Source organism: Sesamum indicum, linkage group LG11, assembly GCF_026168435.1.
Source record: "Sesamum indicum cultivar Baizhima isolate 11 linkage group LG11, ASM2616843v1, whole genome shotgun sequence".
Taxonomy (NCBI): Eukaryota; Viridiplantae; Streptophyta; class Magnoliopsida; order Lamiales; family Pedaliaceae; genus Sesamum; species Sesamum indicum.
The window spans coordinates 2,980,330-3,052,418 of NC_142667.1; the positions used below are offsets into that span (position 1 = coordinate 2,980,330).

Consider the following 72,089-nt stretch of genomic DNA (forward strand, 5'->3'; position numbering starts at 1 on the left):
AAAAAAAGAACTAATAAAGATAAAAGTTTTTAGAGTTTCAAAAGTATAAAAAAATTCGAATAATTTACCTAAAAGAATAAAATAAAAAATATATGACATGTATTATTAAAAAAAAGTTATTGGCCCTGGCTAGACCAGCCCACTAGCTTGACCTAGGATTAGGAGATCTTGGGTCACTAGGCTGGGCCTACCCATATATCGATATCTACAATCCGCTTCGGACTAGTCCTGAATGGACCTACCCACTTATTTTTATTGTGTCAATCCGATCCTAGGTTGGGTCCCTCTTCATCTCGACCCATCATGCATCGAGATCAACGAGCGGCAACCATATGTGTAGTCCACGATCATTGAATTAACATTAGTTTGACGAAGGTTTCTCAATTACAAGATATGATGCGAGATCCTTGTGACCAATAAAACTAAAATAATACTAATTCTAAATTTATGGGATGCAAAAATATGAATTTTGTATGCACATATGAAGAAAAATAGTTGAACACATTTCATATATCAATATCTAATATTATTGACTGTTGAATGATGATAATTTATTTAAGAAACCAAAAACGATTGTTGTATCTCTTTGCCTTGAAACTTGAAGATTTGATTAGTAAAATAATTCATATTTAAGACGTCGTAGGGAGAACATCCAAATTCGGATATCTACTTGGCCAACTCTCTATTTTGAAAAACATTCGGATATCTACTTGGCCAACTCTCTATTTTGAAAAATATAAATGATGAGGGTATTGTGTAGAAAATAGAATATCACAAAGGATTTAGGAGAAGCATCAAGAGGAAAAAGGTGAAAATTTTTTGTGGTAACGATAAGAGTACAAAAGGAGGAGAAAAAAGTAAATAAATAAATAAAATTAAAATTGAGAAAAAATAAATAGTCATAAGAAAATATTTTTGTGACCCCAACTTATAGTACTAACTATCATGGCTCATAGTTAAAAAATCATATTCTCCCAACGGTTTAATATTCTAAATTACATTAATGAAGTTGAGAAGACATGAACTAGGATATCTTCCATAATTATATACTATTTTTTGTATTTACTCTGATATGTTGATAAAAAAAATGCTTTGCCTTCCATGTTTGGAAGCCACAAAAGTAATTGATTGTTGCAACTATTATACATTCTCTCTTATCACCGCACACATGTTTTTTATTTTTTATTTTTTTTCATAAGTCTTTCAGTGCACAACTATTAGTTTGCCACGTAATGAGTTGGAAGGCATTCATTCCCTTATATTATCCTATCTTGGGACCAAATTAGATCTCTTGGTATGTTATTTTCCATACTTAAAGCAATAAATATTTTTTCTAGTAGTTTTGGTTTCGGTTCTAGATCCATCTGTCTATTCTCTATATCTTTCTCAATATGCAACTATTTTTCATATCCAAAGTACATTTTCTTTAAAAACACATATTCACTATAATCTTAGTTAAACTTACATGATTAAACCTTTCAACCTGTCCAACAACAGAAATTTGGTTAATATAGAAATAGGTAATAAGTAGCATCTCAATATCCATGATTTTTAATCTCTCAATAACAAGTTGAAGAGAAATTCAAACTCTTACAAACGTTTAGTTAGCATTGAAGACTCTCAACAACATCATCACCCATGACCAAGATTGGAAGTGGTACAAGTTGAAAGTGCCATTTACTCTACTAGAGAGAGAACCTTTGTCACGAAGTATTTCATGTGGATTTGGAATGAAAGATATCAAGTAACAAAGGCAGCAACGCATCGATCACGACATGGACATACAAATGGTGGTGCAGCATGTCATTATGGGTCATGACTAATGCTAAATCTATGCAGCATGGTGATGATACAATTTGTGATGAAGGTGTTAGTAACCAAAATCTAATGCGGCCAAATTGGAGAGTCGCAATGTTGAAACAACTAAATTGGCATGCACGTAGGGTGGTAAGTATACTAGCAATTTGGTTGTGGGGAACCGAAGATTATTAAATGACTATAAAATCTATCCATATTGATGGTGGTGGGTTCCAAGATATAAAAAATAGAGGCAAATTTTGCACAGAGCTATGCAGTTATGTGGTTCTTGATTCAGGACGTTGTCATCCATATTGAATGTAATAGTTATAACCATTGGTGAGATGATGGTACAAATAAAAAAAGGCATACTGGCAACCTATGTGAACTCTTTTAGGCTGAAAAAGACATTTTATGCATTGATAATTAATGTTAGAGGTCTGCAAAGAAGTGGTTGGAAAATTCTTACCCGTACCAGGTTTGGCCAAACCAAATCAATCAAAAAACAAGTGTATCATACTTTCTATATGATTGTTCACTTTCCCTAAACTGTCCATCAATCACACAACAAGTGTATTGCACTTACCATATAATTAGTTTAGGTTTGGCCAAACCAGGTCCAGGCTAGAATTTCTCCATGTGTTTCAGCGAACCTCATATGATGAGGATCATTTAATTAAAACGACTTGGCATTTGGTTTGTGAAGCAATAGATCTTCAACAATTTTTAAGGTTTCTAGCAGCCTGCAATTAAACCTTCAATATCAATACTTTTGTGGCAATTGATGAAGTTGATTGTAGGTCAACAAATGATTGCAATGGCATCTAATGCTAGTGTTGTTTACATATGACGATTATAGCAAAGTGTTCTTTCGGAGTCAAGGTGCAAAAGTGCGGGAATTCTTTGCTAGTTTTTTCCAGCTGTAGCTTCTAGTTGCAGATTTGGCAATAATGATGGTTCGCCATTAATGGAAGTCGACAACAACCTCCTTGATTGAGGGAAATATACATAACTTTGTATCATTGTTTGTTCTATGGTTTGCTTTGATGACGTGAAACAAACCAAGCAGCATGATCATCTGTTCCAGACTGAAACAATCATCTTGAAGGTGCATCACCAGTTATAATTGTTGCCAATGCAAGTGTATCTAAAAAGGATAGGTGATCTAAATGTTGATGACACATTGGTGTGCTTCCTATGCCAACTTCCTGCCGCGGTGCATCTTACGAGAACCTTGTGGGCGGGAGCATGCACGGGTCTACACAGTAATCAAGGAGATCTAGTGCTTGCAATTTTTAGTATTTACATTATCACATAATCATTTTATCAAGATTTGGAATTCATTGAAGCACATTCCTTCAAGAGGATCTACATAGAATCGATGTTGAAAATATTTTCGTATTGACGAAGTCCCAACACAGAGACAACTAATGGTTGCTGCATATTCTGTCAAAAAATAATGCAATCAAAAGAAGATGGAAATATAATTGTTTTGAACAGTTTTAGGGAAGGGGATAATGTGGTGGATCTCCTGACAAATGAAGCATGTGACAGGAAGCAAATTACGTATTTCAGGGAATGAGATATCTATACCACTTAAAATATCTATCTACTTAGACATGTTATTGCCCCAACTTTTTCTTTAAATGATTTACAAGGGAGTAGTACTCCTAGTTTTGAGCCCAGGATAATGGCATTTTTTTCCCGATCATCAATAAATGGGTAAGGGTCTTGCCTAAATGTTGAGTGTTCAATCATTTCTCAACAAATAAAGCTTGTTAGTATTACCTTAAGTTTGTTCAACCTCATTACAATAAAATAGTAGAGCCTTTAGAATCTTTCACTCATAAAAATCTTCATAGATCTTCCAACCGTATCACCAATTTGCAAGCACATTCTACTAGATATTAAGAAACATAAGATTTTTTTACTCCATATCGATTCTTCTCCTGGTGATTTAAACTCCAATTAGCTTTGAGATTAAGAAAATGACTCTTAGAACGAAAATAAGTTTTATACAATATATTTGGCTTGCTTTAGAAATATAAACATCATGAAGCTAAAATAGTGTTTGCATCATTCACAACAAACTCAGTTGGTTTTCCAAAGAAATACCTTTTTCTTTTATACAACCTCTTACACTCAAATGATTAATGAAAAGTGGCAACATCTCATGTTCATAGTATTTTTTGTATTATGAACTCTGCAAAATATCTTCTCTATTTTTTAAACATCATTTTTAATTTTTTAAACACAATGATTACAGATTTTTATGGAACATGTCACGCCTCGAGCAAGCGAGCCCGTTGGACATAAGAACTGCCTCCAAACTCACTCTGTGCATCCTAAAGTACGGTAATCATGACTTACCAAAAAGGAATATAAAATGGATGTGCTTGAGTTCTTTGGTGAATGCTGATTTGTTTCTTATCTTATTAGATTCTAATATATGTGGAATGGGACATCACAACCACCGCTCATTTAGGATGTGATGTTCTCATCATGCAGTGACTTACGGAATGATCGATCGTTAGGTATCAGGATTCTGGAGGCGACTCTCGTGAATGTAGCATTTTATCCTGTAGGTTTAAGAGGTGGCTCCCCAAGCACATCGCACTTTGTCCCCAATAACACTTAGCTTACGACTCTGCTTGGGGATCGCTTTGATATCATTAGGTCACAACTTGGACACACATAGATCATTGGACACGAGAATTGCCTCAAACCCACTGAATTCATCCTGAAAATTCATTATGACAACTAACCGAAAAGTTTATCCAGTGGATGCACTTGAGTTATTTCGCCAATGCTTATGTTGCTTCTCATTTTAATCCGTAATCCTTGTGGGACAAGGTACCATAGAGCACGTATACTGTTTTCACCTTTATCTATTGTTGTCGTGTAAATTCTCACTATTAAGACTTCATATTTTTTTATTTATTTTCATGCCTTTTATTTTTCATATTATGCTGATCTTATTTATTTTTCACATGCACATAATCCTACATACTTATTTTATTCTGTGTAAGAGCGTCGTCCATAGTTGGATATGTAACTATCATTGAACTAAATGATGGCTTCTTCTTTTGCATATTGTAGCCTTAAATATTTTGAACGGTATACAAGTACATTAAAATATACAACATTGAAGTTGTTTCGGTTATAGGATTGTTATGATCACTATATGAAGAAATTGTACATAACCAGCAAATGTTGCTTTGTTGGGTTGGGATGGACTTTATCCATAGCAATTAGTTGAAGTGGTACAGTTATTGAAATTATTCCTTGAGAATCGGGTGGTCATCAAAAGATTGAGTACTAAGTACTTATTCTATTTACTAAATCTACCACTTTAAAGTCTAAAAGTGCTAAAAAAAAGGATATAATCTAACTCTTACAATGACAATTACGAGCATAAAAAATTATTTGCTACATTAAATATTAGAACAATTTTTTGGTGGTTACTTGATCTCATTAATTCTACTTGAGAAAAGAGATTTGTTAAGTAATATTTGTATTTTAGTATAAAAAAGTGCTCATCTAATAGAAAAACTTAACAATGCAACAAGAATTACTTTGCATTTGATGACTAAATTATATTGATGGAGAAAAATGTGAGAAGTGATATTATTGAATAAGGAAATTATTTATTGATCGAAATTTGGTATGAAAGGATTAAGGCAATGTGTCTCACTATTTCATTAAAAGTTAGATGGTCACTTTAATTTTTTGTTAAGAATTTCAATTGATGTTTATAGTACTTTCTTTCGTACAGGGCCACTTCTGACTAATTGGCTATTGAGTCTATTTATCTCTTTTATCTAATATACCTACACTTTTAATTTTATCTTTGGCTTAGTTGAGGCTCTTTTTATTATAATGTGCTTCTTTTTCTTTCGTACAGGATCTACCTGAATCAAGCAGTAGACATTCAATTAAAGAGAGAAGTCGAGGCAGGTGTGTAGTACAAGGCACTTGGAAGGTCTCTTTTGGACTTTTCCGACATCATCAACAAGGCTGCAATTATATTCTTGAAATGCACCAGGTATGTGCACTTTTCGATTCGGATTTATTTCTATATATATTTGAAATTTAAATCACTTGAGTGATCTCATTAATGATTAACGTGTGGTAGCTTCGGCTAATATTATGAATTTAGATAGATAATATCAAATGGTGCATGCTAACGGCTACCTATAATATTTGTGATAATATCTAAGTTAATATAGTGAACTTTTTGCAATCAAGAACTCATATATTCTTTATTAGTTCATGCATAAACTATTTTTTTAATATATTTAATAACTATAACCAATAGATATATATCTTTTATGTAAAGAAATTTTAAGATATTCTTCTTAGAATTAGTTAATTAAGCTTGCAAGGCAATACATGAGAAAGCTCTTTAATAAAATTGATCAGTTTCTATTATAGACATAGTTTATTTCAATTGTAAACTAAAGTATTACTTTAATACCAATAGATTGTGAACTGATAGATTGAATCGTTTGTTCCATTTTTGTTATATAATAACAAGTTATTGAATTGTGATGGAAAACAACAATGCTGAAATAAAATGGAAGTTGGAAATGTTGAAACATCTTTTCCTATACTTAAAGCATTATAAATAATTCTCACAGGTAGTGTATCTATTAATCGCAATAGATGAAAATGAATTTAAACAAAAAATGTAAAATATGTCGCTCCAACAAGCACATTAAGTAATGTGACTCTTGTTAAGCTAATGAATATTTATGTGATAAATTAGGTTAATCATGGTATATAGTTTTACCAAATCAATATGGTAAGAAAATTGTAAACTGAATGTAGGTTAGATTTCATTACTATTTTCATGTTTTATTGCTTGAGATGTATGTTGATATTGTCTCAAGACTTAAGTTACGATACAGAGTTATGATAAGAAAGTAAGAAAAAGACTAAAGAATTGAAACCAAAGCTATTGTATAATCCATTATATATTTTATAAAGACTACATAATGTTGTAACATATGCAATCTTCAAAGGATGTGACAATTTTCATTGGATGTGCAGTGTGATTGGTTTATATAATCAAATGCTCATGAAAATTAGAAATTCTTTTGATATTTTAATTTACAACTTCTAGGTACTGAAGTCATCTTTATCTCATTTTATGGCTTTCAAATAAAAAATTTTAATATTTTATTGATAATTTTTTGTTTGTAAAAAACATATTCAATTATTTTAATTATCTCTAACCCTCATGCACTAAAACGAAACAAAAGTAGATATTAGTGTGCAATCACGTGCATTTTTGCTATTACACTCATTTACGTTTCTTTATCTCAAAAAATTGATATTATACTTTATAAAATAAACTCGTCTATTCCACTAACATACATATCTCAGGTTGAAGCAGGGGAAAGGGACATGTATAAGATAATTCTACAAACTAATGAAGAAAAATTGGACATAAGAGTGAAGAAACTCCCCCTCCAACAAGACGTGGTCCCTTCAACAGAAGTTATTGAATCTATAAAAATCCAACCAAGATACAAGTTATCTCTGCAAGAACGACTAGAGGGTTGGATACTACATATAAGAAAGCGAAATGCCTCAAATACAAGTGACAAGGTAATAATTGTTTAAAATTTTACATAAATAACTTGTAATCCTTTAGTTATGCAAAATTAGTATAACTAATATTTTTCAATCAAAATTCTCATGCGATAGTACTATATTCATGACAAAGTCACTCACAACTTCCGCTCTTTAAAAGAGGTTGCAACATTTATACTATTCAGCTGCCAGAGGAATGATCTAGTTCTTGCACAGGTAAATTCAAAATCCATAATTCAATTTTATTTATGACCAAAACTTATGTGGATATATTTTCTTTTCTGGCTTTTCAATTGTAGAAGATTACAATAAATTAACGCACTGTTATGTCATTTCTTCATGACCCGTATTGAAACTTCCACAACATTCAGATTGGAGATGGAACTAGAATTAATATAAAAAATGTCCCAATTGTCAGTGAGATCGAAAAGAAAATAGAAGGTATGTAGCATATCATTTCTTAAAAAAATGATTGGTTTTAGTTTGGTTGAATTTTAACTTATCTTTGTTATATGCTCTTATTTTAATAGGCATTCCATCAGAGACGGGCAATGGTAATCAAAATCAAATGGATGATGAAGAGTTGGAGATCTTTGCCTGTGCTTTAAACAACCCAATAATTGATTTATAGCCAGTCGAATCTCTCTTTATTCTTTTTCTACTATTTTGTCAATATTTACTATAAAAGAGGAAATTTTGAATTCGAACATCTTTTGTTCTTTCTAGAATCGTTTGATATAGTTGCCCAACTACAAATTAGATTAGGCTTGTATAAATCAATTTTATTATGCTATTGATAATTTTTTGTTTGTTCTTTACTCTTCATATAACACTTTGTTTGTAGAAAACTTATTCAATTATTTTAATTATCTATAGCCCTCATGCACTAAAAAGAAATAACATTGTAAATTACTGCGCAAGCATGTGCAATTTTGCTATTACACACATTAACATTTCTTTATCTCAAAAAGTTGATATTATAATTTATAAAATAAACTCGTCTATTCTATAACATACATATCTCAATTTAAAGCAGGAAAAGGGACATGTAGCACAAAAGTGTACAAAATAATAAAGAAAATTTGGACATTAAAGTGAAGAAACTCCCTCTCCAGCAAGACTTGGTCCCTCTAACGGAAATTATTGAATCCATAAAAATCCAACCAAGATACAAGTTATCTCTGCAAGAACGACTAGAGAGTTGGATATTACATATAAGAAAGCAAAATTTCTCAAATACAAGTGACAATGTAGTAATTGTTTAATATTTTACATAAATAACTTGTAATTCTTTAGTTTCAAAATTACTATAATAAAACTAATATTTTTCAATCAAACTTTTCATGAAATAGTACTATATTCATGAAAAAGTCACTCAAAACTTCTGCTCTTCAAAGGAGATTGCAACGTTTATACTATTTAGCTGCAGGAGGAATCATCTAGTTCTTACACAGTTAAGTTAAAATCCATAATGATTTTATTTATGACCATAATTTATGTTGATATGTTTTCTTTTCTGACTTTTCAATTGAAGATTTTAAAAAATTAACGTACTGTTATGTCATTTCTTCATGACCCGTATTGGAACTTCCACAACATTCAGATTGGGAATGGAACTAAAAGTAATATAAGAAATTTCCATGTTGTAAGTGAGACCGAAATGAAAATAGAAGGTATGTAGCATATAATTTCTTACAAAAATGATTGGTTTTAGTTTGGTTGAATGTTGACTATTATCTTTGTTATGTGATCTTATTTTAATAGGCATTCCATCAGAGTCGGGCAACGATAAACAAAATCAAATGAATGATGAAGAGATCGAGATCTTTGCACGTGTTTTAAACAACCCAATATTTGATTTGTAGCCAGTCAAATCATCTTTATTTTTTTTCTACTATTTTGTCAATATTTACCATAAAAGAGGAAATTTTGAATTCGAACAGCTTTTTTCTTTTCAGAATCGTTTGATATAGTTGCCCAACAAAAAATTTGATTAGGTTTGTACAAAATCAATTTTATTATGCTATTGATAATTTTTTGTTTGTTCTTTACTCCTCATATAACACTTTATTTGTAGAAAACTTATTCAATTATTTTAATTATCTGTAGCTCTCATGCACTAAAACAAAACAATATGTAAATTACTGTGCAAGCACGTGCATTTTTGCTATCACGCCCATTTACATTTCTTTATCTCAAAAATTTGATATTATAATTTATAAAATAAACTCGTCTATTCTACTAACATACATATCTCCGGTTGAAGGAGGGGAAACGGACAAGTATCACATAATTGTACAAAATAATGAAGAAAAAATTGGACATAAGTGTGAAGAAATTATAGAATTCATAAAAATCCAACCAAGATACAGGTTATCCCTACAAGAATGACTAGAGGGTAGGATATTACAAAAAGAAGGCGAAATGCCTCAAATACAAGTGACAAGGTAATAATTGTTTAATGTTTTACATAAATGATTTGTAATTCTGTAGTTATGCAAAACTAATGTAATATAACTAAAATTTTAATGCAATAGTACGATATTCATGAAAAAATCACTGAAAAGTTCCGCTTTTTAAAGGAGGTTGCAATGTTTATGCTATTTAGCTGCCGAAGGATTGATCTAGTTCTTGCACAGGTAAATTCAAAAATAATAATTCGATTTTATTTATGATCAAAATTTATATAGATACGTTTTCTTTTCTGCCTTTACAAATATAGAAGATTTTAAAAAATGAACGCACTATTATGTCATTTCTTCATGACCCGTATTAAAACTTCCACAACTTTCAGATTGGGGATGGAACTAAAAGTAATATAAGAAATGTCCATGTTCTCAGTGAGATATTAATAAAAATAGAAGGTATGTAGCATATAATTTCTTACAAAAATATAATATAAGAAATGTCTATTCTACTAACATACATATCTCCGGTTGATGGAGGAAAAAGGGATAAATATCATATAATTGTACAAAATAATGAAGAAGAATTGGACATAAGAGTGAAGAAACTCCCTCTCCAACAAGACGTGTTCCCTCTAACGGCAATTATACAATCCAAGATACAAGTTATCCTTGCAAGAATGACTAGAGGATTGGATATTGCAAAAAAGAAATCGAAATACCTCAAGTACAAGTTACAAGGTAGTAATTGTTTAATATTTTACATAAATAACTTTTATTTCTTTAGATATGCAAAACTAATGTAATATAACGAACATTTTTCAATCAAAATTTTCATACAATATTACTATATTCATGACAAAGTCACTAAAAACTACTGCTCTTTAAAGGAGGTTGCAATGTATATACTATTTAGCTGCTAGAGGATTGATCTAGTTCTTGCATAGGTAAATCCAAAATCTATAATTCGATTTTATTTATGACCAAAATTTATATGGATATGTTTTGTTTTCTGACTTTTCAATTGTAGAAGATTCTAAAAAATTAACACTCTGTTATGTCATTTCTTCATGACCCGTACAGAAACTTCCAAAACATTTAGAGTGGGGACGGAACTAAAAGTAATATAAAAAAATATCCATGTTATCGGTGAGATCAAAATGAAAATACAAGGTATGTAGAATATAATTTCTTACAAAAATGGTTGGTTTTACTTTGGTTGAATTTTAACTCTTATCTTTGTTATGTGCTCTTGTTTTAATAGACATTCCATCAGAGTCGGGCAACGATAAACAAAATCAATGGATGATAAAGAGTTAGAGATCTCTGCATGTGATTTAAAAAACCTAATATTTGATTTGTAGCCAGTCGAATCTCTCTTTATTCTTTTTCTACTATTTTGTCAATATTTACCATAAAAGAGAAAATTTTGAATTCGAACATCTTTTTTCTTTTCAGAATCGTTTGATATAGTTGCCAAATGAAAAATTTGATTAAAGTTGTACAAATCAATTTTATTATGCTATTGATAATTTTTTATTTGTTCTTTAGTCTTCATATAATACTTTGTTTGTACACACTTATTCAATAATTTTAATTATCTGTAGCCGTCATGCACTAAAAAGAAACAACATTGTAAATTATCGTGCAAGCACGTGCATATTTGCTATTACACACATTTAAGTTTCTTTATCTCAAAAATATGATATTATAATTTATAAAATAAACTCGTCTATTCTACTGACATACATATTCTCCGATTGAAGGAGGGGAAAGGGACAAGTAACATTATAATTGTACAAAATAATGAATAAAAATTTGGACATAAGAGTGAAGAAATTCCCTCTCCAACAAGATGTGGTCCCTGTAACGGAAATTATAGAATCCATAATAATCCAACCAAGATACAAGTTATCCCTGCAAGAACGACTAGAGGGTTGGATATTACCAAAAAAGAAGGCGAAATGCCACACATAAAGTTACAAGGTAATAATTGTTTAATATTTTACATAAATGATTTGTAATTCTTTATATGCAAAACTACTGTAATATAACTAAAATTTTTCAATCAAAATTATCATGCAATAGTACTATATTCATGACAAAGTCACTCAGAAGTTCCGCTCTTTAAAGGACGTTGCAATGTTTATAGTATTTAGCTGCCGGGGGAATGATCTAGTTCTTGCACAGGTAAATTCAAAATCCATAATTCAATTTTATTTATGACCAAAATTTATGTGGAAATGTTTTCTTTTCTGACTTTTCAATTATAGAATATTTTAAAAAATTAACGCACTTCTATGTTATTTCTTCATGACCCGTATTGAAACTTCCCAAACATTCAGATGGGGGATGGAACTAAAAGTAATATAAGAAATGTCCATGTTGTCAGTGAGATTGAACTGAAGAAAGAAGGTATGTAGCATATAATTTCTACAAAAATGATTGGTTTTAGTTTTGTTGAATTTTAACTCTTATCTTTGTTATAAGCTCTTATTTTAATAGGCATTCCATCAGAGTCGGGCAATGATAAACAAAATCAAATGAATGATGACGAGTTGGAGATCTTTGCATGAACTTTAAACACCCCAATAATTGGTTTGTAGCCAGTCAAATCTCTCTCTATTTTTTTTCTACTATTTTGTCAATATTTCCTTAAAAGAGAAAATTTTAAATTCGAACATCTTTTTTCTTTTCAAAATCGTTTGATATAGTTGCCCAATAAAAAATTCGATTAGGCTTGTACAAATCAATTTTATTATTTTATTGATAATTTTAATGAATTCAAAAGTGTCAATTGATTTTTCTATTCCAAAATATTTGAGAGTGATAAATTTTGTGGTGGCAATGAACCAATTAGTTTGTTTGTATAACTTTATTATAATTGCAATTAATTTCAAACTTAAAATACTAGAGTGCAGGTAACTGATATTAATTCATACCTATCCTTATATTCCACACCATTAATTACATTAATTCATACCTATCACATATATCACAATAGATCCTTTGTTTAAAATGTTGTCGAATTTCAACAAAAATCCCAAAATGATTGAACTGCCAAGAGAGGTATATATGACTAAATTTTTTTTATTTTTGAGTATCAATTTAACTCTATCACTTCTTTCAGTTTTCCAATTTTATTCAAAAACAGTAGTTGTACATAAAGAAATTGCAAAACATAAATGATTTATTACAATACTACAAATGTATAATTAATCTTCATAAATATTATGATGTTTCTCTTCTTCTTCTTTTTTTTGCCTTTTCTAGAGGAATCTGATTTAGAAAATAATTTATTAAATTGTATTTATAGATGGCTTGAATATTTATATTTCTTTCTAAAAATGCTTATTGACTAATTATTACATTAATATTAATTAAAAGAATCTAAAAACGAAGAAATTAAGAGGAAAATATCATGAGAAAAAGACAAAATGTAACTTCCATGCCTTCTGCTACCTCGTGTCGAGCTTTGCGGTTCAAAAAACAAACACATACATACACAACATTACTCACACACTCTCACTCAACACACAATCACACTTCACGTTTACTCACACCTTTTCTCCCTCAACATAGTTATTGCAGAACACTATTCAAGTCCATAGAGTACTGAGAGCGGAGAGCACTAGGAACCTTACCTCTGACTCTTTAAACGGTCGAGAAATGGCAGAAAACTCCAAAAATGTAAGATGAATTCTACGCATGTAGCTCCATTCTCCATTTTCTCAAGCATTTGATTCTTTTGTTTTTTCTTCTTTAATCCTTATTTCTGAATCGAGTTGTTAATTCATCGTAGTCGTATGATTTACCAACAGAATTCTTCAAGAACGTATATCGAAGATTTTGGCTGTGTAATTTCGTCTGCATCGAATTCAAATTCACCCTATGAAGATTCCGGTGATGTGCTATCACCAGATCCCATCTCTTGTACTCTGTCGGCAAGTTTAATTGAGCCTCAGGTATATAATTAATTGTTGTTCTTTTTTCTCTCCATTTTGTTTTTAATTACTTTCCTTTCCTATCAATGTTTTGAAAAATAAATATTAGATTTTGAATATTTTAAGAGATTTTTTTCTATAATTAGGGTTCAACAAGAGATTCAACTTTAATTTAAGTTTGTAAATTCTTTCATTAGCTTCAACGTGCTCTACTTGCTACAAACGTCTCTTGCTCTCACTCTTAGATGCTCTGTTTTGTGTCAAGAAGTACCCTTGCTACCTTTTGTTTTATCTCCAAATTGTTCTTCTTAATTCCCTTTAAAACAATGCTTGCCCACAGATCCTTTCACCTTAAAACTCAACGACCCAAGGTTCATAATTTTTCCCAAGACTAGCATGTCTAGCCCCATAAAGACATGTTCAGGATCAACCCAATATTATTCATGGCCGATTTTGAGGTGGTTTTGGGCCTTTAAATGAGCCCCGAATGCATCCATCTTTAAACTCTGGTCAAGACCATGAATTAGCCCCATTGAGACATGGGCCAGGCTCAGACGAGGCCTGATTGTGCCATTTTTTTTATTGAAATTGAGATACTTTTTGGAATGAACTTAAATAATTTATGATTTTATTTTGAAATAAATAAATAAATAATCAAATAAAATAAAAAATTATAACAAAAAAGAGACTAATTAAGACCACATAATGAAGTTAAAAAACAATTTAACTAACAAGCTAACAATAATGAACCTAAAGAATAACAAGCCCAAAAAAGATTTAAAATAAACTTTTAAAAACTAACGTTCAGTATTAGTGAATTGATGTAGTAATTTAAAAAAAGAACAGTAAAGATAAAACTTTTTAGAGTTTCAAAAGTATAAAAATTTTTGAATAATTTACGTAAAAGAATAAAATAAAAAATATATGACATGTATTATTAAAAAAAAAATATTGGCCCGGTTAGACTGGCCCACTAGCTTGACCTAGGATTAGGAGATCTTGGGTCACTAGGCCGGGCCTACCCATATATCGATACCTACAATCATCTTCGAACTAGTCCTGAATGGACCAACCCACTTATTTTTATTGTGTCAATCCGATCCTAGGTTGGGTCCCTCTTCATCTCGACCCATCATGCATCGTGATCAGCGACCGGCAACTATATGTGTAGTACACGACCATTAAATTAACATTAGTTTGATGGAGGTTTGTCAGTTACAAGATATGATGTGAGATCCTTGTGACCAATAAAACTAAAATAATACTAATTCTAAATTTATGGGATGCAAAAATATGAATTTTGTATGCACATATGAAGAAAAATAGTTGAACACATTTCATATATCAATATCTAATATTATTGACTGTTGAATGATGATAATTTAATTAAGACCAAAAACGATTGTTGTATCTCTTTGACTTGAAACTTGAAGATTTGATTAGTAAAATACTTCATATTTAAGACGTCGTAGGGAGAACATTCCAAATTCGGATATCTACTTGGCCAACTCTCTATTTTGAAAAACATAAATGATGAGGGTATTGTGGAGAAAATAGAATATCACAAAGGATTTAGGAGAAACATGAAGAGGAAAAAGGTGGAAATTTTTTGTGGTAATGATAAGAGTACAAAAGGAGGGAAAAAAAGTAAATAAATAAATAATATTAAAATTGAAAAAAAATATATAGTCATAAGAAAATATTTTTGTGACCCCAACTTATAGTACTAACTATCATGGCTCATAGACATGAACTAGGATATCTTCCATAATTATATACTAGTTTTCGTATTTACTCTGATATGTTGATAAAAAAAATTCTTTGCCTTCCATGTTTGGAAGCCACAAAAGTAATTGATTGTTCAACTATTATACATTCTCTCTTATCACCGCACACATGTTTTTATTTTTATTTTTTTTCATAAGTCTCTCAGTGCGCAACTATTAGTTTGCCACGTAATGAGTTGAAAGGCATTTATTCCCTTATATTATCCTATCCTGGGACCAAATTAGATCTCTTGGTATGTTATTTTCCATACTTAGAGCAATAAATATTTTTTCTAGTAGTTTTGGTTTCGGTTCTAGATCCATCTGTCTATTCTCTATATCTTTAACAATATGCAACTATTTTTCATATCCAAAGTCCATTTTCTTTAAAAACTCATATTCACTATTATCTTAGTTAAACTTACATGATTAAACCTTTCAACTTGTCCAACAACAGAAATTTGGTTAATATAAAAACAGGTAATAAGTAGCATCTCAATATCCATGATTTTTAATCTCTCAATAACAAGTTGAAGAGAAATTCAAACTCTTACAAAGGTTTAGTTAGCATTGAAGACTGTGAACAACATCATCACCCATGACTAAGATTGGATGTGGTACAAGTTGAAAGTGTCATTTACTCTACTAGGTAGAGAACCTTTGTCACGAAGTATTTCATGTGGATTTGGAATGAAAGATATCAAATAACAAAGGCAGCAGCGAAATCGATCACGACATGGACATACAAATGGTGGTGCAGCATGTCATTATGGGTCATGACTAAAGCTAAATCTATGCAGCATAGTGATGATACAGTTTGTGATGAAGGTGTTAGTAACCAAACTCTAATGTGGCCAAATTGGAGAGTCGCAATGTTGAAACAACTAAATTTGGCATGCACGTAGGGTGGTAAGTATACTAGCAATGTGGTTGTGGGGAACCGAAGATTATTAAATGACTGTCAAATCTATCCATATTGATGGTGGTGGGTTCCAAGATATAAAAAATAGAGGCACATTTTGCACAGAGCTATTCAGTTATGTGGTTCTCGATTCAGGACGTTGTCATCCATATTGATTGTAATAGTTATAACCATTGGTGAGATGATGGTACAAATAAAAAAAGTCATACTGGTAACCTATGAGAACTCTTTTAGGTTGAAAAAGACATTTTATGCATTGATAATTAATGTTAGAAGTCTGCAAACAAGTGGTTGGAAAATTCTTACCCATACCAGGTTTGGCCACCCCATATCAATCAAAAAACAAGTGTATCACACTTTCTATATGATTGTTCACTTTCCTAAACTGTCCATCAATCACACGACAAGTGTATTGCACTTGCCATATAATTAGTTTATGTTTAGCCAAACCAGGTCCGGGCTAGAATTTCTCCATGTGTTTCAGCGAACCTCATATGATGAGGATCATTTAATTAAACGACTTGCCATTTGGTTTGTGAAGCAATAGATCTTCAACAATTTTTACGGTTTCTAGCAGCTTGCAATTAAACCTTCAATATCAATACTTTTGTGGCAATTGATGAATAACTGATTGTAGGTCAACAAATGATTGCAATGGCATCTAAATGCTAGTGTTGTTTACATATGACGATTATAGCACAAGTGTTCTTTCGGAGTCAAGGTGCAAAGGTGCGGGAATTCTTTGCTAGTTTTTTCCAGCTGTAGCTTCTAGTTGCAGATTTGGCAATAATAATGGTTCGCCATTAATGGAAGTCGACAACAACCTCCTTGATTGAGGGACATATACATAACTTTGTATCATTGTTTGTTCTATGGTTTGCTTGGATGACATGAAACAAGCCAAGCACCATGATCATCAATTTCAAGCTTAAGCAATCATCTTGAGGGTGCATCACCAGTTATGAATGTTGCCAATGCAAGTGTATCTAAAAATCAAAAAGTATAGGTGATCTAAATGTTGATGACACATTGGTTCACTTCCTATGCCAACTTCCTGCCATGGTGCATCTTAGGAGAACCCTGTCCACAGGAGCATGCACGGATCGACGCAATAATCAATGAGATGTAGTGCTTGCAATTTTTTAGTATTTACATTAAAGCAATATCATTTTATCAAGATTTCGAATTGGTTGAAGCACATTCCTTCAAGAGGATCTAGATAGAATCGATGTTGAAAATGTTTTTGCACTGACGAAGTCCCAACACAGAGACAACTAATGGTTGCGGCATATTCTGACAAAAAATCATGCAATCAAAAGAAGTTGGCAATATAATTATTTTGAACAGTTTTAGGGAAGGGGATAATATGGTGGACTCCTGACAAATGAAGCATGTGACAGGAAGCAAATTACGTATTTCAGGGAATGAGATATCCATGCTACTCAAAATATCTATCTACTTAGACATGTTATTGCCCCAACTTTTTCTTTAAATGATTTACAAGGGAGTAGTACTCCTAGTTTTGAGCTTTCTCAGGGTACAGGAATTTTTTTCCCAATCATCAATAAATGGGTACGAGTCTTGCATAACCCCCTCCCTAGTTACAAGAGGCCTAGGCACCCATAATCAATGTTGAGTGTTCAATCATTTCTCAACAGATAAAGCTTGTTACTATTACCTTAAGTTTGTTCAATCTCATTACAATAAAACAGTAGAGCCTGTAGAATCTTTCACTCATAAAAATCTTCATAGATCTTCCAACGGTATCACCAATTTGCAAGCACATTCTAATAGATATTAAGAAACATAACATTTTTTACTCCATATCGATTCTTCTCCTGGTGATTTAAACTCCAATTAGCTTTGAAATTAAGGAAATGACTCTTAGAACGAAAATAAGTTACATACAATATATTTGGCTTGCTTTAGAAATATAAACTTCATGAGGCTAAAATAGTGTTTGCATCATTCACAACAAACTCAGTTGGTTTTCCAATGAAATACCTTTTTCTTTTATACAACCTCTTACACTCAAATTTTTAATGAAAAGTGGCAATACGTTATGTTCATAGTATTTTTTGTATTATGAACTCTGCAAAACATCTTCTCTATTTTTTAAACATCATTTTTAATTTGTTAAACACAATGATCAAAGATTTTTATAGAATATGTCACGCCTCAAGCAAGCGAGCCCGTTGGACCTAAGAATTGCCTCCAAACTCACTCTATGCATCCTAAAGTACAGTTATGACGACTTACCGAAAAGGGATATCATATGAATGTGCTTGAGTTCTTTGGTCAATGCTGATTTGTTTCTAATATATGTGGAATGGAGCATCACAATCACCGCTCATTTAGAATGTGATGTCCTCATCATGGAGTGACTTATCGAATGATCGATCGTTAGGTATCAGGATTCTGGAGGTGACTCTCGTGAATGTAGCATTTTATCCTGTAGGTTTAAGAGGTGGCTCCCCAAGCACATCGCACTTTGTCCCCAATAACACTTAGCTTGCGACTCTGCTTGGGGATCGCTTTGATACCATTATGTCACAACTTGGGCCCACAAGATATTGGATACGAGAATTGCCTCAAACCCACCGAGTTCATCCTGAAAATTAATTATGACAACAAACCGAAAAGTTTATCCAGTGGATGCACTTGAGTTATTTCGCCAACGCTTATGTTGCTTATCATTTTAATTCGTAATCCTTATGGGACAGGGTACCATTGAACACGTATACTCTTTTCACCTTTATCCATTGTTGTCGTATAAATTCTCACTATTAAGAATTCATATTTGTTCACTTATTTTCATGCCTTTTATTTTTCATATTATACTGATCTTATTTATTTTTCACATGCACATAATCCTTCATACTTATTTTATTCAGTGTAAGAGCGTCGTCCATAGTTGGATATGTAACTATCATTGAACTAAATGATGGCTTCTTCTTTTACATATTGTTAGCCTTAAATATTTTGAATGGTATAAGAGTACATTAAAATATACAACATTGAAGTTATTTCGATTATAGGATTGTTATGATCACTATATGAAGAAATTGTACATAAGCAGCAAATGTTGCTTTATTGGGTTTGGATGGACTTTATCCATAGCGATTAGTTGAAGTGGTTTAGTTATTGAAGTTGAGTACTAACTGCTTATTCTATTTACTAAATCTACCACTGTAAAGTCTAAAAGTGCTAAAAAAGGATATAATCTAATTCTTACAATGACAAATATGAGCATAAAAAAATATTTGCTAATTACATTAAATATTAGAACAATTTATTGGTGGTTACTTTGAGAAAAAAGAGTTGTTAAGTAATTTTTGTATTTTAGTATAAAAAAGAGCTCATCTAATAGAAAAACTTAACAATGCAACAAGAATTACTTTGCATTTGATGACTAAAATATATTGATGGAGACAAATGCTAGAAGTGATATTATTGAATAAGGAAGTTATTTATTGATCTAAATTTGGTAATAAAGGGATTTACTTTGCAATATAAGGCAATGTGTCTCGCTATTTCATTAAAAGTTAGATGGTCACTTTAATTTTCTGTTAAGAATTTCAATTGAAGTTTATAGTACTTTAGTTCGTATAGGGCCACTTCCGACTAATTGGCTGTTGAGTCTGTTTATCTCTTTTATCTAATATGCCTACACTTTTTACTTTATATGTGGCTTAGTTGAAGCTCTTTTTATTTTAATGTGCTTCTTTTTGTTTGGTACAGGATCAACCTGAATCAAGCAGTAGATATTCAATTAAAAAGAGAAGTCGAGACAGGTGTGTAGTTCAAGGCACTTGGAAGGTCTCTTTTGCACTTTTCCGACATCATCAACAAGGCTGCAACTATATTCTTGAAATGTACAAGGTATGTGCACTTTCGATTCGGATTTATTTCCATATATATTTGATACTTAAATAACTTGAGTGATCTCATCGTTTTTTATTTCTTTTTTATTGTTTCATGCAAGATCAATGATTTTAGATGCATGTTAATCAATCATTAACGTGTGGTAGCTTCGGCCAATATTACGAATTTAGATAGATAATATCGGATGGTGCATGCTAACGGCTACCTATAATATTTGTGATAATATCTAAGTTAAAATAGTGAACTGTTTGCAATCAAGAACTCATATATTATTTATTAGTTTATACATAAACTATTTTGTTTAATATATTTAATAACTATAACAAATAGATATACATCTTCTTGGAATTAGTTAATTAAGCTAGCAAGGCAATACATGAGAAAGCTCTTTAATAAAATTGATCAGTTTCTATTACAGACAGATTTCATTTCAATTTTAAACTAAAGTATTACTTCAATACCAATATATTGTGAACTGATAGATTGAATCGGTGTTTTCCCTTTTTGTTATATAGTAAGAAGTTATTGAATTGTGATGGAAAACAACAATGCTGAAATAAAATGGGAGTTGGAAGTAGTGTATCTATTGAATTGCAATATATGAAAATTAATTTAAACAAAAAATGTAAGATATGTCGATCTAACAAACACACAAAGTAATGTAACTCTCATTAAGCTAATAAAAACTGCCATTATATATATGAATAAGTGAGTGTTGTAAAAATGTAACTTATTACTTCATGAAACTAAAAACGATTTTGTAAGAACATATTGCTAGTGAATAACTTAATTACGGTAAATAAAAACTATTTATGTGATAAATTAGGTTAATCATGTTATATAGTTTTACCAAATCGATAAGGTAAGTAAATTGTAAACTGAATGTAGGTTAGATTCATTATCAATTTCATGTTTGTTGCTTGAGATGTATGTTGATATTGTCTCAAGACTTAAGTTACAATACGGAGTTTTCACTGATAATGATAAAATTGTTTTAACACAATAATTGTGCAAAATTCTTTTCTTTCAAGACAACTGAAAAAAAGGATAAGAGAAAGTTATTGTATAATCCATTATATATTCTATAAAGACTACATAGTGTTGTAACATATGCAATCTTCAAAGCATGTGACTATTTTGATTCACATAATTGGATGTGCAATATAAGCTAGGTTTATATAATCAAATGCACATGAAGATTAAAAATTCTATTGATATTAGGAACCGAAGTCATCTTTATCTCATCCTATGGTTTTGTATTGGGAAATTTTATTGTTTTATTGATAATTTTTTGTTTGTTCTTTAATCTTCATTTAACATTTTGTTTGTAGAATACTTATTCAATCATTTTAATTATCTCTAGCCCTCATGCACTAAAAAGAAACAAAATTAGATATTAATGTGCAATCACGTGCATTTTTGCTGTTACACACATTTACGTTTCTTTATCTCAAAAACATGATATTAAAATTTATAAATAAACTCCTCTATTCTACTAACATACATATCTCAGGTTGAAGCAGGGGAAAGGGACATGTATCACATAATTGTACAAAATAATGAAGAAAAATTGGACATAAGAGTGAAGAAACTTCCTCTCCAACAAGATGTGGTCCCACTAACACAAATTATTGAATCCATAAAGATCCAACCAAGATACAAGTTATCCCTGCAAGACCGACTAGGGGGTTGGATATTATAAAAAAGAAAGCGAAATGCCTCAAATACAAGTGACAAGGTAATAATCGTTAAATATTTTACATAAATATTTTGTAATTCTTTAATTATGAAAAACTAATGTAATATAACTAACATTTTTCAATCAAAATTTTCATGCAATAGTACTATATTCATGACAAAGTCATTCAAAACTTCCGCTCTTTAAAGGAGGTTGCAACGTTTATACTATTTAGCTGCCGGAGGAATGATCTAGTTCTTGCACAGGTAAATTCAAAATCCATAATTTGATTTTATTTATGACAAAATTTTATGTGGATATGTTTTCTTTTCTGACTTTTCTATTGTAAAAGATTATAAAAAATTAACGCACTCTTATGTCATTTCTTCATGACCCGTATTGAAACTTCCACAACATTCAGATTAAGGATGGAACCGGAAGCAATATAAGAAATGTCCATGTTGTCAGTGAGGTCGAAAAAAAATAGAAGGTAAGTAGCATATAATTTCTTACAAAATTAATTGGTTTTAGTCTGGTTGAATTCTAACTCTTATCTTTGTTATATGCTCTTGTTTTAATAGGCATTCCATCAGAGCCAGGCAACGGTAAACAGAATCAAATGGATGATGAAGAGTGGGAGATTTTCGCATGCGCTTTAAACAACCCAATAATTGATTTATAGCCAGTCGAATCTCTCTTTATTCTTTTTCTACTATTTTGTCAATATTTACCATAAAATAGGAAATTTTGAATTCAAACATCTTTTTCCTCTTCAGAATCGTTTGATATAGTTGCCCAACGACAAATTCGATTAGGCTTGTAAATTAATTTTATTATTTTATTGATAATACTTTATTTGTTCTTTAATCTTCATATAACACTTTTTTTGTAGAAAACTATTCAAATTCCTCGTGCACTAACAAGAAACAAAATTAGATATTAGTGTGCAATCACGTGCATTTTTACTATACACACATATACGTTATTTTATCTCAAAAACTTGACATTATAATTTTTAAAATAATCTCGTCTATCCTACTTACATAGATATCTCAGGTTGAAGCAGGGGAAAGGGACATGTATCACATAATTGTACAAAATAATGATAAAAAGTTGGAAATAAAAGTGAAGAAACTCACTCCAACAAGACGTGGTTCCTCTAACAGAAATTATTAAATCCATAAAAATCAAACCAAGATACAAGTTATCCTTGCAGAACGACTAGAGGGTTGGATATTATAAAAAAGAAAGAGAAATGCATCAAATACAAGTGATAAGGTAATAATTGTTTAATATTTTACAAAAATTACTTGTAATTCTTTAGTTATGCAAAACTAATGTAATATAACTAACATTTTTCAGTCAAAATTATCATACAATTGCACTATATTCATGACAAAGTCACTCAAAACTTCTGCTCTTTAGAGGAGGTTGCAACGTTTATACTATTTGGCTGTCGAAAGAATGATCAAATTCTTGCACAGGTAAATTCGAAATCCATAATTCGATTTTATTTATGACCAAAATTTACCTGGATATGTTTTGTTTTCTGACTTTTCAATTGTAGAAGATTATAAAAAATTAACGCACTGTTATGTCATTTCTTCATGACCCGTATTCAAACTTCAACAACATTCAGATTGAGGATGGAATTGGAAATAATATAAGAAATGTAAATGTTGTCAGTGAGATCGAAAAGAAAATAGAAGGTAAGTAGCATATAATTTCTTACAAAAATAATTGGTTTTAGTTTGCTTGAATTTTAACTCTTATCTTTGTCATACGCCCTTATTTTTAATAGGCATTCCATCAGAGTCGGGCAATGGTAAACAAAATCAAATTGATGATGAAGAGTTGGAGATCTTCGCATGTGCTTTGAACAACCCAATAATTGATTTGTAGCCAGTCGAATCTCTCTTTAATCTTTTTCTACTCTTTTGTCAATATTTATCATAAAAGTGGAAATTTTGAATTCAAACATCATTTTTCTTTTCAAAATCGTTTGATATGGTTGTCCAATGACAAATTCGATTAGGCTTGTACCAATCAATTTTATTATTTTATTGACAATTTTTATTTGTTCTTTAATCTTCATATAACACTCTTTTTGTAAAAAACTTGTTCAATTATTTTTATTATCTCTAGCCCTCATGCACTAAAAAGAAATAAAATTAGATATCAGTGTGCAATCACGTGCATTTTTGCCATTACACACATTTATGTTTCTTTATCTAAAAAACTTGATATTGTAATTTATAAAATAAACTCGTCTATTCTACTAACATACATATCTCATGTCGACGCAGCGGAAAGGGACATGTATCATATAATTGTACAAATAATAATGAAAAATTGGACATGAGAGTGAAGAAACTGCCTCTCCAACAAGATGAGGTTCGTCCAACGGAAATTATTGAATCCGAAAAATCCAACCAGGATACAAGTTATTCCTGCAAGAACGACTAGAGGGTTGGATATTAAAAAAAAGAAAGTGAAATGCCTCAAATACAAGTGACAAGGCAATAATTGTTTAATATTTTAGATACATAACGTGTAATTCATGACAAAGTCACTCAAAACTTCCGCTCTTTAAAGGAGGTTGCAACGTTTATACTATTTAGCTGCCCTAGGAATGATCTAATTCTTGCACAGGTAAATTCAAAATCCATAATTCGATTTCATTTATGACCAAAATTTATGTGGATATGTTTTGTTTACTGACTTTTCAATTGTAGAAAATTATAAAAAATTAACGCACTGTTATGTAATTACTTCATGACCCGTATTGAAACTTGCACAACATTCAGATTGAAGATGGAAATAGAAGTAATATAAGAAATGTCCATGTTGTCAGTCAGATCGAAAACAAAGCAGAAGGTAAGTAGCATATAATTTTTTACAAAAACAATTGATTTTAGTTTGGTTGAATTTTAATTCTTATCTTTGTTATATGCTCTTATTTTGGCATTCCATCACAGTCGGGCAATGCTAAACAAAGTCAAATGAATGATGAAGAGTTGGAAATCTTCGCATTTGCTTTAAACAATCCAATAATTAATTTTTAGCCAATCGAATCTCTCTTTATTCTGTTTCTACTATATTGTCAATTTTTACCATAAAAGAGGAAAGATTGAATTCAAACATCTTCTTTTTTTTTTTTTGAATAGTTTGATACAGTTGCCCAATGAAAAATTCGATTAGGCTTGTACAAATCAATTTTATTATTTTATTGATAATTTTTTATTTGTTCTTTAATCTGTATATAACACTTTTTTTTGTAGAAAACTTATTCAATTATTTTAAGTATCTCTAGCCCTCATGCAGTAAAAAGAAACAAAATTAGATATTAGTGTGCAATCACGTGCATTTTTGCTATTACACACATTCACATTTTTTTCTCAAAAACTTGATTTGTAATTTTTAAAATAAACTCGTGTATCCCACTAACATACATATCTCAGGTTGAAGCAGGGAAATAGGACATGTATCACATAATTGTACAAAATAATGATGAAAAATTAGACATAAAAGTGAAGAAACTCACTCTCCAACAAGACGTGGTTCCTCTAACAGAAATTATTGAATCTATAAAAATCCAACCAAGATACAAGTTATCCCTGAGAGAACGACTAGAGGATTGGAGATTACGAAAAAGAAAGCAAAATGCCGCAAATATAAGTGACAAGGTAATCATAGTTTAGTATTTTACAAAAATAACTTGTAATACTTTAGTTATGCAAAAGTAATGTAATATAACCAATATTTTTCAATGAAAATTTTCATACGATAGTACTATATTCATGACGAAGTCACTCAAAACTTCCACTCTTTAAAGGAAGTTGCAACATTTATACTATTTAGCTGCCGGAGGAATGATCTAGTTCTTGCACAGATAAATTCAAAATCCATAATTCGATTTTATTTATGACCAAAATTTATGTGGATATGTTTTCTTTTCTGACTTTTCAAATATAGAATACTATAAAAAATTAACGCACTGTTATGTCATTTCATCATGACACGTATTGAAACTTCCACAACATTCAGATTGAGGATGGAACTGGAAGTAATATAAGAAATGTCCATGTTGTCAGTGAGACAGAAAAGAAAATTGAAGGTAAAATTGCTCATAAAAGTGAAGAAACTCACTCTCCAACAAGACGTCGTTCTTCTAACAGAAATTATTAAATCCATAAAAATCAAACCAAGATACAAGTTATCCTTGCAGAACGACTAGAGGGTTGGATATTATAAAAAAGAAAGCGAAATGCATCAAATACAAGTGACAAGGTAATAATTGTTTAATATTTTACAAACATTACTTGTAATTCTTTAGTTATGCAAAACTAATGTAATATAACTAACATTTTTCAGCCAAAATTTTCATACAATTGCACTATATTCATGACAAAGTCACTCAAAACTTCCGCTTATTAAAGGAGATTGCTACGTTTATCCTATTTAGCTGCCGAAGGAATGATAAAATTCTTGCACAGGTAAATTCAAAATCCTTAATTCGATTTTATTTATGACCAAAATTTATGTGGATATGTTTTGTTTTCTGACTTTTCAGTTGTAGAAGATTATAAAAAATTAACGCATTGTTATGTCATTTTTTCGTGACCCGTATTGAAACTCCATAAACATTCAGATTGAGGATGCAAGTAGAAGTAAAATAGGAAATTTCCATGTTGTCAGTGAGATCGAAAAGACAATAGAAGCTAAGTAGCATATAATTTTTTCCAAAGATAACTGATTTTAGTTTGTTTGAATTTTAACTCTAATCTTTGTTATATGCTCTTAGTTTAATAGGCATTCCATCAGAGTCGGGCAATACTAAACAAAATCAAATGGATGATGAAGAGTTGGAGATCTTCGCATGCACTTTAAACAACCGAATAATTGATTTTTAGCGAGTCAAATCTCTCTTTATTCTTTTTCTACTATATTGTCAATATTTACCATAAAAGAGGAAATTTTGAATTCGAGCATCTTTTTCTTTTTTTTTTTTTTAATCGTTTGATATAGTTGCCCAATGACAAATTCGATTAGGCTTGTACAAATCAATTTTATTATTTTATTGATAATTTTTTATTTGTTCTTTAATTATTATATAACACGTTTTTTTGCCGAAAAGTTATTAAATTATTTTAATTATCTCCAGCCCTCATCCAATAAAAAGAAACAAAATTAGATATTAGTGTGCAATCACGTGCATGTTTTCTATTACACACATTTACGTTTCTTCATCTCAAACTTGATATTATGATTTTTAAAATAAACTCGCCTATCCTACTTACATACATATCTCAGGTTGAAGCAGAGGAAAGGGACATGTATCACATAATTGTACAAAATAATGCTGAAAAATTAGATACAAAAGTGAAGAAACTCACTCTCCAACAAGACGTGGTTCAACTAACGGAAATTATTAAATTCATAAAAATCAAACCAAGATACAAGTTATACTTGCAGAACGACTAGAGGGTTGGATATTATAAAATAGAAAGCGAAATGCATCAAATACAAGTGACAAGGTAATAAATTATTTTAATTATCTCTGGCCCTCATGCACTAAAAAGAAACAAAATTAAATATTAGCGTGCAATCATGTGCATTTTTGCTATCACACACATTTTTATCTCAAGAACTTGATATTATAATTTTTAAAATAAACTTGTCTATCCTACTAACATACATATCTCAGGTTGAAGTAGGGGAAAGGGACATGTATCACATAATTGTATAAAATAATGATGTAAAATTCGATTTAAAAGAGAAGAAACTCGCTCTCCAACAAGACGTGATTCCTCTAACGGAAATTATTGAATCCATAAAAATCAAACCAAGATACAAGTTATCCTTGCAAGAACGACTAGAGGGTTGGAGATTACAAAAAAGAAAGCGAAATGCATCAAACACAAGTGACAAGGTAATAATTATTTAATATTTTACAAAAATAACTTGTAATTCTTTAGTTATGCAAAACTAATGTAATATAACTAACATTTTTCAGCCAAAATTTTCATACAATTGCACTATATTCATGACAAAGTCACTCAAAACTTCCGCTTATTAAAGGAGATTGCTACGTTTATCCTATTTAGCTGCCGAAGGAATGATAAAATTCTTGCACAGGTAAATTCAAAATCCTTAATTCGATTTTATTTATGACCAAAATTTATGTGGATATGTTTTGTTTTCTGACTTTTCAGTTGTAGAAGATTATAAAAAATTAACGCATTGTTATGTCATTTTTTCGTGACCCGTATTGAAACTCCATAAACATTCAGATTGAGGATGCAAGTAGAAGTAAAATAGGAAATGTCCATGTTGTCAGTGATCGAAAAGAAAATAGAAGCTAAGTAGCATATAATTTTTTGCAAAGATAACTGATTTTAGTTTGGTTGAATTTTAACTCTAATCTTTGTTATATGCTCTTAGTTTAATAGGCATTCCATCAGAGTCGGGCAATACTAAACAAAATCAAATGGATGATGAAGAGTTGGAGATCTTCTCATGCACTTTAAACAACCGAATAATTGATTTTTAGCGAGTCAAATCTCTCTTTATTCTTTTTCTACTATATTGTCAATATTTACCATAAAAAAGGAAATTTTGAATTCGAGCATCTTTTTCTTTTTTTTTTTTTTTAATCGTTTGATATAGTTGCCCAATGACAAATTCGATTAGGCTTGTACAAATCAATTTTATTATTTTATTGATAATTTTTTATTTGTTCTTTAATTATTATATAACACGTTTTTTTGCCGAAAAGTTATTAAATTATTTTAATTATCTCCAGCCCTCATCCAATAAAAAGAAACAAAATTAGATATTAGTGTGCAATCACGTGCATTTTTGCTATTACACACATTTACGTTTCTTCATCTCAAACTTGATATTATGATTTTTAAAATAAACTCGTCTATCCTACTTACATACATATATCAGGTTGAAGCAGAGAAAAGGGACATGTATCACATAATTGTACAAAATAATACTGAAAAATTAGATACAAAAGTGAAGAAACTCACTCTCCAACAAGACGTGGTTCCACTAACGGAAATTATTAAATTCATAAAAATCAAACCAAGATACAAGTTATACTTGCAGAACGACTAGAGGGTTGGATATTATAAAATAGAAAGCGAAATGCATCAAATACAAGTGACAAGGTAATAAATTATTTTAATTATCTCTGGCCCTCATGCACTAAAAAGAAACAAAATTAAATATTAGCGTGCAATCATGTGCATTTTTGCTATCACACACATTTTTATCTCAAGAACTTGATATTATAATTTTTAAAATAAACTTGTCTATCCTACTAACATACATATCTCAGGTTGAAGTAGGGGAAAGGGACATGTATCACATAATTGTATAAAATAATGATGTAAAATTCGATTTAAAAGAGAAGAAACTCGCTCTCCAACAAGACGTGGTTCCTCTAACGGAAATTATTGAATCCATAAAAATCAAACCAAGATACAAGTTATCCTTGCAAGAACGACTAGAGGGTTGGAGATTACAAAAAAGAAAGCGAAATGCATCAAACACAAGTGACAAGGTAATAATTATTTAATATTTTACAAAAATAACTTGTAATTCTTTAGTTATGCAAAACTAATGTAATATAACTAACATTTTTCAGTCAAAATTTTCATACAATTGCACTATATTCATGACAAAGTCACTCAAAACTTCCGCTTATTAAAGGAGATTGCTACGTTTATCCTATTTAGCTGCCGAAGGAATGATAAAATTCTTGCACAGGTAAATTCAAAATCCTTAATTCGATTTTATTTATGACCAAAATTTATGTGGATATGTTTTGTTTTCTGACTTTTCAGTTGTAGAAGATTATAAAAAATTAACGCATTGTTATGTCATTTTTTCGTGACCCGTATTGAAACTCCATAAACATTCAGATTGAGGATGCAAGTAGAAGTAAAATAGGAAATGTCCATGTTGTCAGTGATCGAAAAGAAAATAGAAGCTAAGTAGCATATAATTTTTTGCAAAGATAACTGATTTTAGTTTGGTTGAATTTTAACTCTAATCTTTGTTATATGCTCTTAGTTTAATAGGCATTCCATCAGAGTCGGGCAATACTAAACAAAATGATAATGGATGATGAAGAGTTGGAGATCTTCGCATGCACTTTAAACAACCGAATAATTGATTTTTAGCGAGTCAAATCTCTCTTTATTCTTTTTCTACTATATTGTCAATATTTACCATAAAAGAGGAAATTTTGAATTCGAGCATCTTCTTCTTTTTTTTCTTTTTAATCATTTGATATAGTTGCCCAATGACAAATTCGATTAGGCTTGTACAAATCAATTTTATTATTTTATTGATAATTTTTTATTTGTTCTTTAATTATTATATAACACGTTTTTTTGCCGAAAAGTTATTAAATTATTTTAATTATCTCCAGCCCTCATCCAATAAAAAGAAACAAAATTAGATATTAGTGTGCAATCACGTGCATTTTTGCTATTACACACATTTACGTTTCTTCATCTCAAACTTGATATTATGATTTTTAAAATAAACTCGTCTATCCTACTTACATACATATCTCAGGTTGAAGCAGAGGAAAGGGACATGTATCACATAATTGTACAAAATAATGCTGAAAAATTAGATACAAAAGTGAAGAAACTCACTCTCCAACAAGACGTGGTTCCACTAACGGAAATTATTAAATTCATAAAAATCAAACCAAGATACAAGTTATACTTGCAGAACGACTAGAGGGTTGGATATTATAAAATAGAAAGCGAAATGCATCAAATACAAGTGACAAGGTAATAAATTATTTTAATTATCTCTGGCCCTCATGCACTAAAAAGAAACAAAATTAAATATTAGCGTGCAATCATGTGCATTTTTGCTATCACACACATTTTTATCTCAAGAACTTGATATTATAATTTTTAAAATAAACTTGTCTATCCTACTAACATACATATCTCAGGTTGAAGTAGGGGAAAGGGACATGTATCACATAATTGTATAAAATAATGATGTAAAATTCGATTTAAAAGAGAAGAAACTCGCTCTCCAACAAGACGTGGTTCCTCTAACGGAAATTATTGAATCCATAAAAATCAAACCAAGATACAAGTTATCCTTGCAAGAACGACTAGAGGGTTGGAGATTACAAAAAAGAAAGCGAAATGCATCAAACACAAGTGACAAGGTAATAATTATTTAATATTTTACAAAAATAACTTGTAATTCTTTAGTTATGCAAAACTAATGTAATATAACTAACATTTTTCAGCCAAAATTTTCATACAATTGCACTATATTCATGACAAAGTCACTCAAAACTTCCGCTTATTAAAGGAGATTGCTACGTTTATCCTATTTAGCTGCCGAAGGAATGATAAAATTCTTGCACAGGTAAATTCAAAATCCTTAATTCGATTTTATTTATGACCGAAATTTATGTGGATATGTTTTGTTTTTTGACTTTTCAGTTGTAGAAGATTATAAAAAATTAACGCACTGTTATGTCATTTTTTCGTGACCCGCATTGAAACTCCATAAACATTCAGATTGAGGATGCAAGTACAAGTAAAATAGGTAATGTCCATGTTGTCAGTGATCGAAAAGAAAATAGAAGCTAAGTAGCATATAATTTTTTACAAAGATAACTGATTTTAGTTTGGTTGAATTTTAACTCTAATCTTTGTTATATGCTCTTAGTTTAATAGGCATTCCATCAGAGTCTGGCAATACTAAAGAAAATCAAATGGATGATGAAGAGTTGGAGATCTTAGCATGCACTTTAAACAACCCAATAATTGATTTTTAGCGAGTCAAATCTCTCTTTATTCTTTTTCTACTATATTGTCAATATTTACCATAAAAGAGGAAATTTTGAATTCGAGGATATCTCGACATCCGTATATCCAATAAGTCTAAAACTTTACCAAAATATTCTTTTGTAAGTTTTATCATATCTAACGGTCTGATCTGAATTCTGATGGCTCGATTAACCCATGTTGTTCAGTTATATAACATGATAGTTACATCAATGTTACTAACATTTATAAATATATAAATTTTGTAAATTGTGAACATATATTAATTTCAACTATATCTATGTAAAAATTTTATAATTTAATCTCATGATTTAAAATAATAATAGTAATAATAATAATAATAATAATAATAATAATAATAATAATAAAAATAATAATAATAAAAATATTAGTAGTAGTAGTAGTAATACAAAAAGTCAAAAATAAACAACCCATCACTCTCTCTCTTGTTCTCGTTTCTTCTTCCTCTTTCTTTCTCTCTTTCTGTTTCTTCTCCATTCTTTCTCCTCTCTCAATTCTTCCCCAAATCCATCTTTTGGATCCCTAACCCCAAACTCACGGCAACAAAGACGGCAGGTCGACAACAAGGACGGCGACGAGTACAACAACGAGTACGGCAACGAGTACGGCTTCCATCTTTCTCCTCTCATTTCTTCCCAAAACCCATCTCTTAGAACCCTAGCCCCAAACTCACGGCAACAAGGACGGTAAGTTAGCAACAAGGACGGCGACCAGTATGGCTTTCAGGTAATCTTTATTTCTGTGTTGCATTTTACTTGTTCTTCTTTTTCTTGGGTTTGGCTGTGTTTTTAGCACATCTTATTTAATTCTTTTTCTTGGGTTTGGGTGTGTTTTCAATGGACAATGATTTGTTTAATTCTTATTGTTGTTGTTTGCTTTTATAAGAGTTGTAATGTTGTATGGAAGACCATTATCGATTAGCAAAATTTCTGAAAAAATTTGTATGTAATGTTGTAAAATTCCTCTCCTTCCCGCCTCCATTCTGGTGCAATTTCTGGAACAAATTCGCGAGCTCGAGCTCGACAGCTCAAACTCGAACTCGACAAATCGAGCTCAAGCTCGAAAATATTGTATCGAGCTCGACTCGAGCTCGACCCGTTGCCAGCCCTACCAATATATATTATACAGTCCCCCGTTCTCGGATGGAATATGCACTTGCCAGTGTAATATTTTGTGCGAGACTAAACAATTAAGAAAATTTACTAAGCTTAATAAATGGGAGTGGGTGGGTGGGAGCTATTAATTATCTTCCACCTACTCACTTATATTTTTCTCCTTTCATTTGCATTCCTTCCATTTGCATTTCTAACTCCCAAATTCATTTTCTCCACAATGGCTAGCAAAGGTAACTATCTTCCTTAGTTAAAGTTTGTTTCTTCTTCATTTGGTGTTCTTGTTTTGTATTTTGCTTCTTTGATTGAAATGTGGAGTGGGGAGGATGATTGTGAAAGTGGTCGACAGACAACGGCATACCCGACCGAACGGGGGGCACGGCGAAGGTGGGGGGAGGCGCGAGGCGCAACTTCGAGGTGGAGGAAAGGCGCCCTACCGCCGGCTCGAGGCAGCGCCTTTAGCTGGAGGCAAGGCCCTTCCCCTGGCCCGAGGCGGTGCCTCGGGTTGGGGGGATGAGATCCCCCTCCCAACTCACGATCGCACCTCGGTTGGTTCGGTGTCGGGGCTCGGTAGAGGGGAAGTTACGGGCTTTTTTCCACTTGCCGAAAAAGTTTTTGACGTTTGGGGTGATCTTCCTCCATATCTAGAAGGTTATTCACCCGATCGTATTGCCGCGATTGTGAGTTTACCTAAGTGTCCTTCTTTTGACTCAGGTGAGAATTTAGAGGATTTATCTGCCTTTGAATTAAACTCGACGGGTTTAGACGTAGCGAACAATTTGATGAATAGCATCTAACGGTGAGGATGGGGAGGCTTACACTGAGCGATGTGAGAGTGACGATGAGGTTGTCAGTGAGGAAGATGAGACTGAGAGTGAGGGGAAAGAGGTTGAAAGTGACAGTGAGGGAGCCAAAGTCACCGAGGTGTCCGCCCGATCGAGTGTAGTTGTTGCGTTGGGAGTTGATGGAGGCGTCAGGGCGTTCCTCGTCGCCGCATTCCACGTTGTCGCATGGTGGATATCGGTACTTGTGATAGCAGTTTGACTAGAGAGCAGCTTGCCATCATTCGCGTAACTTTCAGAGTACCTTCCGCACACAAGTTTATTCTTCGCTCTCGGGGTCGGAGGATTAGGGATCCTCCAATTGGGTGTTTCACTATTTATGAAACTTATTCCTTACTTGTCAAGGTAATTCGGATGGTATTTGTGTCAGCCAACTTAAGTCGAGTTCGTTTATGTGTTTTGAGTGTTGGCGATGTCGTCTTTTTAGAGTTGGGGCTTCCGTTAACTCTAGAGAGCTTTCACGCTTTATAGACTGTCCTTCGCGTGGCGGAAGTGTCTACTTCTTCTGATAACGGGCGGTATTTTTACTTTCGTCCGCAGAAGGCTTGTAGGTTTTTAAACGGGTTTGTTTCCTCTAAGGGTCCTTGGAAGGAAAAATTTTTACGTTAGAGATTATGGTTGGGGTTTGGTCTCGTAGTGGAGTAGCTCGCATATCAAGATTACTCATCGTAAGGAGTTTGAAAAATTGTGTCAGGGGTTTATGGTGGTGGGGTTGTTTAGCCGAATGATGGACATCGCTCATTATTTCCCTTCTGGTATTCCCTTGTAATTGCATACGGTATTTAAATTGTTCCGCTATATCGTTTGCATTTTTTTTTCTTTTTTTGCATGAACTTGATTCGGGTTTTTTTGCGCTAAATTGATTATGTTTCAAATAAGAAGCTTGAGATCGACGTCGTACGTGCCAGCAAGGCGGTGGTTAAGGAATAGAAGAAATGCGACCAAGAGTCAGCACCGCCACAAGTGGAGCTCTGTTTCTATCACGCCCCATGGGGTCTCCACTGGGAGCGGCCATTCCGGTTCTCTTTCGACTCCACCGGTTGGTCCTTCTCCTCCCCCAAAGAGGCAAAGAGGCGCCGTTTCCTTGTCGGAGGGCATGCTTGTGCTACAGGGGAGGAGCCACGCTGGAGGTGTTTCGTCCTACTGGAGCCGCACCCAAGGCGTCGTGAGTGAAGATGGCTTAAGTCGGGTTGCGGACCTTTCGGAAGAGCAAATGGATGAGTTACTGGATGAGAACATGGCTCGGATTTGTGTTGTGTTTTTACCTTTCCACTCCGTTTGATTCTGTCGGTTTTGAGTGATTTGTTTTATTTTTGTAGGCTCTGGTTGTGATAACAGCGGCAAAAAATTGACGAGCCGCCCTGTTGGCGGAAATGAGGCGTTTGGAGGTTGCTTTGGAGCAATGGGAGGCGATTTTTCCTGACTTAAGGAGGAGAGGGATGAGGCTTTCGAAAATATTGCCTCTTGGGAGCATCAATTTGAGCGAGAGATATCTACTGGGAGGAAATTTTTGGCCTCTGCATCTAGTGTTGCTTTTATTGCTAAGACTCAAGAGGAGGTGGTCTCGAGGTTCCAGGAATTAGAGGACTTCGATATGATCTTAACTGACACGACAGCTCCTATTCACGATGATGCAATTCGAAGGTGTTATCGTGTCCTTCGTTGAACCCTTCGAGAGAAAAGCCGGATTGTTGAAGAGGACATTGGACTCCTTGATCCTGAGGTATCGGAGGGTGAAGAAAAGGTGGTGGAAGTTGCCGACGGTTGAGCCCCCCAAGTTTAAAAGCTTTGTAGTTTTCCGTTTGTTACTTAGGATTTAATCTCGGCATGTAATCGGATTAGTTTGTTTAGTATGGGCTTGACTCCCGGCATGTAATCAACACATATTATTTAGGGTGACCGCTTCGCCTCATATGGGGCGCTTTTGTAAGTAGGCGGTTCTAACCCGCGATTGTAGTATTATACTTAATCGGCTTTATGTTACTCATGTTGTATCTTTTTGGGATGAGTTTGCCTTTTGTTACGCAATGTATTTTGATTGGGTGATGCCTCAAGGGATGATTTTGCTCGAGTCCCGGAGTTGGATCTCTGCCAACTTCATTTAGGGAAGGGAAAAATTCTTAGGGGACAACGTTGCTGGGGGTTGATCTTTAACGGATTTTCAGTTAGGGGTCCCGGGGCATTTGGTACCTCAAGGGGGCCTATCGAAAATCCATAGATCCCCCTTATCAAAGAAATTTTCAACTACAACTAGAAAATTAACTTCATTACTTGGGCGTGAATTACAAGAGTTTCACAAGGGGTCGACGGGGAGGGATAAAAACGTTACACTTCTACTTTGCCCCCTATTACAAAATATTCAAAAAGTGAACTTTATCTACCCAGAGAACTTAACAGTAATACTTCTTGAGATTTGCGATGTTCTACGTACGAGGGATGTTCTATCCATCGAGCTGTTGCAACTTGTAAGCCTCTGCATTCACCACCTCTATACCTTGTAAGGGCCTTCCCACTTTGGATCCAACTTCTCAATGGGGCCCGAAACCTCAGCTTTTTGCATCACCAGATCTCCCACTGAAAAATTTCTTGGCTAGACTCTCGCATTGTATGGCTTAGCCATTCTGGTTCTGTACATAGTGGCCCAGATTGTGGCTTTTTCTTTGGCTCTTCGACAAAGTTTAGGTTCATCCTCAATCCTTGCTCCTTGTAGTCTAGATTGCAATGTTTCACTCGCCAATTGAGATCTCTTATTTCCGCCGGCACTACGGCATATGTCCGATAAGATTGGTTAAACAGGGATTCTAATGTAGGAGTCCTTGGCATCATTCGATATTCCCATAAAACGCTAGGGAGCTCATCCACCCAAGCCCCCTTTGCGGTTCCCAACCGAGCCTTCAAGTGTTGAAGGATTGTTCGGTTGGTGACCTCCGTTTGTCCGTTTGCTTGGAGATTACTAACTGATGTGAAGAATTATTTGATCGCCAGCCCCTTGCATCAGTACTTAAGTTTATTCCCCAAAAAAACTGAGTCCCATTGTAGATATTATGGTGCTGGGGATGCCAAAACGGCATATGATGTTCTTTAATTGGAACTTGATCACTTCTTTTCTGATATTTTGGCTAATGGTTTGGCCTCTATCCACTTTGTAAAAAAGTCCACAACGACGATCAAGAACTTTCTTTGTTTTGCAGAAAAGGCCCAACTAGATCAAAAGGACAGGGACTTTCCAAGGGCTACATTAGTGCTGCCAGCTGGTGATTAATGTTTGCATGTTCTTGGCATGCCCTGCATCGCCTTACCAACTCATGTGCATCGGAGAGCATCGTTGGCTAGAAGAACCCCTGCCTGAGGGCTTTCTCCGCTGAGCCCTTTCCTCCAAGGTGGTTTCCACAAATTTCCTCATGTATCTCTCTTAGGACATAAGTTCCCTCTTCAGGAATTAGGCACTCTATGAGGGGCAGCGAGAAACTACGTTTGTACAACTCTCTATCCATCATAACGAAGCGGGATGCTCTTCCTCTCAAGGCCTTCACCTCTTTTTTTGGTTCCTTGGTACAGTTCCATCAGTTAGGAATCTGACGATCCCTTTTTTCAAAGTTGGGGGCGTTAGGTCCGCGCACATAATCTCCTCTTGCTCCTCTATCGCGGCTCTTTCCAACGAGAGAAAAGTGATTCTCCTATTTCGAATGGCTGCCATCGAGTTTGCTAACTTGGCTAGTTGGTCAGCCACAACATTATTTGTTCTCGACACCTGAACAATAGAGGCTTCTTCGAACTTTTCAAGTAAATTTTTCGCTTTGGAACCAAGAGAACATTAGCCAACCACTCGGGGTATTGCACCGGGCGTATGTGCTTGGCTTTAAGCAGCTTATCCACTTTCGATTTTATTGCTTGACTTCTCTCCAGCCCAAATGTCCTTTTTTTTCCTTTACAGGTTTGCTTCGGGATTTACATTGAGCTGGTCAGTGATAACGTCTGGTGGGATCCCATAGAAATCCATCATGCTCCATGCAAACACTTCCTCATTTTCGATCAAAAATTAAGTTAAATTCTCTTCAGTAGACTGGCACATCGCTATGTCTATCTTCATTGTCTTGTCGTCGTCTACGGAGAGATGGATCACCTTTAGCTCTTCCACGGCTTCAACTCTTTTTTCCCCACATGTTGCTCCTACGTGCTCTTTCGGGCCGTCTCTTATCTCATATCTCTCATCAGTCATCTTTCTCCTTGTTTTTTCATCGGCCGCTTCGTTCAATTTCTCACGCGATCTTTTAAGGGTATTCACGTAGCATTCCCTTGCCATTCTCTCGTCCCCCACGACTTCCCTCACATCGTCAGAAGTGGAGAATTTAAGTTTCAGGTGGAAAGTAGACGCTATCGCTCGGAAGAGGTTTAAGCTTGGTCTCCCCAAGATTACGTTGTAGGTGGATGGAGCCTTCACCATGAGGAACTTCACCAATTTTATGGACCTCTTTGGATAGGAACCGAGGGATAATGGTAGCGTCACCTCCCCTACTGGTTCGATCATAGCGCCGCTGAAACCTGTGAGTGGGGCGTTCACCTTCTGAAGTTGCGCATTATCAATCCCTAATTGGACATACGCGTTTTGGAATATAATATCCGTTGAACTCCCACTATCCACTAAAATCTTTTTGACCCAAAAGTTGGAGATCGTTGCAGAGATGACCAAGGCGTCGTTGTTTTGATTCCTCATTAGTTCCAAGTCTTGCTGGTTGAATGAAATCTCATCCTTTTGTTTCGAACTAGTATTGTGAACTTGAATAGGGGTTTGTGCATGGTTTCCCCTAGCTGCTCGAGCGAGAGCCTTTCTTGCATTAGCCGAGTCACCACTAGCTGGGCCACCCGAAATTACTGCGATAACCCCTGTGGTGGGGAGGTTGTCGCTGTTCCCGGTCTGTGTGGACGTTGGATCTCAAGGTTGGGGATTCGATCCCTTGTTGACGTATTCTTTTAAGTATTCTCATGGAATCAGCTTTTCTATCTCATTTTTCAAGTGGTGGCACTCCTCCGTCGTGTGCCCTCTATCTCGTTTGAAACGACAATATTTGTCGGACTTAAGCCTCTTAGGGTTGTCTTTCATTTTCTTGGCCATTGATTGATTAATCCTTGTTGCTTAGCTACAACCAATATCTCCCTTCTGGGAGCGTTCAAGGGGGTATAGTAAGCGAACCCAGCCGGAGGTACATGCTTGCATTCGTCTTTCTTCTTCGGCTCTTTTTTCCTCTTCCTGACCCTTCCTTTTTCTGTTAGAGGAAGGATCAAACACGTTCGACTCCTCAACGCGGATGTATTTTTGGGAGCGCACAAGTAAATCTTCCATAGTGCTTGGGGGCTTGCCAGCTATGGACTCCTTGAATCTTCCTGGTAGCAGGTTTTGTTGGACAATACTGGTCAATAACTCATGGTTAACATGGAGAACCTCATGCACTGCGTCTACAAACCTTTGCATGTAGTCTCTCAGAGTCTCGCCCTCCCTTTGGCGGATGGTAAATAGAAATGCAGCCATTCTCGGAACTTTTTTGTTCATGGAGAAGTGGTGCATAAAACACTAAACCAACTGCTCGTGGCTAGAAATAGTTCCAGTCGGCAGTTGGTTGAACCAGACTAATGCACATTTCGAGAGCGTAGTGCGGAAGACCTTGCAGTAAGCGGCATCACCTCAAACCGTACCAATGAATCTTGGCGTAACATTTGTCTAAGTGTTCTTATGGGTCTCCTGTCCCATCAAATTCTGATAGATTCGACACCTTGAGACCTGATGGGAGCACTTCAGCCAGAATGGTCGGGGCAAACAAGCTACATCTTAGAGGGGCCACGGCTAAGGGCAAGTAAGAATCCTCGACTCCTCTAGGTGGTAGGGGTGGAAGATTCTTGATTACGGAGATTCTGATCTTGAGTCTGTGCGACTTCAGGTTTGGAAATCCAGTTGTTTACTTCTCTCGCCTCTACTCCTCCTCCTCGGGAGCCGAGGATAATTCTCGACTTCTGTGAGGGGAATGAGGGGGCGGGTTCATAGGTTGTTGCGCTACAAATTGGGCCACGGCTTAATCCGCAGCTCGGATAGACGCATCGCGTATCAGGGCTAACAAGGCCTCTTACATCAGTTGAATCATCAGTTCTTGGGGTGGAGCTCCCGAGGGAAGTGCTCTCGTGGGAGGCGCAGGCAGAGATTATTGACGCAGTGGGGGGATTTCCCCGTTGAGGGGGTGTTTGCTCATGTGTCGGGGGGTTACCTCCTGGGGCATTGATTGTTCCCGAGGCGGGTTTAGTTCCACCCTGTTCACTTAGGCTTCGCGGATCACGTCCAGGTCGTGGATGTCACGGGCTCGAGACCTGGTTTGCATACTCAGTGTCGAGGTAAACCTTCCCACAGACGGTCCCGATGATGTGGTCGAGGTTTTTACGAAGGGATAAAATTGTGAATTTTACCTACGGCACAATTATACATCAAGTGAAACACAATTTTTTAGGGAGGTCTTTTTGCAAGAAAAATAGTCACTATCAATGAATAGTGCTTACCTTAAAAAATTAATATTTTTAGTATTTATAGTAGTGTTAGAAGTTATATGGTGTGGTGGGTTGCATTTGTTTAATATGAGCCTCATATATGTTAAATTATTTTTTTACCCTTGCAGGTTAATATTTTTTACCAATATACATCATGTAATTTGAAGTGCAGGACTATGGATCTTGACGCCGACTTCCTCTTGCACTTCCTAAACCTTGGGAATAAAATGAAGTAGAAAGCAATCTCACTAAGAAAAATACAAGCAGAAAATTACTTAGTCATCATATGCTATACGTCTACATCAGTTGATCGAATTTGTTTAAAACCTTAAATCCATCATAGTTACTAAAACTAAAATATGAACCATCGATTTATATTAGATAACATCCAAAGGTTGTGAAAGAATAAAAAAATAGTAATACTTTAAAAAGTGTGCGTGCATTACCCCACACGCGTGAAGTGGTGTTTTGTACAATTTTTAGAAATTACGAGAGTTAATTTGGTGTTATTATTTTTTTAAAAGGGCGGCTCTTTGCTTATTTCTTGTATGTATCACACGGAGGTACAATTTAACAGTGGCCTTTTACGTAATAATAGAAGATCTTAAAAGGATTAACTAAAAGGATAACCTAAATTTCATCAAGAAATAATTAAAGGAAAAAAAACATCAATTGCAAAAAAAGTGGGTAATTATTTTCTGCTATGGAATAATTCTTCAAATCATATGGATCTATGCATTAATTCTCATGTGAGTAATACAAAAACGCAGAAATTCACATAATTGTTGTTCAACACTAAGATAATTTATTATCTGAATAATTTTCATATATTAAAGTTTTGTGGCGGTGGTAGTTGAATGACAAATAACTAGCTAAATTCTTGTCACATCTGCATTGAGCAGCAACCTTATTTTTTCCCAGTTAATCTAAAACAACCCAAATGAGTTGGATCTAGAAGGAGGCTGCTTCTTGTGCTTTGGCGACGGTGCTGGTGCACTTGAAGGCGGGTGAGATGGCTTGTGGTTGCGCTTGATTTGATTAAATTCCTCCACATCGTCCGATCCTTTCGAACGTGGTGCATTGGCCTTTGGTGATGGTGCTGGTGCATGTTTATGTAGATGTTGTCGCTTTTGCTTTAGTTCGATCTCATTAATTTTCTCGTCAAATTCAACGTCATCATTTAATACTTGTGAATGTGGTGAACTAGGCTTTGGTGTTGGTGCTGGTGCATGTCTAGGTGGATGATGTGGCTTGCGCTTATGCAGCTCTTGCCTGTCGTCAAATTTGTCATTGGCGATAGCTGGGATTGCCAAAAGCACACCAAGCGAAAGGACTAAGAAATATGCTCTTGACATGACTAGGATGTTTGGTTAATTTTTTTGAGGTGGTGAAAATATTGGAGAGAGGTGTTGGTTTTTATAGTGAACTGTTGTAAACCCCTCTCCTAGGAGTAAATTCCACCCAACAACTATATGGAATATAAATTCATTCAGTTACCAAAGTATATATGAAGCCATCTTGCATCTTCGTACACGTGGGGTATACACATTATTTTTCATCGATACACTAGTTGTATATTAGATTGGATTTATTAATGAAATATTTATTGCATTTAATATGTGCAATGTTTTCAATAATTACACAATTTGGATGATAGATTGTAATGTGTACTATCAATGGTATTACATTTAAACTATACATTGTCTTTAATCAATGCAATAGTTATATTGTAGATTGAATTTTTATTGAAGTTTTACCATATATGTAATGCACAATTGTTTCAAACAATGCATTATCTTTACGGTAGATGTGATTTTTTAGGGATAATTTCACATTTAATACCCAAAGTATACCCTTTTTGTTATTAGTTTTAGTACCACAGGTTTTTAAGTTATCAGACTTGGTACTCAAAGTATTTAATTTTCATCCGCCTGAATACCTTCCGTTAAGTTGACCATGAAAACAAACGATCAACCTAATTTTGGAGGACAAAATAGGTGGGGATTTTCTATGTAAGGGCATGTTTGGCTTCCACTATATTCAACATAAAAAATGCATAATTGTTTTCAATCAATGCACTATTTTTACGGTGGATGCAAATTTTATTTTCAATCTTATTGCATCTAATACATACGTATATATGTAAGCCATCAAATAGAAGGAATATATCATCTATTTTATTATTGTATTGATATTTTGTAGGCGTAATGACAAAAATAGTCCAGTAAGTAAGGGGGGTGGCATTCTTGGTCCCGTAACTTTAGAACTGGCAATTTTAGTCCTCCGCACAAATCTGACCAATTTTTGGATAATTTTACCCTTTCCTAGCTTTAAAATGAATAATTTAGTCTAGTTTCAATTATTTTTGCATTCTAATGCATATTTTTGTACATGGTCGCCTAAAATGGTATCAGAGCCTAGATTTATTGAAGAAATATATAATTATATTATATTTTGATATTATTTATCTACTAATGGAGGAGACTCTTCGAGCGAGAATCGAACCAAACGACAGTTTGAGTTATAATGATAACAAGGAATATTTCCGAATTCTAGAAATACAAAGAAGAGAATTTCTCATGAAAATTCTTGACAAGTGTTACAACGGTCCCAAGAGGATTAATCCAAAACCTCTCATGCCAAAAGAAGAATAAAAATAGCTGAGAAATTTTGAAGTTAGACAAGTACTACTAGGAAATGCAGTGAGGCGTCTACACTTCATTGAAGTCCATGGTAGAATCCCAGTCAGGAGAAGCGGAACAGGTAAATTCCTACATAATGTCAGTTCTAAAAATTATGATTAAAGAAATTAACTGGAAAGAACTCGAGCCGAATACATCGAAGAACTCTCAATATCTGAGGGAGATGCAAAAAACAGTTCAAGATTATGGACATAGGTTAATTCATAAACCTATGAAAATAGAATCTTTGAGCTGTGGACGAGGTTCTTAAGATCTTTCTGGATCTACACAAGGATCGTACAGATCTGAAGTTTGAGATCGCAGATCTAAAAAAAATCAAAGGAAGAACCCTGAAACATCAAAATCTAGAAAAGAGCGAATTAGAGACGCCCTTGGAAAAGTACCTCTTCTATACCAGAAGGGGAAGGCCATAGAGATTCCAAAGCTGAAATCCAGAGAAGATATGATTATTGCCTCTATCAGATTTATAAAGTAATGGAGGTAACGAGAGCAGATCTACAAGAATTGATAGAATCCTTTTCCCAACTCGGGATTGTGGATTTAGTCAATATCCAAACAAATGAAATAACTCTAGCACTACCACCGCCAGAGAGAAGTACATGTTCTAATGATCCTCCACAGGATCAACGGATGAGAGAAAGTATGGATTTCCACACTAATGCCACTCCAATATTTATGGGAACAAGGCTAAAGGAAAATCCAAGAAGAAATCTAAAGAGAGTGCCTGAAAATACAACTTGGACGAAGACCATGTTCCAACCCTTACATCCATATGGCGCTATACTGAATCTGGATATTATCAATTTCCAAAATACCGAGAAATTGATAGATGAATGGGTTGCAGCCATCAAGATAGCAACAACTACCCTAGACCTCGACAAAGAAAACTTCATAAAGCTTGTGTAGTTGACCTTGGAGGGATCTGTGAAAATTGGATGGGATAATACCCCAAAATATACCAAAGCCAACATCTTTGCCGAAGATTCGAAAGGCACGATTGCAGACCGGCTAGGAAGACTTACAAAAATATACTTCATCGGAGATGAATACTTGTTGCATGCCCGAAAAGAAAAAAAACCATGAGTAGTGCCATTGAGGCACACCAAAAATGTCAAGGCTGTAACGCACTCCTCGATCTAGTGAATAAACAAAGGCGAAAATCCAAACCATCGCAGGATTGCATTGGGGAAGTTTCACTCAACCGTATCATACGCCTTACGCAATCAACCTTTAAAGCACATCTCTGAGGTAAATGTTGCTCACTATACCCCGTGAATAACTCCTGTGCTAATAATATATTATTCCCGAACAATCTACCTGCACAAAAGCATTCTGAGAGGGATTGATAATCTTGTCGAAAATTTGCTAAAACTTTGCACTATAATATTTGTAATCATCTTATACAAGACATTACAACAAGAAATAGGACGAAAGTCAGATACAGAAGAAGGGTTCTTTACCTTTGGGATAAAAGCAAGCAGTGTCGCATTCACCTGCTTAAGAAGAAGGCTCGTAGTAAAGAAGTCCATGATAACCTTAGTAACCTCGACACCGATAACTGACCATGCCGCTTTATAGAATCCAAACGAGTAGCACATCTGGTCCCAGAGATTTATCCTCAGCAATGTAAAAAATGCAAGTTTAATTTCCTCTCTCGTCACTGGTAGTATCATTTGTAGAGATTCCTCAACGGTGGTAATGTGACTAGCCCACGACTGTAAGTAATTTAAGCCCATAAATTGCAAGTTGCTCACCGTCCAACAACCTCTAATAAAATCACAATAATCTCCTTCGAATCAGTGTGTGTATGCCCTTCATCATCGTTGATTTGGAATACACGCTTAGAGGTTCGCCTAGTAGCTACTTTACGGAATAGAACAGCGAGCACTGATCTCCCCCTTTAAGCCATTGGATCTTAGCCATTTGTTGCAGCATTATTTGCTCCAATTTAACCGCTTTCATGTAGACAATCCAGCAACAATGTTCCAAGCGCAGCAATAATGAACTCTATCGGCCCTCCTGCAATTGAGCAATCTCCAAGAATTCTTTAGCAAGTTTGACATTCAACGAGATATCCCCCTTGTTTCTTCTTTGCTTACAAAAAACCTGCTTAAGTGCTTTGATCTTACTAGTAACAACATATATAGTAGTTCCAATAATATGATGCCTCCATACATTATGCACAGTGGGAATAGAATCCAGGTATGAAGCCAAATAATTATCAAAGCGAAACTTACTTACATGGTTATTGTTGACATTCCTCTTAAGTACCAATGGGGAATTGTCAGATGTGCGAGGTGTAGAACCAACATAGAAAGCTTCCGGCCATCTATCCAACTATCTATCATTAACTAGCATTTTGTCAATTCTCTTCCAAAAACTTCGACTGGTATCACTTCGATTGTGCCACGTAAAGCGTTCACCTGCATAGGCAATGTGATAAGTCTGTTGAAATAAGACATGCTTCAAATTATTCCATGGCTGCCCGAATATCTCCAGAAGCTTATAAGCACCACAAACCTCACTTATATGGACCACAACATTAAAATCTCCAAGCACTAATCAGGGTTCCTCATCAATATTATCTGCGAGTTGGCTAAAGAATAGAAAAGCTCCCTCCCAGCACTTAAGTTATTAGCACCACAGACAACAATAATCAAAACCGCCATATGTAATAATCTAATGCATACCGGATAGTGAACAAATTGAACATATACATTAACAATCTCAAGATCAAGTTCATCATCTTTCCATGCCTGCCAAATCCAGGTCCCAGGTCCAGTATAATCCACAAACTATTTCCATTTAGGCAATGAGCATGATTGAATACAAGAAAAATTTCTAGAAGAAACTCTAGTTCAAGAAGACAAAGAAAGACAAAGAAACTGTACCCAAAATTCTGAGACTAAGTCTCCAACCGCCACTTGGTGATCATGACGGTTCAATTCTCGAACATTCCGTACAGCCACATTCATCATGGATCACCATCTTTGGGGCTACATGTGGTAGGGCCCCTCTTAGCACACTCTGCTAAATCAACATCATCCATAAGAATATTAAAGCGGTTATAAAGAACGAGCTCTTTACCTTTCCCTTCACCGTTGCCAGCTAATATAGGCAGTATTTCACATTCAAACACTTGCTCCATAGGCACAACTAGCTCGAGAGTAGGAGTTGTCTCTGCATGCATGGGTGGTTCAGGCTTCGTCACATCAACATCTCTCTAGTTACTAGTCTCCCTTTTTCTACGTTGAACATATACATAAGTTGGGGATTTTTTACTCGATTCAGTGCTCAGGAACTTCACAGTTTGGTGACCAAGGCTATTACACGTTCGGCATTTTGGAGGTACCCATTCATATTCAACATCCATGCAGCATAGGGCCTCTCCCTTGTCATCTTTCGATACCATGACAACAATGTGCTTAGGCAAATTGGACGAGATATCCAGCATTACACATACATGAGCGAAGTCCAGTTTCGTGTATGCTTTCGTAATTGCGTCTTGATAAAGTGTCCTTCCAATACCACTCGCCACTATGCTAAGGCCCTCAGTTGTCCAGAATTCAACCGGGAGATGATGAAGCATAACCCAGATGGGAACTTGAGTATGTTTGTATTTTCTCAATCCCATACCGGGTTCTTAGTGTTGCAAGACAATTGGTCATCCCTGGAATAACCATGGACTGCCTCTAATTACCTCCTCCATAGCCACCTCTGTCTTAAATTGGAAAATATAGAAACCATTCACTGTAGCAATAACAACCTTCACTGCCGGCCTAACCAATTGCGCATATTCATTAAGAGGATGAAAATATGATTTTTTTCCAAACCTACTGCTTTTGCAGCCCAATGGTGGGAACCATTCGAACCAAGTCCAATGAAAGACAATAACCTCTCCATTTTGAATTACCGGAGGAATATACAATAACATTTTACCAGATGAATTATTGAATGCAGCTGCAAATTTATCATCTGTAGCAAATTGAGAGTCATTCACATGAAGAGGAACCTTATCCATAACAAACCAAGAGGTGGCGGATTCATGTGATCCGAACCCGTTGATGTAGGTGGAACCCCAATTGGTCATCGCAGTTTCAGCATCGTGGTCATGCATGGAGGCATAGAAGGCTCCATGAAAAATTTTTCCACGGAGGTAGGCACTTCATCAAACGGCGAAAACATTCCCCCAAAGAGGACGACATCTCCATGAAGACCGGAGATGGGAGCGAAGTAGGTTCTGTCGGGAACAAATGAGGAGGGGTAGCAAAACCCTAGTCCCCCCATCCAATGATGGCGTTAGAACCCTAGGAGGCGACACGACGTCATAAAGGAAGCGTGCAGCTTGCTCTAGTCGTTGGAATGCAAGGGATTCTTCGAACCGGTCTTGAAAGAGGAAGGACAAAACTGCAGCAATTGGCATGATGAAACCGGCCGATATCCCCCATGAACGGAGTTGGATTGTTGATCATCTCTTCCAAACTTTGTCATCCAACGGTTCTTCAATTCCACAAGCGCATTCATGGCAGCGAAATCCCCCTCAACAGTAACCCTCGACGCCAAGGCGTAGAACTCCGTAAAGTTGAAGTCTTGTTGGATTCTCGCCTTCAAGCATCATCAATCGGATATGATGGTCGCTCTTCGCGAAAAAACAACAGCAACAATTCATCGTCAGTCTCGTCCGACACCTTATCACCATCCGCCGCCTCAAAAGTAGTAGCAGTGTCGTGAATGTAGTGTGAGTATTAGGTGCAGTATGTGAGAGAGAACTAGAGTCCATCTTTTTACTTATCTTAATAGTTGTTTTAGCTTGTTTTCTTTTATGTAGGCCCTACACTTTTGCATGCATGGGCAAGCTATTCATATATTTGTACACATATTGTATATTTATAAATTTATGCATCAAAATATTTATGATGGTTTATTGCGAATTACTATTGCGTTTTGTACCGCAATTTTTACATGTCTTGTAAAATATTCCGAGAAAAGTATTATTTTAGTCCGCTAAGTATGCCTAATTTTAATTTTAGTCTGATAACTATGTTCATTTTTATTTAGGTCCAATAACTTACGAAATTGCTTACTTTTAGTTCTTTAGCAGATTTTCGGACAATTTTACCCCTATGAGTGTATATGGACTAAAACTGCCTTTCAAAAGTTGCATAGGGGTAAAAGTGTTCGAAAATCTGTCAGAGGACTAAAAGTAAGCAATTTCGTAAGTTACTAGACCTAAACAAAAATGGACATAGTTATCGGACTAAAATTAAAATTAAGTATACTTAGTGGATTAAAATAATACTTTTCCACTTTAGATTTATAATATACATGTATGTTATGTACATGAACGAAATATATTTGCCTTCTTACTAAGGAGCAATTATGAGACACATGATTTGCATTATCTCAAATGTAGAACAAGAATATAAAAAAATGGTCCTTCAATATGCAATTAGGATGTTATTTTGTAATTAATTTTATTTTTCTTCTGTTGTGGCACCTTCTCTCTCTTCATCATTAATTACAAAATAAATTATTCTTATTATTAAAAAATAGTAATATTTCATCATTTTCGGGCTCAAAAGAGGTCACAAGTAGCAACCATTTGAGTTTTTTTAAAGAGGAGAAATTGTACTTTTGATCCCATATGATAAGAGGGTATTGTACTTTAGGTCCCACAATTTACAGACTTAGCAAATTGATCACATAGGTTAAAAATTATAGCATTTGGGACAGAAAAGAAATACTAAATTTGTCGTCTTATGGGATCAAATATGTCTTAATTTCTATCTTATGAAATCAAATACGCTAAATTCATAAATTATGAGACCGAAAGTATACTAGAAATACAATTTTTCCTATTAGAGAGGAGTGGAGAGCTAATTTAATTCCTTTTGAAAATTTAAAAAAAAAATAGAAAGAGCAATTATTAGATTTGTTAAATGAGTGTGGAGTAATTTGCTTTCCCTTTCGCTTTTATTTATTTATTTATTTATTTATTTATTATGACTAATTAACGAATTAGATGACACTATAAAGTATTAAAAGAATCATTCTATTATATCATATAGTTTTTGGTATGGCCGCCGGCCCAGATAGCAATTACACGGCCGATTGCGCTGAGTCTTGGGCTTATACATAATTTGAAGCCCATTAGCCTTTGACAGCAATTTGTATGAATGGTTGAGTTTTCGGTTGAGATGGAGGACGGTTAGACGCCTTCCTTCCTTTCCGCCATTTTCCGCAACAATTTGAAGTTGGGAAGATTGCGAATGAGTCTGCATGGATTAATCGAGCAATGAGTGAAGTAGGATGGCGTTCGTCATGGCTGTGGAGCCCAAAGGAGAGGAAGTGCCTCTCCCTCCTCCAAATGAGAACTCACAGCAGAGCTACCCTTCTCCAAATCCATGCATTCATGCTCCGTCATGCCCTTGAAGCTAATCTCAACCTCATCACGAAGCTGATCACGGCCCTCTCCTCGGTAGATCCGTATTGCGGTACCCGACACGCGCGCCGGCTGTTCGATAAAATGCCGCAGAGGTCTGATGTTTTCCTGTGCAATACCATGATGAAGTCCCACCTGTATTCCCGCGATTTTTCGGAGGCCGTGGGTTTGTATGTTTGTTTGCGGAGGAACGAAGGGTTTGTGCCGGATAATTACACTTTTTCCACACTGGCCAAGTGCTGCGGCTTGAATTGTGCAATTTGGGAAGGAATGGAAGTGCATGCTCATGTGGTGAGGTATGGGTTTAAGTCTAGTTTGTATGTGGCGACGGCGCTGGTAGACATGTATGGGAAGCTGGGGCAGATGGGTGTTGCGAGAAAATTGTTTGATGAAATGACTGAGAGGAGTTCCGTGTCGTGGACTGCACTGATTACTGGGTATATCAGGGGTAGAGATATGGATACCGCGACAGTCCTTTTTGATATGATGCCTGAGAATGAGAGAGATGCAGCTGCATTTAATGTGATGATTGATGGGTACGTAAAGTTAGGTGAGATGGGGTTGGCTAAGAAGTTGTTTGACGCAACGCCCGAGAAAAATGTGGTTTCTTGGACAACTATGATCGATGGTTACTGTAGCAATGGTGATGTAGAAGAAGCTAGGTTGTTGTTTGATACAATGCCCAATAGGAATCTGTACTCATGGAATGCAATGATTGGTGGATATTGTCAGAATAAGCAAGCCAATGAGACGTTAGTGTTATTCCAGGAATTGCTAGCAGAGAAAATGTTTGAGCCAGATGATGTTACAGTTGTTAGTGTTCTTCCAGCTATTGCAGATTTAGGTGCTCTGGATTTAGGGAATTGGGTATATGAATTTGTCAAGAGGAATAAGTTGGACAGGTCTGCAAATGTTTCAACAGCACTGGTTGATATGTATGCTAAATGTGGGGAGATTGAGAAAGCAAGAAGAGTTTTTGATGACGTGCAAGGAAGAGAGACCTGTACATGGAATGCTTTGATTAATGGTCTGGCACTCAATGGGTGTGCTAAGGAGGCATTAGAAGTGTTTATGGAGATGAGGAGAAAGGGGTTTAAGCCCGACGAAATCACCATGCTTGGTGTCCTGTCAGCTTGTAACCACGGTGGTTTAGTGGAGGAAGGGAAAAGATGGTTCAGTAAAATGGGGGAATTTGGGTTTACTCCTAAAATTGAGCATTATGGTTGCTTAGTCGACCTCTTGGGTAGGGCGGGATGTCTGGAGGAAGCTGAAAGGTTGATTGAAGGCATGCCTTATGAGGCTAATGGCATCATATTGAGTTCTTTGCTGTTTGCTTGTGGTTATGCTAAGGACCTTACTAGGGCAGAGAAGGTGGTGAAGAAGGCAATTACTCTGGAGCCAGGTAATGATGGTAATTACATCATGTTGAGGAACTTGTATGCAGCTGAGAGAAGATGGAGAGATGTGGAACAAATCAAACGGTTGATGCTAACCAGAGGGGCTAAGAAAGAGGTGGGCTGCAGTGCCATTGAGGTCAATGGCCAGGTGTTGGAGTTTGTGGCTGGGGATAACCTGCACCCACATTTGAAGGCATTGCATTTGGTCTTGGATCAATTACGGATGCACATGAAGGTGAAGAACTCACTCCCCAGTGAAGATTGTAAAGCAGGTGAAGCTTAATGGGAAAGATCCTGAATTTTGTGAAGTGAATTAAGATACTGATGCTGGCCAGAGGAAAATGGAGACTAACTGGGGTTATAGTGCCAATGAGAATAGATAGCACAGTTCAGGGTTTGTGCTAACTTTAGGCTGCAGTCATAGTGGGGGTGATGCATTTGCTCGTAGAAATGCAGATGCACGTACTGAGAATCTGAATAGATGTTTGAAACTTTTCTTTCCTCTGACATATCCTTTGTTGATGATTAACATGATAGTCACAGGGATGAGTGATATGCTACTGATATGAGTCACAAAGTTAAGTGTTGACCTTGAAGGCTGGATTTAGAGGCTGTAATACAGAGCACATAACAGATACGGAAAAAAAATTTTGGGGTGTGGGCGTCGGCATTTTAGTCTTGTACTATCTTAAGTTCTTGATACTTGAAGGTATTCAATACGTCCATGGAGGATTCGAAAATATTGGCAGAACTATTTAATTTTTTATGTGGTATATTGGCTGCCAAATAAAGCCCATAGCGACTTGATCCTGAACCTTACTAGTGATTATGCAATTATGGAGACTAAAGGTTTTCAGACGTGCAGATCTGAAATCAGACAGAATGCCGGAACTGTGCTGTTGTTCCTTGGTAACGTGTGAAAGATTAAAAAGTTAGTTTTGAAAGTATTGTTACTTGAGAGTAGATACTAAGCTCATCATGTGCACTTGCAGCTTCCTTGTAGACTGAAGTCAAAAGCAAAGCCAGGAATCAGGTTATATAAGTGGACCCCTTCATCCTCCGGTTGCTGATTACCTCCACTAAAAGCCACTGCAAATGTCTGTCCGAGATTCTTTCTCAATATATTCATCACGGCAGCCATGTTTCCAAGATGAGCGTGTTCATGAGCTTCATGGAAGAGGTCAGCATCTCCTTGCTCGATTTGTATTCTCTCTCTCTCTCTCTCTCTCTCTCTCTCTGTCTGTCTGTCTCTCTCTCTCTCTCTCTCTCTCTCTCTCTCACACACACACACACACACACTCACACACACACACACACACTGAAGAAGTGAGAGAGAAAAATAATAGACATGCATTCGCATGCAAACTACAGAACTCAGTCGTTTCTGACTCAAAATTGGCAACAGCAGGCAAGTTTTAACAAACGAATGGCAGTCAATGTGTGTTTCCATAGAATTGAAGAAGAATGTGAATCTTAGCAAGTTACATGACTCCAGCCTCATATGTATCTGGAATCGCAACATAGTCCAGCCCCTACAGCAGACAAGAGAGCCGATGAGTAGACTGTTTTTCCCAGCTGACATTTGCTTAAGATCATCCTTGATACCTTTTTGTGCCTCTGGCCACAGTATTGCTCTTATTGCCACCGAACCATCTAGGAATTTTCTTGGTATTGATCGTATTATGAATAGACAAGAAAAAAGCAGAATTTGCTTTATCCAATGCATACAAAGTTGAAATCCGGAGTCATTATATTCACATTTAAGCTGTAAAGTGGACCTGAGAATGGCTATACCTGTATTTTCTCAAAATGTTAGGCCATGTTTACAACCCAAGATGTAAAGTGAATCGAGTTGGGCTAACCCAATTCAAGATCAGATTGAACCAATAAAAAAATGAGCTGGTTCAGGCCAAACCCATTTGGGACTGGGTCAATTCCAAGAATCAATACCTAGGACCAGCACAGCTCAGTGGCTTAGAACCATCGAGTCCTAGGCCGAGCCTGGGCCTGGGCCAAGCCTATTGAGCCATTTTTTAAGTTTTATTATATATATTCTTAACTATTATTTTTTTGTATATAAATTTCCGTGTGGTTTAATTAATTATTTATTTATTTTTATAGATGATTATAAATTTAAGTAATTGTTTATAAGAAAACCTTAATATCATATAAAAAAAATTAAACAACCACATCCAGGCTTGATGGGGCTTCGGGCCTCAATCGAGCCGGTCCATAGGCTAGACTTGGGTTTTATGACAATAATTAATTTTCAACCAAAAGCCATAACATGATGTTTTGTTTGTAGTTGGGGATAATTTTGTAAAAATACACTCTAACCCCACATATGAAGGAGGGTAGTAAACGTCAAATTTATCTAAGCCATGGTGAATCCACAAAGTTAGCTAGAGGGAAGTAAACAAATACCCGGTAAAGAATTCCCACTTAGTGCAGCGCATAATCCAAAAAGTTTCCCAAGACCCCCTCCAATCCTACATAGGTTAGTAGACATGGCTTAATAGTATTGGATGGCCAAGAATAGCACTCAATCTCAGGTGGAAACATACAGTTCATGATTTGCATAAATCAGCATCCCATGCACCTAACAATATTTGGCTTATATAAGCGATTGAGCAAGGATTCAGACAAGTCACCTTCATCATCACCAAAATTTTGTTAAAGATTATAAGCAATGGACTATATATTCCTCAAAAACCCACATGAAGTACATATATACTAAAGAATCAACCAAATTTATAATGTACAAACTGAAAAAAGAAAAGGAAATGTATATCAACATTCTTCTTGATGAAACAGCTTGTCAGGCAATATTTGCAAGTTGAGTTGAACCATCAACCTTTTCTCCTGTTAGCATCGGTTCCTTCCATCGTCCATACCTCTTAATTATAGATGAACTATATCCCTCTTCTTAAGAGGTAAATACTGTTCTTCCTTACCGACCAACACTATTTTGTCTCCCCCTCTTAGTCTTGCTTGCAGGGCCGAGGAGCTTTGAAATAGAACGTGTTTTCGGAGGTGGTTGATCATCCATGGGCAGATCACCCTCTGCCGGAACTGGCGGGCTGGTGCTACCAGATGCATCCTTCAGCACCAAAGGCCTTTGGGTTGGCTGAATCTTCACTTCCTCAAAACTATTCATCTCCTCATTCACCCTCCAATTGTCAATCAGGACTTCATCATCCCCCTGAATGCATTTATGGAGAGTAAGAATTTCTTGTAGAGAGTTTCAACCTCATTGGATTCCACCTTAATATCATGTTCATTTACAAAAACATTGCCAATGACAAAGATCAAGAAAGTATGTCTAGAATAGCTATGTTCACACACAATGCATCCAATAAGTGCCAAAAAAAGTTTGATGTGGGATATAAACATAAGTGAAAGCTTTGATGATTGCCCCAAAAGTACGTGTCAAGAAGGTGGAGCCACTTAAATCAGTTTATACCAGACAAAAACACTCACCATGTTTACACCTGTTGCATTCTTGATTCTGATATTAACATCAAAGAATAGGGGAAACTAAAGTAAGTAACTGATTCCACAGTAAAATTAAGTATTGCAAAGTTTCAGCCACAGAAATATTGAACCTTTAAGAGCAAATCCATGTCATTCAAATAAAAAAACATAGCATAAGATGAAATATGATTAGGTGAAACCCAGAACTATTTAATAAAAGACTCACATTTCCGCATGCATCTGCCAAGGAGATGTGATTTATGCTTCCATTTGCATCAGGAAAAACCTCTCCGTGACTTGTGAGTATACTTTCAGGCACAAGTAAGTCACCCATATTAAACTCTGATATAAGCTGAGCTGCAATATAAGTTCCCACCGGCATTCTGTCCACATCATTTGGAGGAGTAGCCGTATTTGGGGGAGAGTCGACCAAAGCATTATCCAAAAATGGCAAGCTCCAGTTCTCAGTCAAAGGAAACGTTTCAGCCTTTCCACTTATTATTACCTTGTCAACTCTACTCTTCAGGTTACCAACTTGTGATTGTAACAATTCAATCTTCTGAAATATGTGTTCCAAAGAATCATCATCACTTCCATTCTCAACGCACAACATTTCATCGTCTCCCAAAAACTCATCACTAGTGTTGACTTTCTGAGTTCCTTTTGCTACAAAAAACCAAACTCCATTACATAAAAGCATAATTACAGAACAAAACATATTCTTGTGACTGGCAGAAATTTAAACACACTATGATCAGAGTCTTAAAGCCAATAACAATTTAGTCTTGTCAATGGGTGGATAATACCCTACCCAATCCCAGATCAATACCCAATAAATACCCATAATAATTATTTGCACACCATACACGGACCCTACCCATAGAATACCCATTGCGTATTATCCAAGTTATACCCATAAAGAGTCCAATGCGGGTCTTACCCATTGAATATTAAATCTTGTGTTACCTTTTTCATGTTAAGTTTGAAAAAGTAAAATTTCTTAGAATTACAATTTACATGAAAATTGAAGAACCAGTTATTAACTTTGGCATAAATTTTTTATCCATTTGAATTTGCATTCAACTTTCATTTGATGATATTTTTAAGATTTGAGTTCAAACAAATTTATCTATTTCATACATTAGTCAAGCTTAACTAATTTAAATTTTTATGTTTTTTTTTCACTTTGTAAACTATCAAGTTACGTGCAAATTACTTTATTAAAAACTTAATTTGGAGTTGCCACTATGAAAATAAAGATGAAAAAATTTATTTATCAAAAGATTACAAATTCAATGATAAGTTAATGGATAAATCTACACTTTGGGGTATTAAATTTTACTCATATCAATACCCATACCCACAAGTACTTTAGAGTATAGACCCTACCCATACCCAAAAAATATTTATTTCAATGGGTATACCTGGGTCTAGTGAAATAATATTGGGTCCGGGTCTAGGTAATGGCTATTGTAATGGGCTTCGGTGTTGGTATTACCAGGCCAATTACAAGGGAATTAAAGATGGTAGAAGTTCATTGATCATTGACCAATAAGAATATGTAAGATGAAAATAGTAGAGAGAGAGATGGGGGGAGGGAGGAGGGAGGTACTAGTTTGGGCATCAAGGCGACAGAAACTTTATGGAAACCATTGTACTACTCATATCACTTCAACATGCTGCAGGTATAGGGCAAAAGCTAATAAAACACCGTTCTACTCAGTTACTGTTAATCATGCATGCACCAAAGCAGTAGTAGAGAAAGCAAAACTATCATTTCTTACCTGGATTCTTCAACTCACTGTCCATAAAAGCACCCTCAGTAAAATGCTTCCTATTCTCTGAAAAATGCTAGGCATCAAAGTCTTAAAAGGCATGAAGATATAGACAAAGATACTTCGATAGAGAAAGAGAAGATATTATACCATAATAAGAAAAAAGGTTATGATTGGACATATATGCTGTTACATCCTTTGTTGCTTCAGCTCTTGTTCTTTTCTTCCTCCTCAGGACCTCAGTTGTAGCATCATTCTGGTAGTGAGGAAGTGATTTCACACCAAGACCTTTCAATGGATGTTTCTCTAATTGAGTCTGTTTTCGCTGACTGTATTCATCAAGTTTTCTGTCATATTCCTGGGCTTGTGCCTCGAACTTCTTGATTTGCAATTCAACCCATTTACAACGCCACATAAGAGGCTGAATAAAAGACCTCCAATGAGTCGTCCGCTTTTTCTTCCTAAAGATTAAAAAATTCATGAAGCACATATAATAATAAGCAAGAATAACACTTGATTAGAAGATTGAATTAAGTTCTGCAAGCATATGTCAACTTAAAAGATGGTTCCTTCTTTACATGACTGTACTTTAAATCGAAAGTGAAAAGTGATTATCTTAGATAGCAACGGTACAAATTACCAGCTTCAATGGCTCCCAATTAAGGGGTCATCTGGTTAAGGGACATGTGGGATTTGTGTAGTGGAATTATATCCTCACTATTAGGATTCTATGCGTGAAGTTCTATGCAGTGGAATATACATTTCTTGAAGACCAAACAAATTCATGCATTCTCATGTGACACGTGTTATAGAATAGAACAAAGCCAGATTGCTCCAAATTCTGGGATCAGAAAGGCTAAGCAAAGCTACTTGTGAGATTTCAATATAATGATTCCATTTCACCAAATAATAATTTCTTTTCACTAAAAGAATAGATAATCAAATTTTATGGCTCAGTTCGTGGCAGCAAATAAGCACAACTTCAACACAAATGAGTACCTCATCCTGAACATTTCACTAAATCCATCAAAATCCAGTGCTGATGCAGCATCACCATGAAAATCTGATAAAGCTTCAGAGTCAGCTAAGGTATCAACATTTTCAACTCCATAATCACAGTCATCAAATGAACTTGAGCTCTCAGTTGTGTCCAGGCATTCAGCCTCAACCAGGTCAACGCCACCAGATTTTGTACATTCAGTTATGTCAACTTCCACATCAGTGTCCCTATGGACTTCTGCAATCTGCTCGACCAAGTCCCCATCCCCTTTATTTATCTCATAAGTAGTTGTAAATTTCATAAGCTCCTCTTCAAGTTCTATAGCAAACATTCCATTCGACTTATAGGTTGAAGGTTCCATCTTTGCTTTCAACTTCTCTCCGATGTACAAGGTAAATCAGCCTATTTCGAGCATATAGATCAACAAGAATATGCAGAGTACCTGCAGTACAATGAAATTGATAGTGTATTGATCACCATATCGGTATTCTACATAACATGCAATCATGAATCACTATCAACATAAAAAAGTAGCAAACATATGGTCAGACCAAGTGTCATCCGGACACAATGCACACATATTGGTAGCTTATATAACATAAGTTATGTTAGGAAAAACAAAAAACTAAAGATCAATCAAAATGATTGCATGGGTTTGATTTTGATTTCTTTGTCTTTAATTGAAAACCATCCACTTATCTACTTCTCCTAACTCCTAAGTTCAAAAGTCAAACTCAGATAAATTTCCAAGCACAATCAAAACCAACACACATATTAGTGTGTATGCGTTTGTTTGTTCTATGGAAAGAATGTAAGCATCAAACAAATAGTTGATGCCTTCGGCTTCCAACTCTTACAATTGAAACTTTAACCACCTGATCAGGACTTTAATTCCCAGATAAAAACCAAGAAGAATACGAAAGATAAACAAAACATCAATATATGTAAAACCTTAAAGGCTTAAACCCCCACCCCTACCCAAAAAATAAAATAAAATTCATCTTGAAGTTTCTGATCAAAATTCCTTGAGAACAACAAGTTCAAGAAATCGTCAATGGCAACAAATAAACAACCAGAAAACAGTTGCAGCAACAAAAGAAAGGAATTAAAACAGAAAAAACTCGACCATCAATGGAAGCCTCAACGAGAATCAAGAAACAGAACCTGAATAAGAAAGAGATTGTGGGTCGTCAGCGCCGGCCGTCGTAGTCCCGCCGGTGATTGTGTATGAGAGTGTCGGGTTGGTGGGGAGAAAAAAGTTTGCTTGTGATGGTTTGCTTTTGGGGCCAAATCTTTTCCCTGTGCGGAAAGGCTTTTGGCAGTGAGATGAGAGTGAATCAAACTATAATAAATATTATTCCTATTTCTCTGTAAAATCATTAGCTGTCAATTCGCTCAATCTCTCTACTCATTATTTTCCCTTCTTTCCTTTTTGAATTTCCTTTTTTCTTTTTAGAAATAATTATGGTTACAGCTCTAATTTATAATTTATTTACACAAACTACTCATATCTTTTATATAAATATAGAAATCACTCTAAAAACAGACACTATTTTCGTTTTATTTTTAACTTGTTTGATGTGTTTTGGTGGAGATAGAAAGAGAAAAATAAAGATAAATAAGTATGAGTTAGAGATAGTGTGTATATTTGGATTTTTTTTTTATGATAATATAAAATAAATATGGTATGTTTATGTTGTTTAGTAGAAGATAAAAACTACTGTTTATTGTCAAATCATGTCTCTTTTATATATTTTTGTATATATGTATGAGTATGTTATAATTTTTTTAGTTGTAGGGCCTATAATTAATGTAAACTTATTTTCACAAAAAATAAATGAGGCACTGTTTCAAAACATCTCAAAACACCACCAAAAACTTTCAAAACAAATTAAGGCAAACATTGTCCATGTTTTGGCCCATCTTAGAGATGAAGCAAAATTGAAACCAAATATTATGAGAGTAGTTTGTGTTACGATGTCGATATTTTTAAAATGTATGTATAATTTTTTAAAAAGTATGAAAGGTTTTTAGTTTTTCCCAATAATAAATTAATTTTGAATTCATTCGAATTCAAAAAATTGTAAATGAAGACATTTTTTAGGACTATTCCAAATAAGTTAATAAATGCTACTTTTGATGATACAAAAGTTATTGAGAATAGAAGAATTCATTAAATTTATTTTCAAACCAAAAGAAAGCGAAAAGAATTTAAATTCGTGAGTTCACACACGAATGATAATATTGATGACTACTTTTTCTAAATTTTCACATTAAATAATCACTAAAGTTGGAATCTCATGGGAAAATATTTTATGTTAGGGTAAATTATAATTGATATTTTTTTAGTTTTGTCGTAATTATAAATATTCACTCATTATTTTAAAAATTATAAAAAAAATCTAAATTTAATATTTGTTTAATATTATAGATGGATATTTGTTAAATGATTGTTAATTCTATAAGATATTTATAATTTTTTAAAAAATAAAAAAAATATTTGCAAACTTCAGAAAAATTTATTATAATTTATCTAAGTATGGTATACTTTTGAATTTAATTGAACATATTATTGGTTCTCAACATTAATATCCTCTACTCAGACGATTTAAACACACGGAATGAACACCTACCACCTTAGCGTTAGTAATAGTCGAGGATACTAGAAAGTGAAGGCATAGCATCATCTTGCCTAAATCGATCAGTATACGAGCTTTATTTAGACTGAGGTGTGTCCCCTGGTCTGTCAAGAGAGACACCGCTGGTTGATCGAATTATTTATTTTCTTTCTTTTTTACTTAATACAACTTACCTTTCCCGAAAAATATTAATATCCACTAAGTCGGCTATTAATTAAGGGTTAAATATAGTTATTACCTCTAATGTATTTACCGCACGTTAATTATCTCCCTAAAGTATTAAAATTTTCAAACAAAATAAAAAAAAATCCTGACCTTTAAATTTAAGTTGAAAAGTCAATTTTACCCTTAAAAAATTACTTTCTAAAAAAAATTAAAGAAATTTCAATAATTCAAATATCACCCTTTGTCAAAATATTTTTTAATTTTAGGTTTACTTATCCATCAAACTCTTTTTATTTTTGAAATCCTAAAGTATTTGGAGCTCATTTTATTTTAGTTTCAGTTATTTGTCAAATTAAATTAAAAGTAAATTTATAAATGCATATATATATATTTATATGGCAAAATTTCACTTTTGGTCCCACTAAATAGGGTCATTCTCACTTTTGGTCCCGCGCTTTAGGTGCTCAACACTTATAGTCCCAAAACCCTAATTTTTGAACACTTTTAGTCCCACGCCGTTAAAAACTGACGGAAACGGCACGTGACACGCACGTGCCGTTAGTCAGCTAGTATGGTCCATGTTGGTCAACGGCAAAATATCACTTTTGATCCCACTAGATAGCGTTATTCTCACTTTTGGTCCCACGCTTTATGTGTTCAACACTTGTAGTCCCAAAATCCTAGGGCCCGTTTGGTTGTGTTTTCATTTTCATTTTCAATTTCCAACATTTGGAAATAGGTAGAAATGCTTTATTGGTTTTTGTGCGAAAACTGATAATATATTTGGATTAGTTGTTTCCAAATATAGGTGTATAGGTGTGAGAATATTGAATATATGTATATGTATTTTTGATGTGACAGAATTTGGTTACAAGGGTTGACCAAATTGATTGAACATTTGTGTCTTTTTCTATTCATATTTATGTATAGATATATACATATATATTGTGAATGCCAAATAAAAATGTGAAGAATATACTTTATTCAATACTTTATTTAAATAAGTTAGGTCTAAATTAAATAAATAATTTAATATGACCAAGACATCAACAATATAATTCTGTTTATATTTTCAATTTCAATTAAAATATTTTTTTTTAATTTTATATATATCAATAAAATAGTATTTTATATTAAGGTGCAATATAAATTTTTTAACACCTTTAAACCCACTCCGTTAAAAACTGACAGAAACGGCATGTGACAAGTCACGTGCCATTAGTCATAGGGGTGGCAGATGAGTCGAGCCGACTCGACTTTGAGCTCGAGCTCATGTTTACTTGTTCACCGCTCGCGAGCTGGTGAATTTTTTTTTATATATTGTTTTTAATTTTTTTATATATTTAATTTTATATCAAATATTTAATCAGTTTTATAATCTAAATTGATCGTATATTATAATTATTAATCAATATCATCTATTTTATTTTGTATAATAATAAATTATGATACTTTTATTTATATATTTAATCTTTATACAAAAATAAATTTAATCAACAACTTAGCAAATTATAATATTTTTTATAATTAAAATTATTATTTAATATGATATATAGAACTTTATGTTATATTTCAATATATATTTGTATTACGTTAATATTTTTTAAATTGAAAAGTAATTCACTTATGATTCTTTATTATTTATAAATTTATGTCAAAATTTAGTAATTCTTATGAATTAATCTAAAAATCATAATAATAATAATAATAATAATAATAATAATAATAATAATAATAATAACAAAAATAATAATAATAACAAAAATAATAATAATGATGATGATGATGGTTGAACAATTCTAATTATTATTTTTATTAGATATATAATGAGATTAAAAAGTTTAATCAATAATTAAGATATCTTAAAATTTGGGCACCTGATCCATATGAAATTTAAATATATACAAGATTGTGTCTATTAGATCATATCAGACGGTATGATTTAAAATCACATGGCCTGATTCAACGATACACCGTCTTGAATGATTACTCTTATATTTCGATATCAGATGGTTTGGGTGTGTTTTTAGCATCTTGTTTAATTTTTTTTCTTGGGTTTGAGTGTGTTTTCAGGGGACAATGATTTATTTATTTCTTGTTGTTGTTGTTTGATTTTATAAAAGAGTTGTAATGTTGTATGGAAGACCATTATCGATTAGCAAAATTTCTGAAAAATTTTGTATGTAATATTGTAAAATTCCTCTCCTTCCCACCTCTATTCTTCTGCAATTTCTGGAACAAAATCGAGCTCGAGTTCGAGCTCGAAAATAATGTATCGAGCTCGAGCTCGAGCTCAACCTCGGTGAGCTCGTCGAGCTCGAGCTCAAACAAAGAACCCTCTCACACTCAGTTTCTTTTTCCTTCCCAACCTCATTCATGGCGGCTCTTAGGCCTCTATATCTCTCTGCATTTTACCATACCAGTGGTATTTGACTGAGAAGTTGCAGGATTTGGTCTAGAGGATGACTCAATGAACACAGCTCAAATAAAGAACCTTCTCACACTCAGTTTCTTTTTCCTTCCCAGCCTTATTCATGGCGGCTCTTAGGCCTCTCTGTCTCTCTGCATTTGCATTCTTCTCACTCTCACTCACTCTGCTTCTGATGTTGAGTTGCCTTTGATGAAGATTAAGCTTTCACTGCAATGAACCGCCGAGAACTTGCCGTTGTTGTGCTGGAATGTCTCAGTCCCACTCTCCATTAGGGTTTTGGGACTACAAGTGTTGAAAACGTAAAGCGTGGGACCAAAAGTGAGAATGACCCTATCTAGTAGGACCAAAAGTAATATTTTGCCGTTGACCAACATGTACCATACTAGTTGACTAACGGCACGTGACAAGTCACGTGCTGTTTCCGTTAGTTTTTAACGGCGCGGGACTAAAAGTGTTAAAAAATTAGGGTTTTGGGACTACAAGTGTTGAGCACCTAAAGCGCGGGATCAAAAGTGAGAATGACCCTATTTAGTGGGACTAAAAGTGAAATTTTGCCTATTTATATATTTACTTCAAAAGATATACAATTAATAAAAGCAAAAGGGCTAATGAACTAATAAAATAATATTTATATATGGTAATTATATAAATGTGGCAATTTTATGCATGTATAAATATATGAAACTAAAATACAGTGAGCCCCAAGTATTTTAAACTTACAAAATACAAAGAGTTCGATGAACAAGTGAAACTAGAATTAGACAAAACTTTGACACATGATGATTTTAGTATTTTAGAAGTCTCTTTATTTTTTTTTCATAAAGCAATTTTTGTAAGGATAAAATGGACTTTCGAGCTTAAAAATTAAAAGTCAGGGGTTTTTTATGAAGATTTTAATACTTGTAGGAGTAATTAATGTAGGGTGAATATTTCAAGAGTGATAACTATATTTAATCCATCGATTTATTCAAAACATCAAACATGTCCATCTATATACATAGTAAAAACATTTAAGCCATCTAAATAAGCGTGCTACGTATGTACGTATTTGGACTATTTTTTTAATTTGCCAGATAAGAAAAAGTAATATCTTGTATTTAGTTTTAACTAAGTGTAGGAATGTTTTTAGTAAATTATAATAACTTTTTCTGAGATTTGACTTAATCTCATATATTTTCATTTTTTTAAAAATTTATTGATTTTAATATTCTTTAACATTAGACTTATTTTGTTAGCCTCTATTAGGTTTTTATTTACTTTTTATAGTAATCTGTTCAAAATATCCTTCTGAATTATAAATTATAAATTTATATATATTTTTAGAATTTTTTTTAAAAAAAATTATGGACTAATATGCTTTATGAATTTTATTTATTTTACCCATCCTTCATATTTTTTTCAAATATTTTTAAAACGGGATTTCGGGATAAGAAACCCCCTTCCAAAAGGGGTATCCCTCGTATACTCCTTTGAACGCCCCATTACCCAAGCCCTAATGGCAGTGGAGATAAAGGGTTACTTGCCTAGCCAAAAACAACCAAGGACAGGCCTACTCGACCAAACTCAGATAAATATTAATTAGTTCCACAATGAATATAAACATACCACAAAAGAATGTCGACACTTGAAAAATAAAACGGAAAGGCTTATTCAATATGGATACTTGTAGGAGTTCATCTATCAAGAGAAAGCACGGAGTACTGGTCCTTACCAAAAATGGGACACGTATAAAGGAAAGGTGTAGGAGAATGCTAGTCCCAAATGGCCGCAGGGAGAAGGGCCTAAACCCCTAGCACAAGGGAACACCCTAAGGAACCTAACCCTCAACGAAAGGGGTTCATTCATATGATTGCAAGTGATCCTATGGGGGGAGACTCTTTTAGGATGCAGAAGGCTTACATAAGAGTATCAGAGAAAAGTGCCCCTGCTGATGTGTTGGATGTGGAGGTGGTAGCAGATGCTCCTATCATTCAGTTTGGGCTTACCAAGCAGATTAGGTTGGCACTACCCACAATGATGCATTAGTTATAACAGGCACATTGGCTAATTACGAAGTTAGCCAAATATTTATTGATTCAGGAAGGTCGACTGACATACTCTTGAGGACCTTATGATCAAATGCAGCTAGGAGATGCTACCCTAAAAGTTGTGGACACCTTCATGTATGGGTTTGCAGGAGAAGGTTCGTCCATGAGGGATGGTAGCTCTTCCCCTCTCCTTAGGAGAGGAGCCCTTGAGGAAAACTTGCATTATAAAATTCTTGATGTTCCTTATACCTACAACGCTATATTGGGAAGACCTACGCTCAACACCTTTCAGGCTATGGTGTCTACATTCATGAAAATAAAATTCCCATACCGAGGAGGGATAGGCAAGGTCCAGGGAGACCAGCTGCAAGCTCAAAAATGTTGTGTAAATGGTCATTTGTAAGCACAAAGAGAAGGACCCTGTGCTAGGAGAAGGACCATCCCTCAAGGGGGAGACCCCCACCAAAGTACAACCTATGGTAGAGCTACTAAGTATTGAGCTCATCCCTAGGGAACCGAATAGAACTACATGCATTGGTTCACAGTTGAGAAGAGGAGAAGAATTAATACATTGCCTCTAGTGGAATGTAGATATATTTGCATAGATTCCTCAAGATTTAGCAATCGTCAACCTAAAGGTGATAACGCATCACCTCATTGTAGATTCCACCTTGAAGCTAGTCAAACAGAGAAAAGATACTTTGGCCTAAAACAAAGATAAATCATACAAAGAGACATGGACAAGCTTCTAGCATCCGGTCACATTAAGGAAATCTAATTTTCTAAGTGGTTATCGAATGTGGTATTAGTCGCGAAACCTAAAGACAAATAGCATATGTGTGTAGACTTTTGGGACCTTAACAAAGGGTGTCCTAAGAATTTGTACTTGTTCGTGCAGATCGACCAATTAATGGACTCCACTTCTGGGTGCAAGCTCCTAAATATGATGAATGAATCGCAAGGGTACCACCAAATAACTTTGGCTCCTAAAGATCATATGAAATTCAGTTTTATTACTTCAGCCGGAATTTTCTGTTATGTAGCCATGTCCTTTGAGCTCAAGAATGCAGAGGCTACATTTCAACGACTAGGACAAGATTCAATTAGGGAGAAATATGGAAGTATACGTGAATGACATATTAGTAAAGAGTAAAAAAAACTAATGATCACGTGGCAGATCTTGATGAAACATTCGAGGTCCTTAGCAGGTACAAGCTAAAACTCAATCCAACAAAGTGTGCTTTCAGGGTTAAGGGTGGATGCTTCCTCGAGTTCATGGTCATAAAAAGAGGTATCGAGGCAAACACTCTCTTGATTCATGCAATTTTGGATATGAAAGCCCCATCTAATTTTAATGAGATACAACGCCTCATCGGGAGAATAACAATTCTCAGTCATTCATCTCTAAGTCTAGATAGAAGAGCTTGCCTTTCTTCAAGGTACTAAGGAAAGCAAAGAGTTTCAAAGCTCCTTCCCCTGCTAGTCAAGGCATTCCTAGGGGATACTCTCTACTTGTACATTTCCACAACCCTTAAAGTAGTAAGCTTCGCCCTCTTCTTATAAGAGTAGGGTGGGTGGTGAATTCCTATCTATTACCTCAGCAAAGCACTCAATGGGTTTGAAAAATATTACACTAACATCGAAAATTGGTCTTTGCTTTAATCATCACCGCTTGGAAACTTCGACCATATTTTCTTTCTTACCCTGTGGCGGTAAGGACAAACTATCTATTAAAAACACCCCTAAGGAAGCCCGACTTTGAGAAGGTTGATTAAATAGGCTATTGAATTAAGTGAATATGGCATTTTTTATTTACCATGAACCGCCTTCAAGGCCTAGACCTTGGCTAACTTTGTTTCAGAAATGAAAATTCATGCTTCCCAGTAAGAGGTATGGCTACTCCACATAGATGGATCGGACACCCCCTAGGGGGAGTGGGGCTGGCATAGTGATCACTTCTCCAAGGTGATGACATGGAGTTCACAATTAGATTCGACTTCAATACGAAGCTCTTGTCTTAGGGATGAGGAAGGCCTAAGAGGCAAGGGTAAGGCATATCATAGCCTACTCTGATTCACAAATTATAGTTAAGCAAGTTGAGGGTACGTACAAGGCTAAAGAGGTTAGAATGACACAAAATATGTACAAACAATCGAGAATTAAGATCTGGGTTCGTGATCTTTCAATTTACCTAAATGCCCCGAGAAGAAAATACCAAGGCCGATTACTTGTCCAAGTTCAGTGTGGTGGAAAATAGCTGAACTAGGCAAATCACAGTAAAATACCTCGCCAGCCCTGAGGTTCCTTTAGATGCCAAGGTCACCACCGCTTAGGTGGGACTAGTGACAAGCGATCCTGGGTTGGTTGCAGGAAGAGCTCATCCCCTAGGATGAATGGAGGTTGTTGGGCTCAAGGCTCAAGCCGTTCAATTCCTCCTAATAGGGGACACCCTCTATGAGAAGTCCTTTAAGAATTCTTTACTAAGATACCTGTTCCGGGAGGAAAAAATGTACGTCTTAAAGGAAATAGACAATGAATATTGCGGGGCCCATGTAGGGTCTATTTGGTAGTAGAAAAAGCTGTATGAGAGGGATACTTTAGGCCCACCATGAAGAATGACGTACAATAATTACAGCGCAGTTGCGAAAAGTGATAAAGACACTTTTCTCTCATTCATCAACCAGTGAAACCTTTGACTATGTTATCCCCCTGTTCATTCTCCTAGTAGGGGATGGACATTATGGGCCCTCTGGCTCCCAACCAAAGAAAACTCTTATTGGTAGCTATCCATTACTTCATTAAGTGGGTAGAGGCGGAGCCCATCTCCCGTATTACTAAATGAGTGGTCATGAACTTCGTATAGAAAAATATAATCTGTCGGTTTGGCCTCCACTTAGAAATTATTTCAGATAAAGATCGACAATTTCAAGGTCATGGAATACAATATTGATGCAAAGGTCTCCGGGTTAACCAAAGATTCACATTAATAGCTCAACATCAAGCCAATGGATAGGTGAAGGTCACCAATACAATACTTAATACAAGGAACAAAAGGAGATTAGAAAGAGTTAGGGGGAATTGGGCTGAAGAAATGTCCTATGGGACTATCGTACCACCACAAAAACTTCTAGTTGGAAGCCCTTTCACATTCATATACAGGATGGATGCTCTCATCCTTGCTAAAGTAGAGGTACCCTCTCACTGGATAGAATACTATTTAAAAATAGACAATAGTCATCTCCTTAAAGAAAATTTATATTTCATGAAATAAGTTTGGAAGAAGGCATTCCTCTGTATGAAGCATTATAAAGGCATGATGATTAATGTCCATAACAAGCAGGTAAAGCCGAGAGATTTCTAGGTTGGGGACCTTTTCCTCCATTAAGTGGATAAGCTAAAGCCAGTTGGTAAACTAGACCTTAATTGGGAAGAACCTTATAAAATCACAGGTATACTAGGACATGGGCATATGAATAACGAATTGGAGGATCCGGAGGGGCGTCCCTATCACGACCTTGAAATTTTCACAATCTTAAAGTGTTTTTATGATTGAGTTGGGGGGCCTAAAAAAAATAAGCCCTGCCTCTAGGCAGACACCTTTTCAAAAATAAGGCATGTCTTCAGACATGCACCTTCTAAAAAATAAGCACTGCCTTTAGGCCGGCAGCATCTAAACAATAACATGCCCTTAGATAGGAACCTTCTAAAAAATAATCTATGCTTTCAAGCAGGAACCCTCTCAAATATCAGCCTTGCTTTTAGGCAAACACTTTCTGAAAAATAAGTCCTACCCTTAGGCGGGCACTCTCCAAAAAAAAGCCTTGCCCCTAAGCAAGTACTCTCTAAATAATAAGCCCTACCCCTAAACAGACATAAATTCTACCTTCAAACAGGCACCCTCTCAAAGATAAGCCCTACCTTCAAGCAAGCATAAGCCCTGCCTTCAACAAGCTCCCTTTTAAAAAGTGATCCCTACCCCTGGGTAGGCACCTTTCTAGCAATAAACCTTACTAGCAGACCATGTTCCCCCTAAATAATTCTTGTCTCTTTCACATATACTTTCGTAGAAAAGGCAAACACAAAGGAGAGAAATAATAAATCTCATACCAGGTCAAATGCATCAAAGGTAATATTTTATTCATAATACTTTAAGTTACTCCTCATCTCTACAGAAGTTGAATCAATAAGGATAAGGACACTAAGTCTCTCTAGGAGGAAAGGGTCACTATAAATCTAACAAAGGCTAAAAAAAGGACACCCTACAAATAAGGTACAAGCATGAGCAACAAGTCCACCAAGAAATTGCGTAAAGCATAAAATGTGCACAAGGGGCAGCAAACCATCCACTAAGCGAGTATAGAGCATAAAATCACAATCAATCCTGACAGCAAATCCTCAAGTGAAATAGTACAATGTAATGCACATAAAGCTTCCATGCCAAACCAGCTGGGAGGGAAGAATAACGTAAAAGCATATAATGGGGGGGGGGGGGGGAGGGTGTAAAGGAAAGAAATTAAAATTGTTCAAGGCCACAACAGGCCATCATTCATTCCCAAATATAGGGGTCAACCAGAAAAATATTTTAAATCCTCTCTCTCATAGGGGATGGGGTAACAAATCAATCTTGCCCCTCAGAAGGGGTCTTCTCTAGCTCTGGCAGAGGGGTCTCCTCTCCTTTAGGAGACTTTTTCGAGCAGGGCGAGGTTAGAGAAGGCTTAGGCATCAGCTCTTGGGAAAGCTCCGTGGGGGCATTCACCCCCATGGCAGCAAGCTTACTATTGGCTAGTAGGTCTGAGCTTCCTGCATTATTATCCCAGTATGGTCTCCAAATTCTCATTTAAAAAGAACCTTCCTACTGTGTTATTGATCAATTTGACAGTATCGCATAAAAGTTGAGCAGCCTGATTACCTGAATCCACTAGGGCCTCCTTAGTCGCAAGTTTTTGCAGGTTGCAAAGGATCAGGGGCATCCTACAAAATGCCGCCTCAGAGTTCAAAAAGGTGGTCTCCACCCTAGAAGAGGCGCATCCCCAAGCAACAAACTACCTCTGGCAGCAGAGAAGCATGCATGAAATATGGCACTACCAAGTTGGGCACCTCCCTTTGAAAATCCTCCGGTTGCTTGTAAATCGGCAAACAGCTCTTCACGTTAACTCCTCGTAGCATCAACTTTGCTCCAAATTAAGGAATCGCAAGTAGGCATCACCAACCGCCTTTCACACTTCTAGAGAGCCTCATCCTGAACCTACGTACAGTCTACCAACTGTTAGTTTAACTTTTTAGCCTCCTTCTCTACTTTTTGGTACCTCCTCAGGACTTCCTTCTTGGCTTTCATCAACTTGGATACATTATTAGCCAAGTAGTCAATCCAGTCCTCTAGTTGTTTGCATTCACCCTCTGCTAGAGGGGGATGTGGTAGAGCTTAGGGGCAAGATAATATCCGCCTACCACATTGCAGCATAGGGCTACAAAATTCAAAAAAATATTTGAGAACGAAATCAACATAGATCAACAGGAGAAAAGCACAGAACTCAATTTGCTTTGAAATATGGTTAGAAGAAGTCATATGCGCCCCAGCAACAACAGCCCTTGGATGGGTTGTGTACCGACCCCACTACGGGGGTGAAAAGCTAGCACTTTGAAGAGGATTCCCTTAAGTCTCTAAGAGGAGGATGACGCATGGCCATTAGTTTTTAACTTCTTAAAAGGGAAATGCTATCATGAGTTGGCTGGAGTAGCTATCTTTACCCCTCTTCGAGACCCTAGTACCGGCAAAGGGAGCTGGGTCGCGTGGTGACCGCAAGGCTGCCCTAGACACTCTCTCAAAGATACTTAGAACATGATTTGATCTATTAAAGAGAAAATCATCAAGATTAGACAATATGATAGGAGGAAAATATGCTCAAAAAGCAGAAAACACAAATATGCCCAGGGTTCCTCCAAAAGGACCTAATTGGGGCTCAGTCCAAAGTGGAAAATTAGTCTCTCATCCACCAACCCCTTGCAGTCATAGGGGTTGGTATTTAACCTCTCCAAGAAGGCAGACAAAGTCACACTTCTCTCACATGCAGAAAAAGGCTTGGCAGGGGGAAGGTCATACATCTATTCATAAGGGAATCCCCAAGAAATAGGTTGGAGTACATAAAACTAACTCCCCCTCTATTACTAAGGGCAAGAAGAAACTGGACCCTGTGGCAGTGGAAAAAAATGAAATATACTAGCTTCAGACTTTAGCCAAAAGCAAGCATAAAAAGGCTTTCAAGCAATTTTTTTCCTGTATCTTTAACGTTTTTCCTATCTGGTCCTCTTATCTTTTCAGCATGCCAATTTGTTCCTTTATCTTTTAAATCAGTGCGATTTTGGTCCTTTAACCAAATTAGAACAAAGTCAATGCCCATTCTGCCCTTCTATTAAAAAACCCTTATACACGTGATCTTAGTTTGGCCCAACATGCTTCTAAAATAAATAAAATTAAGCCCTCATAATTTCGTACTTTTTATTTGACTGTTTTGTTCCCGGGTGTTCCAAACCCTCAATTTTATGGATTTCCTCCAACCACACTACCGCAGTAAATAGTTCGCGGGTACTTAGCTCCTTCAGTAATAAACAGCACAAGCCTATTTCATTTTCTACCTTAGGGCGTCAAAGACACTCCAGTATAGGGACTTAATAGAATTTTAGACAATAAATTGAATAGAAGCCATACTTTTATTGAAGAAATATATGAAATATTACATAGATTTATTTCCTCCATTGGAGGAGACAACTATTTAGCCTCTCATAAGATAGAGGATTTGACTCATTGGGAAAACCCCCATAAACTAAGAATTCGAAAAATTAAAAAGATTTGACCCTCAAAATATGATGCTTTGAAGAGTTGGAGAAGATTTATGATGCTCCCTATCTGCTTCATTGCCTCTTTATTTATAGTCGTCCGTAGACTTCAAACACGGACTTTAAACTTATTTTATGATGATGTCACTACGTTCATCATCTTCTTGTCTTTTTTGGATGACGTCATTGCATTCGCCATCCATGCATCCTTTCCAGCTGTTAGTCATGATGGCTTTGTCAGTCATGTGATTACTAGCTGGCTTTTATTGCTTTGTCGACTATTGGCCTTTGTCGTCTTTTACAGATAGTTTTCTTCTTAAATTTTTATATTCTTCAATTTTTACTTTTTTTTTGTAAAATTCTTTTTTTTTTTACCTGTATCCTGAATCGATTCAGGCTTCTTTTGGTTGACCCAAATTTTTTATTCCAAACAGCTTTTCTTGTTTCTCGCAACAAGGGCAGACATAGTTATTCCATTGCCCAACATGTAACATGTTGCATCTTTTCATTCTTGTAGCCTCGGTTGCAGGCAGCTTGTTCTCCTAAATGAGTATTCTCTTCTTTTCAAATATGCTACCTACAAACTCGGTGTTCTTCCCTATCATGGAGTTTAACAAGAATAATCCATGTAATTTATTTGAAAATATTTTAAATAGATACTTGACTTTGTCCATCTCTGTAAGACACACTCATAAACCCCAAGCTTTTCTGGTGGAAATATCATCTTCCTTTATGGCTGACACCAATGGAGCTTCTCCTGAAGTAATTTTGATTTTGTTGAAAGCTACCATATCTGGTCTCTGCAACTTGATGAAATGAAATTCTAGATAAGATCCCTTTCTTGCTGTTTTTGGAGCTGT

At 35.0% G+C, this 72,089-nt stretch overlaps 3 protein-coding genes and 2 long non-coding RNA genes across 8 annotated transcripts in view; 3 read left to right on the forward strand and 2 right to left on the reverse strand.

Moving 5' to 3' along the window:
* The window catches only part of LOC148785005 (uncharacterized), a 4,699-nt gene extending 1,312 nt beyond the window's left edge, over positions 1–3,387 (forward strand). Inside the window, exon 3 of one of the 2 annotated variants that reach the window (XR_016062783.1) lies at positions 2,598–3,387. This is a non-coding gene — a long non-coding RNA (uncharacterized LOC148785005). The remainder of the gene's footprint in view (positions 1–2,597) is intronic. The other variant, XR_016062784.1, reaches the window with a different exon arrangement.
* A 9,922-nt stretch (positions 3,388–13,309) lies between these two features.
* On the forward strand, positions 13,310–17,611 carry LOC148785006 (uncharacterized). Its single transcript, XR_016062764.1, has 3 exons — positions 13,310–13,490; positions 13,622–13,765; positions 17,070–17,611. It is a non-coding gene; the product is annotated as an uncharacterized LOC148785006 (long non-coding RNA).
* Positions 17,612–37,854: 20,243 nt separating this feature from the next.
* On the reverse strand, positions 37,855–39,342 carry LOC148785007 (uncharacterized). The gene is made up of 2 exons (XM_088875666.1): positions 39,007–39,342; positions 37,855–38,730 (listed from the first exon to the last, which is right to left on the reverse strand). The coding sequence occupies exons 1-2, from the start codon at positions 39,340–39,342 to the stop codon at positions 37,855–37,857; spliced, it is 1,212 nt and encodes a 403-aa protein (XP_088731792.1).
* Positions 39,343–49,195: 9,853 nt separating this feature from the next.
* On the forward strand, positions 49,196–52,600 carry AHG11 (Pentatricopeptide repeat (PPR-like) superfamily protein). Of its 3 annotated transcripts, none has more exons than XM_020698025.2 (3): positions 49,196–51,793; positions 51,877–52,064; positions 52,256–52,600. In XM_020698025.2, the coding sequence occupies exon 1, from the start codon at positions 49,341–49,343 to the stop codon at positions 51,165–51,167; it is 1,827 nt and encodes a 608-aa protein (XP_020553684.1). In that variant the 5' UTR covers positions 49,196–49,340; the 3' UTR covers positions 51,168–51,793; positions 51,877–52,064; positions 52,256–52,600. The 3 variants fall into 3 exon arrangements, with proteins under 3 accessions (XP_020553684.1, XP_011093268.1, XP_020553683.1); XM_011094966.3 differs by having other exon boundaries at positions 52,290–52,600; XM_020698024.2 differs by having other exon boundaries at positions 52,293–52,600.
* A 910-nt stretch (positions 52,601–53,510) lies between these two features.
* On the reverse strand, positions 53,511–57,494 carry LOC105173277 (uncharacterized). Its single transcript, XM_011094967.3, has 5 exons — positions 57,133–57,494; positions 56,284–56,594; positions 56,143–56,199; positions 54,585–55,024; positions 53,511–54,086 (listed from the first exon to the last, which is right to left on the reverse strand). Exons 1-5 carry the CDS (start codon positions 57,492–57,494, stop codon positions 53,835–53,837), a joined length of 1,422 nt encoding a protein of 473 aa, XP_011093269.1. The 3' UTR covers positions 53,511–53,834.
* Positions 57,495–72,089: the final 14,595 nt, after the last annotated feature.

Excerpts from the sequence above, each read along its gene's own strand:
- LOC148785007 (XM_088875666.1), bottom strand. The coding sequence starts at position 39,342 with ATGGCTGCATTTCTATTTACCATCCGCCAAAGGGAGGGCGAGACTCTG. Across the intron at positions 38,731-39,006 it reads AAGCATGTACCTCCGGCTGG|ACCGGGAACAGCGACAACCT; the intron begins GTTCGCTTACTA and ends ACGTCCACACAG.
- AHG11 (XM_020698025.2), top strand. The coding sequence starts at position 49,341 with ATGAGTGAAGTAGGATGGCGTTCGTCATGGCTGTGGAGCCCAAAGGAG.
- LOC105173277 (XM_011094967.3), bottom strand. The coding sequence starts at position 57,494 with ATGGAACCTTCAACCTATAAGTCGAATGGAATGTTTGCTATAGAACTT. Across the intron at positions 56,200-56,283 it reads TAACCTTTTTTCTTATTATG|AGAATAGGAAGCATTTTACT; the intron begins GTATAATATCTT and ends AGCATTTTTCAG. Across the intron at positions 55,025-56,142 it reads CAGTGAGTTGAAGAATCCAG|CAAAAGGAACTCAGAAAGTC; the intron begins GTAAGAAATGAT and ends GGTTTTTTGTAG.